This window comes from Gigantopelta aegis, chromosome 4 (assembly GCF_016097555.1).
Source record: "Gigantopelta aegis isolate Gae_Host chromosome 4, Gae_host_genome, whole genome shotgun sequence".
Lineage (NCBI taxonomy): Eukaryota > Metazoa > Mollusca > Gastropoda > Neomphalida > Peltospiridae > Gigantopelta > Gigantopelta aegis.
The window spans coordinates 50779852-50851940 of NC_054702.1; the positions used below are offsets into that span (position 1 = coordinate 50779852).

At 34.6% G+C, this 72089-nt stretch overlaps 4 protein-coding genes across 4 annotated transcripts in view; 3 read left to right on the forward strand and 1 right to left on the reverse strand.

The window, feature by feature from the left end:
• Positions 1–203: 203 nt before the first annotated feature.
• LOC121370689 (TATA-box-binding protein-like) lies at positions 204–12144 on the forward strand. The gene is made up of 7 exons (XM_041496092.1): positions 204–581; positions 4665–4834; positions 5285–5464; positions 8286–8349; positions 9160–9263; positions 9960–10054; positions 10794–12144. Exons 1-7 carry the CDS (start codon positions 525–527, stop codon positions 10865–10867), a joined length of 744 nt encoding a protein of 247 aa, XP_041352026.1. The 5' UTR covers positions 204–524; the 3' UTR covers positions 10868–12144.
• Positions 12145–16478: 4334 nt separating this feature from the next.
• LOC121369876 (UPF0669 protein C6orf120 homolog) lies at positions 16479–17030 on the reverse strand. The gene has a single exon (XM_041494953.1). It carries the CDS (start codon positions 17028–17030, stop codon positions 16479–16481), a length of 552 nt encoding a protein of 183 aa, XP_041350887.1.
• A 9011-nt stretch (positions 17031–26041) lies between these two features.
• On the forward strand, positions 26042–37388 carry LOC121372114 (bcl-2 homologous antagonist/killer-like). The gene is made up of 5 exons (XM_041498378.1): positions 26042–26141; positions 31021–31369; positions 32517–32660; positions 34376–34565; positions 35490–37388. The coding sequence occupies exons 2-5, from the start codon at positions 31122–31124 to the stop codon at positions 35595–35597; spliced, it is 690 nt and encodes a 229-aa protein (XP_041354312.1). The 5' UTR covers positions 26042–26141; positions 31021–31121; the 3' UTR covers positions 35598–37388.
• Positions 37389–53525: 16137 nt separating this feature from the next.
• LOC121370690 (acetyl-CoA carboxylase-like) overlaps positions 53526–72089 on the forward strand; it is a 106439-nt gene continuing 87875 nt past the window's right edge. The window contains exons 1-2 of the mRNA XM_041496096.1: positions 53526–53654; positions 68812–69189. Of these exons, the coding sequence (XP_041352030.1) occupies positions 68864–69189 (326 nt within the window). The 5' untranslated portion in view covers positions 53526–53654; positions 68812–68863. The remainder of the gene's footprint in view (positions 53655–68811; positions 69190–72089) is intronic.

Consider the following 72089-nt stretch of genomic DNA (forward strand, 5'->3'; position numbering starts at 1 on the left):
GTAAAGAGTCATTTCGTATCCGTCATTTCGTACCAGTATATAGCAAGTGAATCGGCCGTATCATAAAAGCAGTTGTACTGCATTTCTGCCACAAAGATGCAATGTTTTTTGTTTGTTTTTTTTGTTTAAATTTAGGCATAAGATGGAAATCGCGGAATCATGGGTGCGCAATACGGTCAAAAATAGAAACGAAAGATTCCATATCCGGCAAAATGACTGCTGTATTGTCGGAGCATGGATTTTTTATAAATTGCATTTAAATTGTTGTTCAATTAACATTTTAAATACTTATTTAAAAAATATTAAAATGGAACCAGTATACTTTTGTAAATCACTGTAAACAGACAATGAGCATTCTGTTGCCCTAGACATATTTTTAATCATTCGAGTTGGCGTCGCTAACCAACTCTTCAGTCTCTTGCAGTCTTGGAAGTTGAACTCGGGACAACTGCTAACTCTTCCAAATCGTTACGTCAGAAAAATTTACTGTATGCTTTTCAAAACTTCGCACTCCTGACTTAAAGATGGATGGTAGTGGATTCACGCCATTTGGGTCTGGTCTGACTCCTCAGCCCCAGCAGGTAGCCAACATAGAACATTTTGTCAATTGTTATGACAGCCATCTTTCAGTTTCAGATAATAATTTTTGATTCTAAACCCAATAAATATAACGCAACTTGTCATAATTTCACCGTGAATAATTTTTTATTCCAAATAGTACACTTTTAAAAAGTATAATATTTCATTTCCAAATAAGTCGTGCATTCATAATCATAAGACAAAAAACATCCAATAGCAATTTTCCATTGAAAGTTCCAGTGTTCTGGAAATGGAAGTGTCATGACATTAGTTTATTGTTACTTGGGATATGCAAAGTTATAAACAGACTCCAAGAAATAGTTTTATGTTAAAACAAATTTTTTAAAGCGGCAGTATCCAGAATATTTTTATTATTTAAGCATATAGAACAGAAAATCCAATTACGTTTGGTGCATATATGATGCCGCACTCCGCATTGGTTTCACAACGCTGGCTTATCCAGGTCAAAAACAAAGCCATTATTTTGAATGTGAGATACTTTTGGCGGGCTCATACCGATCTCGGTTTTCATTGGCTTATCACAAGTATAGAATTCCCCAACGTGAGATTTCGCAATTTTTGAACAAATTTAACTGTTGATTTGAGAGGTCGTCTCATATCTCCAAAACAGATTTATATCCATAGAGGTATGGTTAAACGCCTTTCCAGGGGTCGGTGGGTGGGGGATTTGCCGTGACATTTTGACAGTGGCCAACTGTTGGCATACGCGTTACATGTAAGGGGGTGTTACTAATTACGTAACGCTCTAGGGGTAGAGGAAGAGGGTACTGTGTTCAATTTACTTAAATTTTTTCAAGACTATATGTTATTTTTATTCATTACTTAGACCTAAAAAGGTGTTTTTTGGAAATGCGCAGTCAGTCTAGGATCGATCCCCATCGGCGGGTATGTAAAAGACCATGGTATGTGATATCCCGTCTGTGGGATGGTACATATACTCTTCAAAAGAAGAAACGCAAAACCACATTGTCGTAACATTTGGAGAATTGATTTAATTATTGAATGGTGAGTCCGATAATTACCAAATGTTGCAGGATTGTTCACAATTCACTCTAGTCCATTGTGAGTAAGTGATAGGACACACCACCAAGGTCAAGGTCATCTGGAGTCAATACCGGGTGTGGCTTCCGCGTGTGTTGACAACTGCCTGGCACCGCCTGCCCATTGAAGCAACCAGAGTACGGATGACGTCCCGGGGGATGGTGGCCCACTCGGCCTGCAAGGCTGCTGCCAGCTCGGGCAGGGTCTGGGGCTGTGGTTGTCGCTGTCGGAGGCGTCGGTCCAACTCGTCCCATAGATGCTCAATTGGGTTCAAATCCGGTGATATCGATGGCCAAGGAAGGACATTAATGTTGTTGTTCTGTAGGAAAGCCGTTGTGAGACGTGCTGTGTGAGCCTGGCGTTGTCATGTTGGAACACTGCGTTGGCGTTGGCCATAACTGGAACGATGTGTGGCCGGAGGATCTGGTCAATGTAGCCCTGTGCATTCAGGTTGCCCTGCACGTGGACCATGTCAGTTCTGCCAGTGTGTGAGATGGCTGCCCACACCATGACACTACCCCCGCCGAATCTGTCCACTTCCTGCACGCAGTTTGCCGCATAACGTTCACCACGACGCCTATACACGCGACATCTTCCATCATGACGTCGGAGCAGAAATCGGGAATCGTCACTGAACCACACCTGTCTCCATCGCAGTTGAGGCCATTGTCGATGAATCTGGCACCACTGCAGTCGGAGTCGACGGTGTTGTGGTGTTAAGATGACACCTCGAACTGGACGTCTGGCACGAATTCCTACCTCACGTAGGCGGTTCCGTACGGTCTGGTCGGATATCCTGCGCAAACCTGGTATTGCTGCGGCTGTGGAGATGGCAGTAGTCAATCGTTCCCGAAGGTGGCGTCCCCGGATGTAGCGGTCCTGCCCGGGGGTAGTGACCCGTGGTCGACCGGATCTAGGGAGGTCACATGTTGATCCATGTTGCTGGTAACGGTCCCACAGTCTGGAGATGGTGCTTGGGGACACATGGAATGCCCTGGCAACGGCTGTTCTGGATTCGCCTGCGTCTAGTCGGCCGATGGCATTGTTTCTCTGCGGTTCACTGAGACGTGGCATGTCCTGGATTGTCAACTGTCGGCCAGATACAGAGGCCAGGCAAGCGAACACCCTGCACTTTTATACTGTCGGTGTTCATGTTGCACGTGCAGACAACGCACGTGCAGTGGTGACATGGTTTGCACGTGGCTGCGTTTTTGCGAATATTCACATTTTGGAACTTTATTGTACAGTAGCTGCGTTTTATCGAATGTAACCATGGGAATGTGTTTGGGACATGCAATGACCTTATATTCACAAAGCATGAACCGGTAGGAAACATAAAATCGGAGTTATAACCCATTTGTACCCTTTTGCGTTTCTTTTTTTGAAGAATATATAAACGATCCCTTGCTAAAAAAAAAAAAAAATGTGGCAGGTTTCCAAAGCACGTGTGCAGGGATTTCAGCGGGGCTGGAGTTATAGACTGTGTTGAGCGAAGTTTATATGGGGCCATGCTCCCCCAAAAAATACATTTCAATTTTTTTTAAGCTTGGGCAAGTAAGGGTTTCGACCTCCAATACCCTCCCCCTGCACATGCACCCGATTCCTCTAAGATTATATGTCAAAATTACCAAATGTTAGACTTCCAACAGCAGATGGAAGGAAGGATAGGATATGTTTTATTTAACGACGCACTCAACACATTTTATTTACGGTTGTATGGGGTCGGATAATTATTAAATCAATATGCTTTATCTTTGATGTCGTTAAACAACCCCACCCAAACTTTACCCTTTCCAAACGAAATAATATTTATTTGAATTTGTCGGTTTTAACACGTAAAATTAATACGTGAAAACGTTCATTGTCTACTTTAGTATATTTTATTTTAAAAATATATACATGATTAATGTGTTACTAGTATACAAACTAAACTTTGAAAGTTCTTCTAACACTTTATAAAATATCAATTCTGAAATAGGAAGGTACGACTGTCGATAAATCGTTGTCAAGATCAAACCGGTTTTAACTAAAGACTCTAGTACCGTATCCTCAACCGAACGTTCTTCGTACAGCGCAAGATTTCTCTTTTAATTTTTTGAGACGAACTCTACAATTTGAAATCGGCAAGTGCACGTGTTAACTGACACTGACAACAGGCTGTCGTTTGTGCTCGCCGAGCTATGGCGGCACAGGTGACGAATCAAGCGTATATGTTTGACGATATCCGTTCATAGCTAACACACCCAACTTTTTTAAAAGTGCATTTGAGCTTGTATTTCACATTTGTACATGATGTTATAATATGGTAACCAGAGAATGTAACTTTAAATGTATATTTTCTATCAGTTGAAAATGATTAGCATCTTGTACTATTTAATATTTTAAAATTGTGTAGTAATGTCTTGAACTTATCAAACGTTACTGAACAAAATGTTGCCTGGCTTTTCTTTCAGATTACAATCATTCAAAATTAGAGAAAAGGGTAAGAGGAAATATGTTGCACGTAATGGACACGTGTATGCACCGAAACAGAGAACTGAATAATAGAACTTGTGGAATAACTCAAGATGGCAGTTTTAAAAATATTTAAATTAAATTTTAAAAATGCAGAAATGATAAATATTTCACGAGAATTTACTAGCCCATCATAATTTTTACTATTCCGCCAGACTTTAGAACAATATATTATTGTTTAACAATAACATAATATACATTGTCTTCTCTTTAAATTATATATATATTGATAAACACATTGTTACGGACACTTGTTTAGTGTTCCCCCCAGGATTTTTGTTCAGAGGGTTGGCAGTTTGAAATAGTTACATGTACCGGTAGACAGCCCCCGAAGTGGACAAAAAGGGTAGGGTGAGGGGGATAACCACCATAACAAAAATAAGTAGCGCAAAAGAAAATCAGTACAATTCAGTACTAAACCAGAATATTGCAGAGGTCCATATAAGTGAGACATCATTTTATTATTATTTTAAATACCTTTTCATGTATATTGTCATTTTACTTTGCAGAGTCCACTGCTTTCTCCCGCATTAAGTGGATTTGGACTGGGTGCAACACCAAACCCTGTACTGCCACCTTCCAATGCCAGTCTTTACCCACCAACTCCCGGTGGTCCCATGACCCCCATTTCACCAGCTACACCAGCATCAGAGGGATCAGGAATAAGACCACAACTACAGTAAGTAATAGAGGCTACCAAATTGTTGCTCACACATAGATCTTAAAAACAAATTCAGAATAGCCAAAAAAAACACCCCCAAAACATATTGGCATATATTAATATTTAAGAATAATGGGCAACTGAAGAAAGGTATGTGGCATTCTGCACAAATACATGTATGTATTTTCTGTATAACTACATATTCTGTATTGGCCACATATTTTATATCTTGAGTACTTACTAAATATACTTTGGTTGTTCCTTATAGATAGGCTTGATTAATTAATATTTTTGAACTAGTTTATTGCGATTTCTTGGGCAGTTAGTAAAACCAGTTCTTTTTTGAAGGTGATAAATTTAAATAATTGATGAATACCTTATAATATTTGAAACTTAAACTCCTTGCATTTTAATGCATATGATATGTTTTAATAACACTGTTAACATGCTACATGTGTTTGTTTTTAGAAATATTGTTTGCACCGTAAATCTGGGCTGCAGACTGGATCTGAAGAAAATTGCTCTTCATGCTCGAAATGCAGAGTACAACCCAAAGCGATTTGCAGCAGTCATCATGAGAATACGTGAACCCAGAACCACTGCTCTTATTTTCAGTTCAGGCAAAATGGTTTGTACAGGAGCAAAGAGGTAAATTTAATATATTTTCTGAGGGATTATAACTTGAACCTCCCCACCCCAGTCCTCCACCTTGCATAATTTCATTAACACATGCCTGCATGTACTTGAAATTAAAAGGAAGTAAGTCCCTGACACAAAAGGGACCATCTTGTTGGAACAGTTATTGTTTAGATAAACAAAAGGGCATAATCAATGTACGATAACTGTCTGATGGTCATTAATTACAAAACTTCATTATTAACAATACCTTCTGCCCCCACACCTGGAAAACCGGTCATAAAGAAATGTTAACTGGTGCTGATGAAACAGAGAGGATAATAAACAAGTTACCAGTTATCAAATTTATGTACCGAGGGAAATAATTTTCAGTTGTCACAAGCTTTAGCGACAAATGAAAATTATTTCATGCGGGACATAAATTTGATAATAACTGGTACCGAGTTCATTATTCTATTTATTACCTCGGCTATTGTTTTTTCTAAAAGCCTTTATTTTCGACATAACATGTATAGAAACGATGTAAACCACTTTACACGCTGTTCTGAATATTACTATAACTGTATTTTAATCACGTTCACAGATAATGTTCAAAAACAAGAGTTCTCTTTATTCTGCTAAATAATCAATAATCGATAAAATTACATTGTTATAAATTTTATGCTGAAAACAGAGAGCCATAAACGCAAATTCTTTAAACTACATGACATCATATTGTGTGTTTGCCAAATCATGATGATGTCATATTTACTACCGACAATGTTATTGGTTTGTAAGTGTGAAATCATCCAATTGTATTATTTGTTAAACCAATGTAGAATATTTCTCGCTGAGAAAATATTGAAAATATTTTCCCAGTTATTAGTGACCACTGGGGTAATAAAACGTTTTATGTATGAACTAATTCAGCGCCTTAATTATTTTACCACGTAGAAAATAAATGAAATCTCTTTGTTTATGTACATATCATTGAACCACGAAGTCGTCTTATGGTGTACATATCTAAATGGAAATGATTTTTGAGTGTTCTGCACTCGGTTTTATAACTTACTCTTCTTTGGCTAGTGGACAACATTTTTTTACTAGCCAAGCTAAAAATGTTACTCGCCACAGTGTGACACTACTCATTTTGTATCATTTATGAATGTGTTGTAACCATCATAACATTATAGATGACTTATGCTGCTAAATTAAATAAATAGCTTGAAACAGTGAAATTGTTGAATCATGAGGGAGGTGGGAGGGACTGTAATTACAATTCTATGCCTCATATGACTGCTATTTTTTTCCTACATATCCTACCATTTAACTAAAATATTATTTTGTGGGTGGTGGGTATACAAAACAAATATCTCTTCCCTCATTTGATTTATGCCAGCAACATGCTTGCTAATTTTTCTACAATAGGTATAGTGCATTGTGTCAGTATTATCGTCATGTTGAAGCCACAGAAACTGAAGTTTCATTAAATTTTCTATGTTTTTTGGCTGGCTGTTTCGGTTTCAGCTGCAGATTTCTCAGATTGGCTTCAATTCATTTGACTTTTAAGTACTTGTTTCACCTGTCTCGTCTTCTTGATTAGCATTTGAAGTTTTAGATTTTTGTTTTTCTAAAGAATTGTAATATTTTAAACTTTTGCCGCTTTGAAAGTTTTCGCTGTGCTTCTACATGGTGGGCAGGAACAGAGCATACATCTACATACTAAACACAGCAAGAAAAAAGAAAAGAAAAACGCTAACTGGGGCTGCATTTGATTTGAACGATTGTAGAAACGTGCGTAATGGGTTAGCAGATCAAACACAACACTTGTGTCCGTTCAATAATTACATAGTGGAAACTTTGGCAGGTTTACTTTTTACCCTGCTCCACATAACATTTTGTAACGTAAGACCACTATTCCTTCTAAAATTATGTAACACTTTGTCACCCCGTCCACGTTTCACTGCCACAGTTATGCAATTTAACCAGCATTATTCGGTTTGCATTTTTTTTTTTTTAATTTATTATTTTAAATAAATAATTGATTAAAAATTCATCTAATAGAAAATATGGCCATATATCGTTGCCGGTGTTTAGTTTATGCTTTAAAAAAAATCACTTTGTTTTAAAGACGTCAGTAAGTAAGTCTTGACCAGCAACCCCTCCCCTCCCCCATAACGTTTGTAACGCATCGCATAGTGCATCAAAGAGCATTACGTAACTGTTGAAATGCTTATTTTGTAATGCATTGTTTAATAATCAGTCACCATTTTGCACGTTTGGTTACAATGTGTATAGTATGAACAGTGAGTGAGCAACCTTTACTTGATTTTGTACTCATGTTCTTCAATCGAATGCAACCACCAATAATGTACCATAGTGAATCGGTTATGTATAATACAATACAGTATTCGGAACTTCTTTATTACATACATGATCCAGAAATCGATATCATTTGAGATATTCCAAATGGTTGTCTGCATTAAAATAACACACCAATCGAAATACCTGGATTGTTTTCGCGAGTATCTGGATTGTTTTCGCCAAATCACTAAAATCAACGATGAGTTCCGAACGGTACCGACAATTAATACGGAATTCACAGTGATCAATCAGACAACTTCGTAAATAACGAAATGTTCCGACTGCACAATGATATCAACAAATTTCATTTGTTTTCGCTGTTAGGACTCTGAACACACATGACAAATAATTTAATAGTAATACTTAAACGTTTTTGGAGTCAGTCGCCAGATGGCGACAATAATAAATTCAATCAGTCAACATTTTGGTAGCAACGTAGAACACTGTTTTTGTTTTATTTATTGTACTTTTCTTTGTCTTATATTTCCAGTGAAGACCTAGCTAAGCTTGCTGCTCGTAAATATGCAAGAATTGTGCAAAAGTTGGATTTTCCAGTAAGTATGCATATACAGTGAAACCTGTCTAAACTGGATGCTGAACAAAGTGGAATCTTATAAAAACCAGCCAGGTTTTATGGTCCTGAATTTTATAAATTCTAAAATGCAACTCTTTAAACACAGGATCCTGTCTAAATCAGATAAATATTAGGTTCCTGATTCTGGTTAGACAGGTTTCAACGTATATATTTTACACAATTGTGTGTATGCTTTTAAGTATATTAAATGCACCATTCATTGCAAAGTTGTGGGATATGCATTGTTCCAAAGTAGGAGACTTCTTTTGTAAAGTGTGCATCTAATCTGTAATGAATCTAAAGTACAGGAATGTTTGTTTCGTGACAACTCAACACCTTTTAAACTTTAGCTGTTTGGTGTCAAACATGTTTATTGCAGCACACTTTCTAAACTGGGGATGAGGAAACACTGCTGCTACATATTTTATTGCTATTAAATATCAGCAGTGGATCCTTCCCATAGTGTTTTCTAGACCCAGTGATTTTTAGCGATCGTGAAAAAGACAGATTTTGCAGAATTCCTATTGTGAAACAGAATTATGATTTTCGGCAAAGTTTAAAAAAACTGTTAGCATTTTTCTATTGTCAGACGCTGTAAAACTGACAATTAAACATCCAATAGTCTGGAATTGTGCGTTTTGTTTACTAACTTGCAGTTGCTGTCTCTTGATAATATTAAAGAGAAATTTGGATTTAAAAATTGTTTGTGATTATTATTGGTTCTATGTATGATTAATCTTGCTGGCTGTAATAATTATGGTTAATTCATTTGCTTCAACTTTCTTTTCAGGCCAAGTTTTTAGATTTCAAAATCCAGAATATGGTGGGAAGCTGTGATGTAAAGTTCCCTATACGTCTTGAAGGTTTAGTGCTTACACACAGTCAGTTTTCAAGGTAAGACTTTTAAACAATTCAGCCATTTGCTGCAGAATGCATTAAAACATTTTTTTTAATTACAAAAATTTTGAAGATTTGTATAGAGTTAAATATTTAAACCAAGATTTTGTGGCATAGATATGGTCTGAAGAAAAGGGGTCATTGTATATGTCAAGGACACAATGTGTCAATTTCCTTTTTAATATGTAACCAAATAATAAAAAATATCTTAGACAAACAAAACAACAAAATAATTTAATATATTTGTACGTTTACTCTGTTAAGACTGCTAATCACAGAGGGATTAGTTTCACATGTTGCTGTGTTTGTCTTTTATTGTTTATTAGTAATGTTAAAAAAATTTCATTGCAAAAGGACCAGTTTTTGGTCTAATATGGTACACGGAAACATTAATATGTAAAAAAAAAAAAAAAAAATCATGAGTTGATGAAACAATGTGGTACACTGGCATATCATTGCAGCATTTATATTTACCTGAAAAAAGATTTCATGTTGATAAACATATAACTGCAGATGTTGACATTGTTGTGTATAAAATCCTGTATTGGCAACATAAAATGATGTAACAGAACATGTGACTGCCGAGGTTGGTTGACGACATAACATTAACACTTCAATGGCAAAGTTTGAATCATAAAACTAGCTAAAGGATGAATTTGCTATATTCTATTTCTCACATGTATTGTTTTTCAGCTACGAACCTGAACTGTTTCCTGGTCTTATTTATCGAATGGTTAAACCCAGAATTGTGCTGCTCATTTTTGTCTCAGGAAAAGTTGTACTCACAGGTCAGTCAGTTGGTCAGACACTGTACGCATATTAGACCCAGCTTAGGTTGATTGAATGGCTTTTCAAATGCATAATGCTGAAGTTTCAAAACATCGGTCAGACAGATTCTGTCCTAATTATTTAGTTTATAATAAATGTAAATTTGTTAATTAAAGTTTGTTTCATTTAACGACACCATTAGAGCACATTAATTAATCATCGACTATTGGATATCAAACATTTGGTAATTCTGACACGTAGTTATTAGGATACCTGCTACATGATCCTAATGCATCAAGGGATCTTTTGTATGCACTTTCCAACAGACAGGAAAACACATACCACGGCCTTTGACCAGTTGTGGTGCACTGGTTGGAACGAGAAAAAATCCAGTCAGCTGAATGGATCCACCGAGGTGGTTTGATCCTGCGATGCAAGCACCTCAAGTGAGCACTCAACCGACTGAGCTCGATCCCACCCCTTGTTAATTACTACAGAGCTAGAGCAATTTTTGTTTTGATAATTCAGCATTATGCTTTTTTAAAACCACATAAAGCTTATTATTTCAGCAAGTATCATCATGATAATAATGTTTTCATGCAAACGTCTAATATTTTGTAAACAAAAATTAATTATTTTAAGTATTCCACGATTGGTATGTTTCTTTATACTTTGTAATAATAATGATGTTTCTGCTAGGTGAAGGAAGTATTGCATCATATTCCCATAGTTATGAACACATACATTATTCTTTTGCAGGTGCCAAAGTACGGGAAGAGATCTATGAAGCTTTTGAAAATATTTATCCAATATTGAAGGGATTCAGAAAGTGACCTAACGTGTTACATGCAAATCATTCTTTTCATGACAGACTGATTTTGATTGCCTCAGTATCAACAGGGCTTTCAAAAAACGTGACATATCCATGGGAAATGTAAGATTTTGCAGTTGTTCAGTGAGCAGAACCAAATAGAACAGTGTGCTGCAAGGTGAAACTAAAGACTAATAAATCACCATTGTACATATTCTCATGAGTGGAATGAAACCAGAAGTGCTATAAACATGCATGCTGCTTGATACATGCACGTTTGTCCTTCACATTTGGACAGTAGCCATGCTGTGATAATATGAAGAATAAAATGGAGATTTTTGTGTAAGAGGAATGCCATTCCCCATACATGTATTCCATGAAAACAAAGAGACAATATGTATCATCAAAACAGGTTGACCATCTTACTGTTTTCATCATCCAGCCCTGGACCCAGCTAGTTGTCCAGTGCATCTGTGTCAAGCTTACGAGAGCAGTGGTATTACAAGATGTCTTCATCACTGATAAAGAAATATCCAAAATTCCACCAGAATTTGTGATTTTAATATCCCCTTTAAAATATTCCTGTCCTTTTGCCTGAATTTTACCTCAAAATAATAAGGTCTGGGAAAACAAGATTTAAAAAAAAAAAATAAGAAAATTTAATCTGTTCTAGACATAATTATGAACTACTAAACCCATATAATTATACTGAACAAATTTTTCTTATTTAATGTGTTAAAAGGGATCTATTAGTCTGAGACAGTTTAATGCTAAAATGTATAAAGGGCCAGGTCATGAAATTTAAACTAGTGACTATGGACGTGATAGATTCCTCCTTGATCAGCTAATATGTGTTCTTGGTATGACTTTTCTCAGGCATTCAGTTATGGATGTATGATCCATAGAACCAAGATGCTTACATTCATGTAATGCAGATTATATTTTGGTTCTGTCCTGGTGCAGATTGACATTCTATAGCCGATGATTAATAAATCAATGTGCTCTAGTGGTGTTGTTAAACAAAACAAACTTTGTATTGAGAAAAGAACCCCATCACTATGCCACTGGTACAGTCATAACAAAATTCTGTTATCAGCATTTGAAAACATGTTGATGTAACTTGTGAAAGACCTGATGACGATATTTCATTTACAAGACTTCGAGTTGTCTTGTTTGAAATCCAAGTGTGCGTATTTTATTCAATTCACAATGAATCAATATTTGTAAATTGTATGTTAGCATGTATATATGTGCATTATTTTTGTGTATAACATTTTGTTATAAACAGGTGCAAAATTATTAATGTGGTCTGGCTCTTTGTTCTTTCAAAATATCCATATGTAAAAGAATAACATACATTTACATACTCCATAAGCCCATCTATGACTATGGGAGAAAACAGATACTTAAATTTTCATTTGTGGTAATGGTTTATTCTCATTTATATTACAGTGAAACTCCTCGAAACTGGACACCCCCAGGATAAAATAAAAAGTCTGGTTTTAAGAGGTATCCAGTTTAGAGAGGATATCTTCTGGACGTATTTGAAAAGGCGTCACCAAAAATGTCCGCTTTTGAGGGAATTCTGGCTTTGAGAGGTTTCACTGTACTGCAAAATTCGGCTTTTGAAAAAAATCATAAGAAAAACCCACCCCAAAATCTCGCTATAAGCAGACATAAGAATAGCTTCATCCTAACAAAAGAATATTTTTAAAAATAAGAAATTCTATAAATCATGCAGCAAAGACATGAATTTAGTTGTATAATTTGTCATATTTATGGTACATGCAATTGTTTATTGATAAGCTAATGCAAAGATGTGGGACATTGTTCAATCACCAAATTATGAATAAATAAGTTTGTAACTTTTAATTGTAGAATGTAATATTTCTCCACATAACAGATTGGTTATAGTGATTTCCCTAGAAATTTGGCAAGGCATGGTAGACTAAAACTTTTGGGGCATTTTCACCATTTTTGGGGCACTTGTTTTTCATTAAGAATACAATTTTTTTTATTCAAATAAACATTAATGTAATTTATGAGCTTGCTTTAATAAATGAATGGAAAAAAGATATAAAAGACATATTTTATTAATTAATAATACCTTTTTGGGTGTTTTATAAAGACAATTTTAGAATTAATTAGTGAAAAAGGCTTGTTTAATCTCAGGGCAGCATGGTGCTGATTAAGGCATGATGGTGCTAGACTATTGAGGCATGGTGCTGCACCATGCTAAAACAAGCTAGGGAAAACACTAGGTTACTTAACCAACATGCAAACTGAATGCTGCTTTACATAAAATATAATCTGACTAGACCTACATCTATACAGATATGCAACTAAATCTACATGTATACAGGCACATCTAAAAATGATAATACCCTGAAAGGATTTTTGTTTTTTTGAAAATGAAAAACTGGTTTTATTTTGTCCCGTGGTATTGTTATTTTCCAGTTATATGTTGTTTTCATTTATAATTTTATCATATACCATAATTATATCGGAGTATGACAAATATTTTGAAAAGTCACTAGCCACAGGCCTAGTGGGTTTGTGAAAACCACTAGCCCACCAAGATAAAGTACTAGCCCAAATTCCTGATCAATTATAAGTGGATTTTTATATAATTTTTGTAACATTACACATTTACGAGATTAACAGCAAAATAAAACAAACACTTAAATCATGTTGTAACTTTTTTCAAACACACAAGCATATGTGTATAATTTATACACTATATAGGCTACATAGGTACGTATGGTACATTCCTTCTTTGATGCCCAATGGCTGATACTAGTTAAATTAAAAACTTGACATAGTCAAACTATTGTCCAAAAAGGCATTTAAACAAAAACAAAAAAATATATGGCAAATATTTATTAATTTATTGATTTTATTTTCGTTGCAAAATAGTTTATACATCTGGCCACAATACGAAATGCTACATGTTCCAACACATTTACTAAATTACAGAGGACATCTCATTTAACCCGTATTGTACCAATGTTTATGCAAAATACAAATTGTCATAAATATGGAAACATTTCAATCCAAAATGCTAATCAGTACATTATACATTAATCTACAATACAATATCTAATAATTGGACAAAGTCACTCTTTATTTAACAAATTACAGACCATGACTAAAAACAAAATTTAATTGGATCTCCACTACATGTACAAATGTATGTTTATAGTGCACTATTGAGTTGGAGTAAATATAATTTATTCAATTTGAGTTGCTGCCCAAGGCTCCATTCCATGAAGTGATTTTAGAGCACTTAAGGTGTTCTTAGTGCCAAGATCACTCCGTGGACTGTTTAAAGACACCACTAGAGCATATTGATTTATTCATCATCGGCTATAAGATATCAAATATCTGGTAATTCTGACATAGTCATAGAGAGGAAACATGCTACATTTTTAAATTAGTAGCAAGGGATCTTTTATATGCACCTTCCCACAGATAAGATAGCACATACCACGGCCTTTGATATACCAGTCATGCACTGGCTGGAACAAGAAATAATTGTAGTCCAATGGGACCACTGACAGGGATCGATCCTAGACCAACGCGCATCAGGTGAGCACTTTACAACTGAGCTATGACGCGTCCTCTTCATGGAACAGGGCCCCTGAACTACGTATATATATCAAGTCCACAGTATACCAACTGACAAAGAAAGAAAAATGTTTTATTTAATGACACACTCAACACATTTTATTTACGAATATATGGCGTCTGACATATGGTTAAGGACCACATAGATTTTGAGAGGAAACCCGCTGACGCCACTACATGGGCTATTCTTTCCGATTAGCAGCAAGGGATCTTTTATTTGCGCTTCCCACAGGCAGGATAGCACAAACCATGGCCTTTGTTGAACCAGTTATGGATCACTGGTCGGTATCTGGATTAAAAAACCCAGTACATACCAGCCTGTAGACCGATGGCCTAACCACTACACCGGTACCAATTGACAAAAACCAACATTAAAATAATTGTGATAACAATCATAGTAGTTTTTAGTGCTTGGCATTGTATTTCATGCACAAGTTACTAACAATATGAAAATCAATAATTAGTAAGTGTGATCTAAATGTATCGGTGAAAAATCTTAATTTCATTTTGGAAAATTATTTTTAAAATTTGCATACAGTATTTTCACTAATGTGTAAATTAACTAAAAAGTGTTAACAAAATGAAGATTGAAAAATGTGTTCCGTGAAACAGGGTTCTACATACAAATTTACAAGACTTGGTGGCAATAACAACATGCATGGGTGAAATTCATGTTCATTTTTTCACATCACAGCAGACGTACATATTTCTCATTGGCAGGTCATATAAACGTACATAAAACTTTATAAAAAATATTTAGTGGGTCTACATTCCCTAGGATCAACATTCATCCCCTTCCCAACAAACACCTTGATGAACTCATCTGGATTATTCCCCATTCCAACCAATGCTTCACAACTGGTATATATAGATACATGTATACACTAATAATATGCACTATTCTATGATGTCAAACAGACCCCAATTAAAAAATATTCAGATGTCATTAAACATTCCATTCCTTTAATTTTGCAAAACAATTGTGCACATATACACACAGCTGTATTAGAATAACAAAATGGGACTCATTTTAAAAATCTTTATTTATAGGTACAAAAGTCTGAAAGACTGGCATTTGGAACACAACAGGATAAGTTAGTCCTATTTTAACAGAACACAGTAAATCACCACGTACAATTTGGTTGAAAGGACTTGACAGGATATTCTAAACATTTAGATAACAAATGGAAATTCCAGGCCTCAAATTTGGGACCAATTACTAATATGCCAATTAAAGCACGGCCAGTTTGACTTTAAGATTCTGTTTAATTTTGAGGGCATTGGTGTTTATGACTATGGCATTGTGGAAATTTGCCGCCGCTAAATTTGAGAACTGAAATTATCAGTTGGTATACTGATATTACATACAAATGTGACTGTAAATATATGCTGTTTTAAGACTGGAATACAACTTCAAGTGTTGGTACTAACAATAGTGACATTTTAGCACAAAACAAATTGGTTAAACTACATTCCTCAGCAATTTATATAGGCACACTATAAATTATAACATAAAAAAAGGATCACCAAATAAAGCATACATATGCTGAAAGAAATGTCAAAGTCTGAAAACACATTATGGTGGTGACACAATTACTGGACAGCCACACAAGTTAATCTTAGTTGTATTAGAAACACTTAATTAATAATGCAAAGCTATACATATATTCATGTACATTGTTGGCCTATATCAAACCATTGTACAAAATAAACCACCACACCAATTACATATGAATGCTACACACCCCACATCAAGATATATTTTAAATGTTAATCTTCACACTGAGTGGTTCAACAAAAAGCATATGTAGTTCATAAAAATATATCTTTGTTATTGGCATTTTATTAATTTTTTTTAAAATGCTTCACATTTTTCGACTAAGAAAATGCAAAATAATTTGAGTCACTAAAAGTTAGTGTACATATCGGAACTAACTTTTCATATCTGTAAACTTTCAATAAATCTGCAACACATTTTGCAGAACACAAACTGCAAATACACTAGTCTAAAACAAAATTTCTAAAATTATTTTTAGAATACTGATAAGTAAAGTCCAGAAAGGCGATTCCTCAGAATCTGCGTCACCATCACCAAAAGATGAAGACGGTTTGGTTGACTGCTGCATATTTTCTGATTTGGCATAATAATTGTCATCATCAATTAATGCAGAGTATGTATCATCCTCTTTCTCTGCAATATGGTAGATTGTTAGCACAAATGACGAATTGTCATACGAAGGATGTCCATAAACAGACACCCCAACGGGACGTTTAAACGAGCTGGGAATATCCACAACATCTCTTCCACATGTCACAGACTGTAGCTCAAAATCATCATAGGAGGGTCGTAGTGTTTTATCTGACACAAACAAATCAGCATCACCATGAATAGTGTGCAGCTCAACTCGTATGTATCCTTCTCTGTTGAGACGATAAAAGGTGTAATTTTCACTTCCAATATCGCTGGTAATTGTCTGTAGGGCGACATGAGCACATGTCAGGATGACACTGACAGCCAAGCCAAGAACAATACCCACTGCTTGAATAAGATTCTGCATCTTGAAATCATAACAACCTGCAATAATATTAAAATGAATATAATTACATGCTATTTTTTTCTTCTCCGTTTTAGTTATTTATTTAAATATAACAAGCAAGACATGTCCCATACCAGGCCCAACAAACTTTCATATCACCTAAATTCATGGGCCACAACTCTTGTAAAAAAAAATGGCCATGAAAGTTAAACATAATAAAGTTATTTATCTTGCAATCACAGTTTCTATTTGTCAGTTATGATGACCAATTAAAGCAGTTATAAATGTATACAAGAATTTTGAGACTACTGCCAAAGCAATACACATCCTCTATCTGACCCAACAATTTTTCATATCTCCCAAATTCAAGGGCCAAACATCTGTGAAAAGTGGAATTAAACTTGATCAGTAACAGTACATGATAAAGCTATATACAAAATTTCACCTCAATATTTTCAGGTATTGCAAAACAAAAGTTCAAATTTTCTCCTAAGTTCAGGGGTCATAACTGTCAAAAATCGGTAAATTGTCATGAACATTAAACTTCATTGGTAACAGTACATGATAAAACTATATACAAAATTTCAGGTTAATATCTCAAGGCATTCTGGGGAAAAAAAAGTCTGGAAAACAAATTTTCATATCTCCTAGGTTCAAGGGCCATAACTCTGTCACAAATAGGTAAATCGCCATGAATTGAAAGTCAAACTTGATCTGTAACAGTACATGATAAACCTATACACAAAATTTCAGGCTTCTGCAAAAGACATCCGGAAAACATGTGGGACAGCCAGAACGGATATTAAACCTATATTAGCAGGCGCGGATTTAGTGGGGGGCCCAAGGGGCCCGGCCCCTCCCCCCCCCCTATTTTTGGGGTCGTTTTTTTTTTTTAACTGTAGCATACACTAGAGTGGAATTACACAAAAATGCACTTATTTCCCAAGAGTCTTTAAATTATATTTTGTTCATGAAAATCGTCTTAAAGGGACATTCCTGAGTTTGCTGCAATTTTTAAGATGGTATCGACCAACAGAGACTTTTTAATGATTGTAATTACATAACAAATATATGTCTAATAATGGATTATAAATAATACAAATGACATTCACTTGGGATACTAAAAACCTCTATTGTATGGTCCTACAAGTTTTCGTTGATTTCGACAGAGGAATGATTTACCAATATCATCGAAGATTTTACGTGACCTGAAGTATACTAGTACACCAGTTGCAGAAAAAGTAAAGTTTGTTTTATTTAACGACGCCGCTAGAACACATTGATTTTTTATCTTATCATCGGCTATTGGACGTCAAACATATGGTCATTCTGACACTGTTTTTTAGAGGAAACCCGCTTTCGCCACATAGGCTACTCTTTTACAACAGGCAGCAAGGGATCTTTTATTTGCGCTTCCCACAGGCAGGATAGCACAAACCATGGCCTTTGTTGAACCAGTTATGGATCACTGGTCGGTGCAAGTGGTTTACACCTACCCATTGAGCCTTGCGGAGCACTCACTCAGGGTTTGGAGTCGGTATCTGGATTAAAAATCCCATGCCTCGACTGGGATCCGAACCCAGTACCTACCAGCCTGTAGACCGATGGCCTGCCACAACGCCACTGAGGCCGGTGTCCCAGTTGCAGAAAGAAAGAAATGTTTTGTTTAACAATATACTCAACACATTTTATTTACGTTTATATAGCGTCAGAAATATGGTTAAGGACCACAAAACAATGAGAAAGGAAACTCGCTGCCGCAACTCCAGGGGCTACTCTTTCAGATTAGCAGCAAGATATTAGATACCATGGCTGTTGATACACATTGGCCCAGTTGTTCAAAGCAATTTCGCGGGGGAGCATGCCCCCGGACCCCCCTAGGAATCTCTGGCGCTTTGCGCCTGATTAGCTATAGTCCCCTCCAGTTGGACCGGTAGGGGATTAATAATAGCATTTCCCATTAATTGTTTAAGGTTTGCAAGATAAAGATAATAACTAGTTTATGACATAGAATATCAGCTTTATCCTGTGAAGGTAAGAATGGGAAATTCCACTCAGAAAACCTTGTGGAATTTCCCAATCTTACTTTCACGTGATAAAGCCGATATCCTTAGTCATAAACTAGTTATTTTCTAGATCTATAAAACATTTCATCTCAATATCTTCAGGTATTGCAAAAACAAGTCTGTGAAAAATGGTAAACTGTCATGAAAGTGAAACTTGATCTCTAACAGAACATGATAAAGTTACATGAAAAATTTAAGCTCAATATCATGAGCCATTGCAAAAAAACAGTCCAGAAACACAATTTCCATAGCTCCTAAGTTCAAGGGTCTAAACTATCGAATTGCATCCAATATCACTTCCACGTTCTTTCTAATTACACTGTGCAAGTGCAAATTTTGATACCACGGCATATGTATCATACTATCAACTGAACAAGCTGTGACCGATCAAAATAGAAAATGATAAGAAGAAAAGGTAAACAAATGTTTCTTCTTGGAAAGAAGCAGTAATTCAGTTACTGCATACATGAACCATAACCTGCGAGTTATGATATACATGTATATTGATAACTTTATAAATGAAGAAACTAGATTTGTCAGATCAGCAGTAAATGTAGTCTGCACGAGGTTTTTTATACATGGGTGGCATATGACAAAGCATCTAAAAAAAAAAAAATCAAATTCCGAATTGTTATTTTATTCTGTATTTAACATGGTAAACAATGATATCATTAAATTTATCCGATTGTTGTTAATGGGACGAAATTCAATAGGTCCAGGATACTGGCTGGGACAAAAAAAAAAGGTCTGTAGAAGAGCAATCTAATTAAAATTAGCTCCATTGATTAATTACTATTACCTGTGGATATAAGAGCACCCCGTTGGAGCTCATGTCCAGTTGACCTTTCATTCGACCAATCAAAACCTTACTCACAAAATCATGCCAGTGATTTGAAAAGAATTAAAAAACATTCGGGATTTTGCCGAGGGTATACGAAATGATTCGGGTGAATTACAAAGTATGCCGTAAACTAATTTCAATATAAAATTTTATATAAAATTAGTTTCAAGACGGAAAAAAACCTGTGATGGTGTAGCCATAAAATCTGTTTATACTAAGGTCGACAACAGTGACTTTTCGCACCCTTGTTTTGGCTTCGTACACAGTAAATAAAACATATCCAATGGTAATTTTTTGATATGATATATTTGACAAAAGGTACTTTTTATTTCTTTCATCTTTTGAAACTTAAAATTAATATTTTGTCCAGAATTATGAAAAATAACAAAATACCAACCTGTAAACAACGTCGTCTTCTTATTATAGAAATTTGACAGGGTTAGTAGACCAGTTTTTATTTTAATGTGGCAAAGCATTGTAATAATATAGCTAATTTTGAATTTGAATGATGTCAGTATTCCAATGATGTCACTTTGAATCGCTTTACAATAACCATACACTGGGTGCATGACTTTTCCGTTTTAAGAATGCTGGATTGTTTGAACATTACTAATGCATCTGAATGTGTTTCAAGAAAATCTTGTGATTAAAAAATTGTACCGTTTACGAAATATGGATTTCAAGTGAAATTACATGAATGCCATATTTATTGTGTACGAACCCAAAACAAGGGTGCGAAAAGTTACTGTCGTCGACCTCAGTATACAATGTAGAGTTTATTACTGCACTTTTCCCCCGTTTTTTAATGTTGAAATAGACCAACAAGTTCGCCTATTGCATAAATAGTCTCACCCAATATTTTTAGAATTTGTATGCTCCCGAATAACACTATAAAAGGCTAAGTGTAATTAGTCACTATTTAAATTGTTATTTATAGATGAAATGTCACCTGGACACGTAGCCCGAGTACTCTGACTGTAAGAGAGCTAGACGGCAAACTCCGGACAGCAGAATTCTAAGTTCGCCTACCTATATCGTGACGTTGCATCACATGATCGCCCACTCAGCCATTCCGTCTACTAGGCAGAATCGCCCAGTGGGTGATCACGTGATCTACGTCTCGAAATAAGTCGCCGACCTTTGTAATTATGGCGACGGAGTGTCATGAAGCGTAGCTGAATGTGGGTGCTGTCGGATTTCTTTCTGTAGTATGTGTATTAGTGATTAATATGTGGATTTTTTTTTAATCAATTAACTCGAAAATTATCGATGTAAAAGTATTTAACGTCAAACATAGGATTGTTGTGATATTAGAGCGGAAATCTTTGCCAACTTTAAATGCTATCTTGCTAATTAGTATGTTGAATTTTAGTTTACACAAAAACATATCATTAGATTAGTTTATTTATGTTAAAATACTTAAACAAAAATTACTTTTTCGATTATCTTTGTCTGATCGTGTAAAGTTATACTAGTGGTTTAGGCTATTTATGTCAGGAATTGCCAAAAAAATACATAGGTTGGTCTCTGACTGTAATGAGAGCGTATTTATGTCCAAATGTCCATCTAGCTCTCTTACAGTCCGAGTACTCGGGCTACTGGACATGGGAGTCCACGCAATGCTGTTAGATCTACTGGTAGATCTACTGGTAAACCAGTAGAGCTAATTTTAATCAGATTGGTAGATGAGGTTCGACCATATGATCAAAACATTTCAGCTGTACACTCTGCCAACTTTAACTTAGCTACGGTTGACAGTTTTCACTGTGAAAACGGTAACAGGTGTGCCGATACTGCATGGGGTTCTGCGAGTCACAGCCTCCCTCCCCCACTCACCCCTAGGGCACATTAATGATCAAGTCAATACTTTTCTTAACCACACTTTCTACATCCCTCTGGACCACAGGTATCCCAAAACATAAACCCCAAGTACTCTGGTTAGTATAACATCAGTCTCAGATGTGCTCCGGACTGAATCCATGACGTTTTGTCCCCCAGCCAGTTTCCCCCAGGTCTGTTCGCCCCCCAAATAGGATGTCAGTTCGCCCCCAAGTGCATAACCAGTTCGCCCCCACAAAGGTACCAGTTCGCCCCCAGTCAGTTCGGGTCATGGAAATCCTGGAAAGTCATGGAATAAGTATGTACCTCTTACCCTGAGTGCAATAATGTTCTGTTCTGATATACAATGCCAGGAAAGTGTAAAGATGGTTGGATTCAACATGAAAATTATGTAAAAGAAATTACTCCCAAGTACTTTGTTTCGGCCTGAGCCATGTTTTCTATCAACAGACAATATGTGTTGTTTTAGCGGCAATTAATGTTTCTGTCTAAATCAGATTCAAAACAATAAAAGGGTTACTACAAAACACACCTTCATAAAATATTAATCAACTAGTTTATTACGCTGTAATGTGAGCGTGGGACTGTTACTTTATGTCGCGCATGCGCTGATGTGACTATGTGAAATGGAGTACCGGTATTAAATTTGTTTGTGTCACAAAAAGTGTTTTTCTTTCTTTTTTCTCACTTCCACCTTGTGTTGAATAGTTAGAAATCACTACCATGGGATGATAATACAAATCAAGTAATTACGTTTTGCTTTTGGAAGGCAGTTTATTCTTTTTTAGTTCATAGCAATTTCCTGCTGGCATAAACCTAAAATACACACACACACACACACTTTAAAATCCCTCTAAAGAAACAATACAATAATTGTTTAAAAGTAACAAATCATTGGGGGCGAACTGACTAAAAGTTGGGGGCGAACTGACAAATATTTGGGGGCGAACAGGTAAACAGTTGGGGGCGAACAGGTAAACAGTTGGGGGCGAACTGGTACATGGGGGGAACAGGTCAAACTGGGGGCGAACTGACTGGGGGCGAACTGGCTGGGGGGTCGAAACGTCTGGTACCCCTCCGGACTACCTAACCCTCAAACAATAAAAGAAAAATTCTGATTTTGAATCAATCATAACAATTGACATCTACTACATGTTTTATAAATAAGTTTTTTAAATCTCACAATCTGCTATTGATCTAGTTATTTATGGTGAAACAAACACATCCAGCCAGACTCCATGCCGAATGTTAACTTCGCCAAAAATTCGGATAGAGTAGGTTTTTGATGATGTATATAAATTCCCTTCTTTTATCTTAGAGCACTACCTAAAACGGATACAAGTAAAAACGTGCCCAAACCAAAACGTACCCAATTAAAACGTATCCTCTTTTTTTGTCAAAACGTACCCATATTTATAAAAAAATTATTAATATAAAATTATGCATGTTGTAATACTATATATTCTATACTAGCTTTAAATTTACCTTGATGTTTATAACAATAAAATAAATGGACGTCATTGTGAAGTAAATATTATATCTGTGTATTTTTGCTTCCAAAAAATAGTACCATATATACATATTATATAAAAAAAAAAAATGTTATTTTTAAAATAACACTTGGGTTATCAAAAAAAATAAATAAAATAAAATAAATAAATAATAATAATAATAACAAAAACACAAAACAAAACAATTTTTGAAGATACAAATGGTAGGTAAAAATATTGAGTGGGGATAAAATCCTCTGTCATCAAGATATAATTTAAGTGAATAATAACAATAATTCCACGGCGCGTTGCGTGTGTATATTAATATACCTTTACACCAGACTAAATTGTTAATATGTATTAACAGCTTATAATTTAAGCTAATAAACTAATATTCAAGTATTCCATAGATTAATCGATTATATATAGAGAGAAATTTACATGAGTGGTCGTTAGATATCATGTATCTTACAACGACTTGTTATAAAACGTACCTAAAAAGCGTAAGCGAGTTTGATACGTTTTTAAACAACGAGTTGTAAGATAAATGGTATCTAACAGACACGAATATTGTATTCTATTTCTTACATATCCTGAAACAAAAATTAAATGCCTTTTCCAATGAAAGCCTGTTTACAGTCCTTGCGCGCTTATAATTAACTTGTGCATCGCAGGCAAGGCAATTTCAGGTTATCTTGTACGTCACGGAGTGATCGATTCGACAAATGGTTTTTTTTTCATTGGATGGTATGGCAGCCTGTCGTATGTCTTTAAAATGTTAACGCACGTATATGTGTTATAAGTATGTGTTATTAAAAATAACGAATGTTCTCACCAACGGGTATGTAAGAAATAATATCAATGCCTATACAGTATACACACGAACAATTTATGAAACGAGTTTCGGATTTTTTTATTCTCGAAACGATGGGTTTAAACAGTTCTAAAACTCGTTCAAAAGTTTTATGTGGCACTTACACAAAATACGATCCAAAAATATATATTCATAAGCTGTAAAAGATCTGTAATTTGTAATGAGTACCTTTTGACCAAAAATGGATAGTTTTGTTTTAGATACGTTTTTGTTGGGTACATTTATATATATATATATATGTGTACGCAACCAAAACGTATATACATATAACATGTTGAAAATTAATTGTTTATAACGATTTTTAGTGTATATAAATAATTAAGGTACATTAAGAAGAAAAAAGGTACGTTTTGGTTGGGTACGTTTTGACCAGCTTTCCCTAAACTAGAACGACGTACCCACGTTTCACTTCTTCAATCGAAATAAATGTTACTTGTTATAATATGACATAAACTGATATTATTCCGCCTAGAAAATGATTTTCCGTCTTGGCTGAAGACAGAAACTAAATACAGTATCATTTCGAAGTTTGAGACCAAGTTAAAAACTCAAAAGATCTTAATTGTTGTTAACATTCATTTAGTATTATATTATATTTTCAGTAAATGGTATGGCGAATTAATATATATATATATATATATATATATATATATATATATATATATATATATATATATATATATATATATATATATATATATATATATATATATATATATATATTATTAGGGCCCTGCAAATCTCAATTTTCCGTGCGAATCGAATTTCGAATCGAATATTCGAAAATGTTCGAATCGAATTTCGAATCTGGAATACCTTGGAGAATAATCAAGTGTATCAGATGTTGTTCACGAAGGAATATTCAGCTCAGTGAAGGAAATTAGAAAGACAATATAAATATCCACTACATTGAGAGTACGTACGGTGATTAACATGATTACACAAGGTTGAAGTTTAAATAATAAAGCGCCCCAAATAGAAAACCAGTACTAATGTGTACATAGTTTGAACAGTTGAACTAACACGAGAAAATATCTTGGAAGTGATCATTTATTGGCTTTTAATGAGATCACAAAATAATTCAAGTAAACATGTGAAAATTAACACTCATCACCAATCGGATATCAAAACTAAATACTAATGGATATTCTTCGCACATACAAAAACAGAATACTAAAAATTAAAAAAGAAATATACTCGTTAATTCAAGCAATGTTTATTGACCGACTTAATTATCTATTCAGTGTGTCATGATGCGTATAACATTATAATCATATCACTTTCTCTGCTTGAAGTCTGACATATATAGGATGAGATCAGCGTTTTTATATCCCCATATGAGTGTCTGCATTTTGGCGAGGCATAGAGTGTCGTTTGTCGGTTATAATTACATTTGTGCCTGTGGAATTCACCTTTTCTGAAGAGCAGTTAGTAGTTTGAATGCCGTGTGTGTATTTCGCGACTGTAGCCAGGAGTGGGAAAGACTTCACGTGATCCTGCTTTGTATTCCACATTGTTTATTGTTTATTAATGTTAACGGTTGGCCATATAGTTTGTCCCATCGCAATATTCGAAATTCCGAATACACATAAATCGAATCGAATCGTATCGAATCGAATCGAATATACGAAGCTTCGCAGCTCCTATATGCATGTATATAGGAGAGAAGAAAACAAAAAGAAGAATCATATAATATGGATAGAAGAAAACAAAAAGAAGAAACAAGATGTAGTCTATTCGGGATCAGGCTAAAACGGAACCACTACCAAAACGGGACCACAGGTATCCGCTTTGTCCAATTTGGTTCCGTTTTCGCCTGGGGCCGTTTTGGCACGGTTCCGTTTTCGCTATAACCCGTCTATTCGAACGGAAGGGTGCTTCAACATTTTTGGACGGTTTCACACAAAAGCTGTTCTACTTCCTGTTGATGTTCTTGCTTACTCGTTCTTGATTTTGTGGAACAAAGTTAATTGCATATAAGATACAGGTAGTTCGTTATTATGTTGTTGCAGAAAAAATAAAGTAAGTTAAGCTAATAATGTTAATAATAATACTTGACAATTTATACAAGTTTTTATCGTGATGTGATGAAGTGCACGTAAACATCGTCCACTAGTTCACCAACTTCAACTTTTACTTTACTTGAATTATAACTAAGGTCGACGAAAGTCACTTTTCGAAACCCTGTTTTGGCTTCGAACACAATAAATAAAACATATCCAACGGTAATTTTTTAAATATGATATATTTGACAAAAGCCTGAAAAGGTACTTTTTAATTCTTTCATCTTTTAAAACTTATAATTCATATTTTGTCCAGAATTATGAGAAGAAAAAAAATACCAACCTGTAAACAGCGTTGTCTGCGTGCTATAGAATTTTGACAGGGGTCAAGGTTAGTAGACTAGTTTTTATTTTATCATTAATGTGGCAAAGCATTGTAATAATATAGCTCATTTGACAGTATTCCAATGACATCACTTTGCATCTCCTTACAGTAACCCGGGGCTTCTAGATTATGGTAGCCCCAGTCCCATAGCTAGTGATATTCAGTGTTGGGCTAGTAAATAACTAATATTACCATGCCCAACGTCTAGTGAAAACAAAAGTTGTCAAATGCTATTGTTCACTTGTTTAAGTCCCCATTGCTTCCTTGACATTTTGGCGGTCTCCAACAAGAAGATTGACACCTGCAACTCACTTGCATCTTATCAAGCAGTAGCATTAGCGACAATGCATCCAAAACGATTGCACTGATAAGTCAAATCAGATAACGTCCGCATGTCGTTAGGTAGAAGATTGGTATCAATTAAGGGATTAATGTATGGAGCAATTAACCGTCTGCTCTCACTTCACTGCTATTGTGTGCTTGTTTAAGTGCCGGTATAAAACAATAAGACTGACACGTGAAACTCACTATACAGTCATTGTAATTAGCATTAAATAATCAGATATTTTGTTTTGAAGGTAGGTAACACAAATATTATGAAATGTTAACAGTATTTGGTAGATGCACAATCATGACGGACACGATAACACTGTTTTTCCAAAGTAAAGTTGATGTAGCAATGCCAGTTTCATTTGATTGCCGACATTGCTACAGCCCTGCAGACTATGAGACCAATGCTCACTAAGCAGACAAAAATAAGCAAATTTGTTTCAAAACGTGACTGACTGAACACTCATTTGATTCAACATGTTGTATTTATTTGCATATTTTGCTTCCATTGGTGATAATAAATGAAATATTCAAAAACCAAACCCCACTAATTCTTGTGTTTATGGTGTTTAAATTTGAAAATCAAAAATGGCCAACTTCCTGAATGAAAACGGCTAACTTCTGTAAATGTTTACAACGAACTACTGCTATAACGAACCGATGGTCCTGGTCCCATGCAGTTCGTTATAAGAATACTTTATATATATATATATATATATATATATTATTTTTTTTTTTTTTTTTTTTTTTTTTTTAAATATTTTTTTAAGCCAGCAATAATCTTTATTTTTCAATATATTTATAACTGTTCAATCTCTATCACTGACCTTTCTGTCAGATTAATGTTATATGATGATTATGATGCACCTTTAATTCCACCTGCTGCGTGGTGGTATGTGTAAGCATCATTCTGAGGCTTTGTGTCTGTCCTTGAATAAACTAAATGTGGAGATTCATCATTGTCTATTATTATATATGTTAATAAGTTTAATGATGCCCAGTAGTTCTGAGAATCACCACATCCCCAACTGGCCGTTTGCACCATCACCGAGATACACCGATCTGTTTGCATGACGGCCAGTTCTGGGCTGAAAAAGTTGAGTCCGCCCAAACTACCGATTATCCAACGCACAAACCCGTGGAAAGAGACACGTTTTCAAACTCAATAATATTTTTGACACAGTCGCGCCCCTTCCCCTCCCCTCCCACCCCCCCTCCCCTCCACATTACATACGCATGCTGTTCTGACCGACAGCTATATAAATATAACAGTTTACGTCATTTCCGCCCTTAATGAAAAGACAGGAAATAGTGGAGCTTATTCGATTGTAGATGTACAATAGGAAGAAGGATGTCGAAAATCACAACTTTTTTTGTATCGTACTAAATGAATGGCCCCTTAAAAAATGTATTTGGGCAATTTCATAAGCATCTCACTTGTAATGGTCACTGCAAACTCTACATCTAACAGATATCAGATCGTTATCGACTTCGACTTCAAAATCGCCACTACATGGCCATTTTTAAAAAGTTTTCAAAGAAATGGATTCAGACTTTTTCTTCTTTGGAGCAGATGCCATGAATCACATGATGTCAATATTACAATTTATTGTCAGGTTTGATTTGAGCGCAGTGTCGAACTCTGATTCAGGTTTACTCGAACATTGAGAAGTATGGCGAACACTAAAATCCGAATCGGGTGTCGTGATTGTGTTGAAAACTATCTCCAGTAGTTTTATATGAGAAACATTATTATTTGTATAATACATATATATATATATATATGTATAGATAAATATTTTAATTTTTTTAACCGACATAATAATCATGGGAAACAAAGTTTCGGTTCCGTGGTTTTGCCGACACACTACCGGTAACGATCGTTACCATGAAATCCGATGGCCTGAGATAGAGATGTCCATCTGATCGATTCAACTGAGAAATAAAAGAACAGAATAAAGTTATTCCACATTAGGGGATTTTTTATGAACCTTGTACTTTGATCGGTTCACCAACAAAATTCCTTCCATAGACTGACATTATATCGATTGGATATATCTATATTTTTGCCTGTTTCAACTACGTAAAAGTTGAGTCGGCTCATACATCATGCCAACCTTTTTGTACCAGATATTGAGAGGCAATCTAAAGGGTCGGCTTATTCACATAGTCGGCTAATACAGAGCAATATACAGTATTAATATTACAGTGAAACTCCACTATTACAAACCCTTACTGGTCTTTTGGGGGAGGTTCTTATATTGAATAAAACAATAATGTATTATTAATAATGACTGTACAGTTTGATGGGGCGAGTTGACCAATCACTGGGGCGAGTTGACCAAACACTGGGGCGAGTTGGTAACATTTTTGGGGTGTTTTGACTAAACAGTGTGGGGCAAATTGACTAAACAGTGTGGGGCGAGTTGACCATCCGCTGGGGCAATTTGACCTGCTCCCACACAGATTCCACATATTAGTTGATAACCATGTCATCTATAAAGACTATATCGACTTCGCTGAGATCGCCTTGGGCAAAAAGCGTGTAATTCTGTGCTGGCTGCCATTTTAGCATTTTATGGAATATTCTTCAAGAGGGGTAAAAAGATTTGGTATAAAGCACTCGTGATGACGTCACATACTTAGGAGGATTCCACCTGTCTTGAAGAGTATTCCATAAAAAAGTAAAATGGCAGACAGTGAAAAACTGCATGCTTTTTGTCCTAAGAGATCTTAGCAAAGTCAAGATAGGTGACATGTTTATCATCTAGTAATTACTAGTATGTGGAATTTCTGTCATTGTAATGTTTTTTCCGCTATTTCTGTCTGGACAAAATGTGGGTAAAATCTATCGGTACTTAAAGGTAGAAGAATAATTTATTGTAGTTGTTAACAATGTGCTTCAGACTATAACTTAACCAAGCCTCCGTTTTTAACATTTATTGTAAGGCACTGCAAGTTTGTTATTAAATAAGATGTGTTCATTGATTTGTCCAATATCAATTGAAATTGATATTGTCGACAATAACAAGCCCTTGAAACTACATTGATCACAGAAGTTGGTCTAATACACAGAACAAAGATTTACACTAAAACTGTAAAAACATTGGCACCCTTAGAAAGTTGTGTATATTTATAACAGTTGCTATAATTATCAACAATCTTTTTTTTCTCTCTGGTGTTTATAGTATTCCTCAAACGCCATTGATGATGGCCATGAGCCTAATGAAGTTCTGTTTGTTTTGTGTTTTAAGAGATTTACGGTAATGCATTTACCAACATTATGATACGAATAAAATGCAGTCATTTAGACTGATCACAAAATTTTACATTATGCTAATGTTGTATTACTTGAGAGTAAATGTTTTTTACAGTACCAGTTTGTGTCTAGTATTATTGTGGGGGATGAATTGATTCAGTACAAATGCGATTTAGGGCAAAACGACCCTGGGCGAAGCAACTCCATTATTAATGATGAATAATGTATATTATAAAAAATAAATATGGTCTTTCCATACGCACTGTCACTTGGACTTAATCAAATAATGATTACTGTCAAGAACTTCATACTAAGTTCTTTCGAGAGCAGGTCAACTCATGTAGCCTCTGTACCTCTACAGATTACTTCAACCCTGCACTTGGCACTTATTTTAATTCCTTTATCTTTAAATCCTATGAATTATTACATAATCCATTGAATTTGTAGGTCAATAGTAAGATTGTTTAATATCATTCTGGCACCTTGTAAATGTTTGGAATGAAACAAACATATTTAACTTTACCCCAAAGGGCAATGTGCATTTAATAATCATGTTATTCATAAATCAATTCATAGTGCAAATTTAAAACTGATAAAAAAAATTCAGACCTCGTCGTTCAATCTTGCACCTCATCACTTCCCTTATTTCAAAGAAAGTGATTTCCAGCTCCCCTTAGCATATGAATTTATATGGTATCAGTATGATATATCTTATATGGCTTCCCATAAACTAAGTTAGGGGAGCAATTAATTGTTCCACTAAAAACATTTTAACATTGAAGTGTGCAATTTCATCCAGTTCCCAACACTTAACAGGTAGTTGTTGATTAATAAATCAATGTGCTCTAAAACAGTTTTTAAGTAGAGACCTAATGTAATATTAATGTATATATAGCTGAGAATATGTTTCTTACATTATTTCAGGTATATTCTGTTGCCATGATTGTTGTAACATGACACGCATTCCAGGTGCATTGCATTATGCAATGTGAGCAAGGTGCGGGTGATTTCTTTGCAATACTACAATGGCCAGTTGGGGAAGTGACTCAGGGAGTGAAGATGACTTTATCCGACCTCCAAGGTCTCCACGTTTGATGATTCCGCATCCTCCAGAGCAGTTACATCCAGATACGGAACAGAATGTCGCTGAACAGACTGAAGATATTTTCAAAAATTTCTTTTACCAGAGATACAGACAGGAACAGATTCGTCAACCTTATGATGCTACACCAAGAGTGCCTGAACTTCTAGAATTTGGTGAAGCTCCCTTGAGGTAGTTTCTTTAATTAAAATTTATTCATCAACATTTGATCTCTAAAATCCATGCATGTATATGGGAGTATTTTAATTGATGACACAACTTTGGATGTTTTCGTTACAGGGTATTCTTTTACTAATGTTTTTCGTTAAGAATTTAATGAATGTAGGAAATGGTTTATTTAAAGACGCATTCAATACATTTTATTTACGGTTATATGACGCCGGACATATGGTTAAGGACCACACAGATATTGATGGAGGAAACCCATTTCGATTAGCAGCAAGGGATCTTTTATATGCACCATCCCATAGACAGGATAGCACATACAATAGATATCTTTTTTATCCTTTACATGTAAATCATCAGTTTAATTAGATCGCCAGCATTGTGATTTGTGGGGAATATTAAAATGGGTGCTGTCTGTCTCCAATAGTCTGGTACTACCTTTGTTATGAATGAGTTTTCATTTTCAATATGGTTTTCTGTAAATAGCTTAACTTTAATTTGGCAACATTTTCTACTGACCCAGATCTAGCCCTGTAAGTACAATACTTTGGTAAGAAATGTAGGCCACACAAAAACTGCATGGGAAATCCAGTGTTGATGTCACTCACTGGACTGGTACAAAATATATACATGTATACATGTATATATAACTTTAGTGAATACTTAATTGCCAAATTCACAGTTCCCAAAGCACAGTGCCAAAACCGTTCAAGATAAATTAATGAAGTGGTCTGGTAGTGCCTTTTGGTACATGTATGATGGACTTTATTTTTTTCAATATTTGTTCTGTTACCATGGAAACAAATAACCATATTCACGGTTTCATTCATTTGTTTTTAAAGCAGATCTCCAAAACCATTTAGCTCTGTTTTTGAGAAATGTATACATGTATATACACCAGCCGTATGATTGTGGTTTCCATTCCATTAATGGGGGACAGGAGATATTGATGACTACATTTTCTTGGGTTTTTTAATATTAATGATAATCTAACTTCACGACTTATTCAATTTATAACACTAACACTAGATGTGTAATAAGTATAAATAATTATAGTAATAACATATTCTGGTTATTTGTCTAGTTTTAACACCATTCAAACATATGGCAATGAATGGGCCCTTTCTGTAATTAATGTGTGTCTTATTTTTAGTCCAACTGCTGAGATTGGTCGTCAATTGGCAAGAATTGGTGATGACATCAATGACAGATACTCGGATGTATTTACGGAGATGATGCGAAATTTGAATATTAATGAAAATACAGCTTATGAAGCTTTTGCCAATGTGGCTCGAAAGTAAGTCATTTGTTATTATCTCCATATAGGGCTGCTGTTGCCTGTTTTTATTAATGCTTTGAAACTTGGGTAATTGTATAAAATGTACTTTTAACTGGTATGACAATATATATACAAAAGTTCACTTTAATGGGTTACATGATATATAACCATTTATGAAGGCAGTAGATTTGATCTGGTTTGGAGGCTTGTATCAGTTTTTCTTTTATTGGTTTTATTGGGGGGGGGGGGGTAATTCTAGAACCCCTGGATTTTAGTTAGTGAATGACTGTTCTGATCATGTGACAAATTTGGCGCCAAATAAGTGGTTTATCGGTCGGAGATTGCCGAATCCATAAACAATAAAATGTTTTGATTGCTCAACTAAAATATAACTTTTATTGTGTGTATCAAACGCACAAATGGATACAGGTATGGGACAAAATAGAGGCTGTTAAAATACTGTTAAATTATATAACTGTCGTAAGCTTTTCGTCAGTTGCTTTTTCGTACACACAACTCGGCTTGTTTCCTTTGATGTCCAGTGTGCAGACTGATCATTGTTGTTTTTTTATTTGTGGAAAAAAGTGTGCATTTGGAAATAGCAGAGATAGGTGCTGGAAAATATAAGAGGGGTGCAGAAAAATAAAGGAGGGAGACAGAACATGAAAGGAGGACAGCAAAATGGAGTCGCGAGAACACTGCACATGTACTCCATAATGCATCTAAAAGCAACTGAAAAATAAAAAAAGAATTAAGGTGCAGCATGCCCTCGAATCCCCATAGCATTTGTCCTCGTTGGGGTCTCAGTTTACGTCAAACTATTTTGCCAACCCTCTGAACAAAAATCCTGGGGGAAAGACTGGTATTGTAAATCTTGTTTTATCTATTACTTACATATCAGAAATTTGTAATTGAGAGAATAACAACAACATACATAATTATAATAGTTATGCACAGTAAAATATGCTGTGTGATTTCAGGACTTAATATTTCATGTGAACTATTATTTTGTTCTTGTGATGGTACACAACTTTAAAATTCATGCAAACTGATTATGTGGTGAAAGTTTACATTCTAAAACGGAAAGTTACAAACTTCATGATAATAAAAATTTCTCTTCAATATGCAAATGTAATTCATGTAACCAAACAATCGGTTATCTCAATTAAAATCATGTGAACTAAGTTAAAGTTAACTAAAATTTTGAAATATTGTCCCCTGTGATTTTTGTATTAAAACAATGATTACTAGTATACTCGTCTTCAGATATTCTATTTAAGGAGTAAGCACTTTCACTACAACATATCTCCATTTTGAATTATGTAACTGAATCAATCCAGGGTCGGAATGTAACTTAAACTCTGCGGTAGTGCATTCGTCTGAGATACGATGGGTCGCAAGATCAATCTCCCTCTGTGGACCCAGTCCCAGCTTGTGCTCAGCGACTGGTATATCAAAAGCAATGGTGTATATGCATATAAAAGATCCCTTGCTGCTTTATAGCGATATTATCCCTTTTTATTACTACACCTATTAGGAGTATTTGTATGAAATTTTATTTGAAATATAGTATATACATGACACTGTACGCTTATTGTATTAATTTGTGATTGTGTTTTTTTATTTATTTATTTTGTAAATAATTTTGTTTTGTTTTACTTCTTCAAATCTTATTCTCGTAAAGATAAAAAGTGATAAGCTATAATCATGATCATTTTTTTCCTTCTTTTTAGGTTAATTGAGAATGGTATTAACTGGGGAAGAGTATTAACTCTGCTCTGCTTTGGCTACCGAATAGCCGTCAGTATCCTGAAGTCTGGAACAGCTAAATTTGCAGCTTTCATGAAAAAAATTGTTGGCTATTTTGTGACTTTTATTATGAAAGAGAAGATAGCCAAATGGATTGCTGATCATGGAGGATGGGTAAGAGATAGGATTTATGTGATTCTGATATGGGGTTTTTAATTACTTGTCTAGTTATTTATCTAACGCTGTTGCAGGTCAAAATCATCTTAGCACTAGTCATCCTTCCACAAATTCAAAGGAAAAATTTCAGGGATGTACAAAGCAGGGGCAAAAGGTCCAACAAGAATATGCCTTTTAATTTGTAGTTTAAAATAATTTTGATGGAGAAGACCACGTATTACTGTGCCCCAGTTTGTTTTTTAGGCTAGATGCGGCCCAGGCTCTGTATTCATAAACATACTTAAGTCAATGTATGATACCTAAATACATACTTAAAGTACATAGATAAGTATCATACATTGACTTAAGTACGTTTATTAATATGGAGCCTGGTGACTATTCTTTATTTTAGTCTTTATTTTGTTTACTTTTGTGAAGTGCAAAGCTAAATGATCACAAAGTTTTATAATTGAAATATGCATATCATGTTATTTGTAAATGTAGATAAAATATATGTATTTTTCTTAATAATACAATATTAAAAATGTTAGTTGTTTTTAGTTTTAGTTTGTTGGGTTGTAATTGTTTTTAATCTCGATTATTAGTTTTTTTTGTTAAAATTGCTTTTGTATGATATGGGCTGGGATGTAGCTCAGTGGTAGAGCTCTTGGCAACTGCTGAACATTTTGCCAACTAATCGATTAAACTTCACAAATTGCTGCAACCCATTTATTTTCTAACAAAATATTCATTATTACATGAAATTACTTCGCCAAAAAAAAAAAAAAAAATGCCAGCTTCATTTAAAATTCACAATTGGTGAATTTGACAAGTGCCAGAGCTAGCCCTGAAAATTTCAGGATAAATGTGTTGCACATCAAATTGTAATGACATGTCATTAAACTAATTTTTCTTTCTTTTCCTCTGCATTGTGTGTTTCAGGGAGCAGCACTTTCTTTTGTTCCTTCCATGAGTACGGGGAAGTTTATTGCCTTGTTAAGTCTGGCTTTTCTCTCTGTGGCAGCTGTTATATACAAGAAATATGCCTAGCTACCAACTGGAGTATTACAACTGGGTGAATGCAGTCTTCACGGTGTTTGAATGAGCCGATGTATTTATAGTACATGATCTCTTTGAAACAATTGTTCTGCCATCTTGTGTTGGCAGAAACATTATAAATTAGTGCATATATATAATAATATAATTATATTATATGTTTCTGAACAATGAAATAAACTTTTGACATTTGCTTAAATTTGTTATGAGAATTGGTTATTGGATTTTGATGCCAAATATATGTTTACAGTCTACATGTAGATTACAAATTTAATGTTAGTATTATATTAATGTATTTTAAAGCAAAAACATGGTTATTGTCCACGTAAGTTAAAGTAGATGGTGCTGACCACTGTGACATCAATATTTACCTTTAGCTCAATGTGTTTAGCTCCATTTCTCACTGCAAGTCCTAGATCAATGAAATATGCACCTACACGAATGGATGTTCCTCTTTTTATATATACAAACAACACAACTTACTTAGTTAAAAGTACACATAAATCAGCTTTCAAATGACCTTCTTGACCTTTTGTACATTATGACATCCCATTTAACATAATTAAATCTTTTTCTGAGGAGTTTTTTGGCGATGTTGTCAGATCAGAAAAAAAGTAAATTGTGAAACAGCTGAAAGTTTGTAATTATAATGAATTTTACATAATTATATATATATATATATTTTTTAATCAATAAAATTAATTACAAATTGAATTTAATAAGTTAAAAATGTTTTTCTTAAGTTCCATTGAAAATCCATAAATGTGGCAATGAATGAAATGGTAGATGCGACATTTGATTCTGTGGAATTCTTGTTTTTATATATTAACAGAAGTTACGGTTTGTTTCATATTAATCAGAATTGTGTATTAAGTTACTTGTGTTTGTAAACAAAAACAGTGTTTCTGTTTCACGTTCACTGTTTAGATACGAGTAACTAGATACAGAGCATATATTTGGTACCAGAACCCAATCGCTGATATTAGGAGGTGTGTGAGCAATTTTGTGATGAATGTTCTTGTTTACTATACCAGCAATGAAGCATAACCTGGATATCATGTTGTAATCTCTCATCAAGAACAAGCTATTTTGTAACCTGTCATTTCGCTGATTTACTAAGCATACTAATGGCCTGAAATGAATTAAAATGTCACAGATACAAAATATGTGCTAGCCAGTAACTTTGAGATCTAGTATTGTTACATTCATGTAATTAAACATACAGTACATATCTTGGGGAATGGTGGTTGTAAATAAAAAATGTGATAGTGAGTTTTCAGACTCAAATCACACCTTGATCCATTGGTTGTATTGCAGACCTTTCACATTTGTCAACAAGTAGTGCTACTGTTTACTTTTAATCTATCCAGGGTTTTTTATTCCATTACCGAGTATAGGACATCTTTGGTATGCTTCCGTCAGAACACTGCTCAAGCATGCCTGTCATTGGCACAACCTCTTACTTTGCCAGAGAGTTCTGTCCAAGACTGTACTGACCTGACTTGAAACATCTTGCAGTAATACCTTATCCGTTCTGGTCTAACTGCTGCAGATGAGAGTAGTTAATTGTTCTGAAACGTTACTCATTTTATCACCTAGACAGTTCATGCCTTTGAACCCCAGTGTCATAATGGAACCATATATTGCAATTCCATCTTCACTGTATACTTGGAGGGTGGGATTTAGCTCAGTCGTTTGAGTGCTCGCTTGAAGTGCTTGAGTCGCAGGATCGAACCACCTCGGTGGATCCATTCAATTGATTGTTTTTTTCTCATTCCAACCAGTGCACCACAACTAGTTAAAGGCTGTGGTATGTGCTGTCCTGTCTGTGGGAAAGTGCATATAAAAATCCCTTGCTGTAGTAGGAAAAATGTAGCAGGTTTCCTCTGATAACTACGTGTCAGAATTACCAAATGTTTGACATCCATTTGATGATTAATTAATCAATGTGCTCTAGTGGTGTCGTTAAACAAAAATTTGAACTTTTCATTGTATACTCAAGCCAACATAAATGTTCCTGGTGATGTTTTGTTGGTGATGTTTTGGGGTTTTCATCAGTGAGTTATCTGTTCTCTCACACCTAATCCTATACAAAGGAAGGAAATGCTTTATTTAACGATGCACTCAACTCATTTTATTTACGGTTATATGGCATCAGACATATGGTTAAAGACCACATAGATATAGAGAGGAAACGCGCTGTCGCCACTTCATGGGCTATTCTTTTCCATTAGCAGAAAGGGATCTTTTATATGCACCATCCCACAGACAGGATAGTACATACCATGGCCTTTGTTACACCAGTTGTGGAGCACTGGCTGGAACGAGAAATAGCCCAGTGGGGCCACCAATGGGAATCGCTCCTAAACTGGCCGCGCATCAAGCGAGCGTTTTACCACTGTGCTACGTCCCGCCCCGTAATCCTATACTGTCACGTGTGTTACTGGCATTTTTTAAGTCATGACTTGAGATACCATTATTTTCAAGTGGATTAAATTATTAATACAGCTAATTAATCTAAGTTATAATAATGTATTGTTTTTATGTTTAAATTTGGAAAAAACAACAACATGTAACAAATATGTTAATTGATCGAGAAATATAATTTGACAATTTGTCTACAATTCTGGAAAATATATTGCCACTTAAATAAATAAAAAAAATACTGTTGTCTGTCATTTAGGACCACTTTGAGATGGCATGTGTATTTTTGTCAAAGTTTCAGATAGTCGTACAGATATTTAGTTTGCATGTTTATGTAGAGAAGTGATCAGGATCCACTTCTTGCTTTGAGATAGCATCACATTTGAGAAAATAGAGTTTGAGATAAAGAGAGTTTACTATATTTTAAAATGCAGGGAAAGTGAAATTTTCAGTACTAATATCAGCTAATAGGATTATATATTATATGTATTTAAAGGTAGCAACACAATCATGCCTATTTAAAATGTAATACTAATTATTGTTACTCGTACAGTAGTGAATGGTTTGAGCTTCATTCTATCATGATTTCTAATATTGTTTCTTGCTTTATATAATGTTTCCAGCCGTATTTGGGTAAGAAATCAGGCAGTTAGGAAATGTGTTGTCCATTGGACAGCTGAAATAACTAATTAAAAAGTGAACTGTGTGTGTGTGTGTGTGTGTGTGTGTGTGTTATGAAACATTATTTTAAATTCATTACTGGTCTATTTTTTAAAATAACATGCAGGTAGTACATGACAATTAACCAGTTGTGTTTTTATATGAATCCCCTTGGTGGTGCCATTCTCTGATCATTGTTTTTTCCTGTCCCAACCAGTGCTCCACGACTGGTATATCAAATGCTGTGGTATGTGCTGTCCTGTTTGTGAGAAAATGCATATAAAATATCCCATGCTACTAATGGAGAAAATGTAGCAGGTTTTCTCCAAGACCATACATGTATGTCAGAATTACCAAATGTTTGACATCCAATAGTATTTCATTAATTAATCAATGTGCTCTAGTGTTATTAAATAAAACAAACTTTAACTTTATCGGTATGATCTTAATTACAATGCATAATATTTATTTATAGCATAGAAGGTTAATAATGTCTGTTGCATTATACATAATGGTAATGTTCTTTATACAAACATTTTTGTACACTTTAGAATTTAAAAATGTCCTTTGTTCTGTACAGGTTAGTTGGTACTAATTTGAATATCTTTCATAATATAGAGACTTATTAAGATGGGTGGCTACTTAATAGAGAGTTATTACAGTTAAGCTAAATATGAATCTTGACAGAACCAATGGCTTAGCCTGTAAGCAATCAGACTATAAAATATTCTGAGAGTAAGGTAATTTAATTGCAATGAAAATGCTAGCTCCTAATTATTTGTTTAATTCAAACATTAATATGAGGGTTATGGTTAGTTTTAGAATACACATTCTGGAGTACCTTGTGTTTATGGGTATTATGTACAACAGAACATAGGTTCAAACAGGCTCATTATATATGTACATGTACTATGAAACTGCCAGAATTTGCTGTATTTCTATTGATGTAACATTTGTAGCAATTTGTTTATAATTGTTTTTCTTCTTGGATGTTGGTCTAAGCACTGGTGTGTATTGTCTCTGTCATTTTAATTCCAAATCAAAGCATGCATGATGGATAATTCAAAACTTTAGTGTGATTTTTCATTATGATCATGTATAGAAAATATTACGGTACATTAGTGACCATTAGATACCATTTATCTTATTAGTTGTTTCAAAACATATCTAACAAGCTAAAGGAATAACAAAAACCAGTGTTTTTAAAATCCTTTGACCTGGAACTGATGACTCTTGCTATAAAATATATTTGTTTTTCATTAATATATATTATTTATTTTTTTACTAATATTTGTTAAAGTACTCGGTGTACTATATAGAGATAAACTGTTTTTATAGGCTTGCGTTTTAACTTTGAAAATTGTTAGCATTATTTCCCTCGATTAATATTGCCATTATGATTAGCATAGGAAAATACTTTAAAATAGTTTTGAATTTAGACAAAAATGAAGGTTTACTGTTAGAAGTAAAAGATATCCAATGTTAGTTATTCCAAAGTGGTTAGTACTAGAAACGACAGTAGTTACCACACCAAAAGCAGCTATTATATCCATGTGTAGAAATATTTTCAGAAGTATAGCATTGTTTACCAGTATCTTTTTATCTGTTTATATCACTAAACACATAGAGTATTTACAAAGATTTCCACCTGAAATATTCTTTTGTGCAATTTCTAGCACTTCATTAATTTTCAATATGAGTACATGTATTACTATAATACAATTTTGTTAACAGTATGGAAGTTTATTGTGCATGTTCACATTGTGTTGAAATGCCAATATGTATTACAATGAAATTCTACAGTGTAAACAACATTGTATAATAACACTTTTATTAAACATTTCACAGCTAGTTTATTATGTTTAAAACTGTTAAATTGTGCTATATTAGCTGACATGATAAATGAATTCCCTTACTAGAAGTGATGTCATATATATATTATCTCAAAATATTAGTGACAAGTGTCAATGGAATAAAAGTTTAATTTTGTCTTTTCCTACCTCCATTTATTTGATAAATTACATATCTGATTTAGTTTATATTTTTTTGTTTTTGTTTTTTGGTTGTTGTTTTCTGAGGCACATAGGATATCAGCTTGCAACATGTTAGTGCAGCCAAGAAACATATCAGAGCGTCGTCATTGTAACAGTAGCAAAGTGCATGCACATTCAGAATGGCTTTTTATGTACGTGGCTGGTAATTATTGTTAGATCATGTGGTAAAAATGAAGCAGAGTGAACAGAACAGACATATTATGTATGATAATTCTTTTTATTGGATATTGCTCAATTTTATTACAAAAAACAGAAAGATATTAAATTGACAATGTTTTATTGGATATTTATAACTAATAATAGATTAATATTATTTATTTCAGATGATTATTTTATATTTTAATTTAAAATTAATTTTACAAAATAAGAAAAAAGTAATCTCTGGATGAATTACAATTTGATTAGACTGTTCAAATTAATATTTATTTGTGTTGCAAAAAGCTGAGAAGTAGCATGTTAAATTTGTTTAAGCAGTCTTAGTCAAGTTACTTGCAAGTATTGATTATTTTATTCAGTTAATTTTCATCATACCTGTACAAGTAAGACAGTAGTAAAATAGTTTGTTTTAGACATTTTACCATTCCATTAATTTTGTAGATTTGTGTATTCACAATGAATCTTTATTAACAAATTAATATCCAGTTTTTATATTGATTGTAAAACAGTTTTTGTGGTCATAACTGATGCTTATTTTCTGTGAGAAACTATTCAAAAGTACAAGAATGTTTGTGTAAGACTGTGGACCTATGGTAATTCAACAATAAAACTTGCAAAATCAGAACCAGACAGGTAATATGTTGTGTGTATAATTTTTGACCTTCCAAGTTAATGAAATATTTTGGTGAAAAAAAAACAACCTTTAAGTGAAGATATATGGATGGTACCTACATGTATATGCATTGTACTTAAACTGAGTCCACGTTTACCACCAATCCATAAGATTTAAATCCACTTTAAATTCTGTGTACAAAATGATTGTTTCTGTAGGAATTTGCAATGATAATGCAAGACATTCAATTGCTAGTAAGGTTCCTCAAACTCCTAGTTGCCTGAAATACTTTTCACCATTGTTACCATAGCATTAGTGCACATTAGGAAAACTTAGCTAAGCTCATGAAGACTGTCAAATGGGTAAAATGCGACAGGATCTAAATCAGTCAAATGGGTAAAACGGGGTGGGATCAAGCTCAATCAAATGAGTAAAATGGGGTGGGATCTAGCTCAGACAAATGAGTAAAATGGGGTGGGATCTAGCTCAGACAAATGAGTAAAATGGGGTGGGATCTAGCTCAGACAAATGAGTAAAATGGGGTGGGATCTAGCTCAATCAAATGAGTAAAATGGGGTGGGATCTAGCTCAGACAAATGAGTAAAATGGGGTGGGATCTAACTCAAACAAATGAGTAAAATGGGGTGGGATCTAGCTCAGACAAATGAGTAAAATGGGGTGGGATCTAGCTCAGACAAATGAGTAAAATGGGGTGGGATCTAGCTCAGACAAATGAGTAAAATGGGGTGGGATCTAACTCAAACAAATGAGTAAAATGGGGTGGGATCTAGCTCAGACAAATGAGTAAAATGGGGTTGGATCTAACTCAGACAAATGAGTAAAATGGGGTGGGATCTAACTCGGCCAGATAGGTAAAATGGGGCAGGATTTAGCTCCGTCAAATGGGTAAAACATGAGAGTTATCATGATAGGTAATATGTTACTCAATCTGGACATATAATTTAACAAGCATATTAAACCATTTCCCATGCAATACTCTGCTGTTATTACATACCCATTTAATCTTACTATAGTAATAAAGACAATTCTGACCGTGCAAGAAACAAATATTTTATTGAACATATGAATGATACAAAATCTTGCATGCGAATAACATCATGTTCGTAACCAGGATACCTAGCATTCTGTACATTCCATAGAATTCAACCAACTTTCCAAAGTAAGTTGTGTTGTATAATTAAACGTTTGTTAATCATAATATAGAAAGGTGGTATGTAATAAATACAGAACCACATACCAGTTGTTTCACAATGTTATTTATTGCACTCATTTATATACTGTCTCATGGTATAATATTCTTGCACACTATAAACTCGTTGAATAAATAACATGGCAAACAACTGGTATGTGGTTCTATCTATTTATTACACTAGGAAATTGCATAGAACTATTCATTGTGTGTGTATGTGTGATAAAGTTATATTGCATTGACTATGGGTTGGATGTAGTTTAGTGGTAATTAATTCTGGAGGAAAAGAAAGGAATATTTGTTTAATGACACCTCAGCATTTTTTAAACCATGGCTATTTGGTTATTTTGACTAGAGAAAGAGAGACAGACAACAGGCAGACATGCAGAGAGCGAGTGAAAAATCATATGGGCAACTCCTGCTCAAAACGTAACAAGCTTAAGGATCTAGTACGTGCACTTTCACTTAGAATAGTACAGCCGTTGATATACCAGTTATGAGACACTGATTGGAACTCTATCACTTGCTGGATCACTCGGATATTTTCCTAGTCATCCCAACCAGTGCCACATCAATGGCATATCAAATGCTGTGGTATGTACAGTACTGTCCTATCTATGGAAAAGTGTATATAAAATATCCCTTGTTGGGTTTTTTTTTTTAGAATGGAGAGTGCATGACAGTATCAAGTTTTTTCTATTTCAACCAAGTATTGAAATAACCATATTAACACCAAATGCTAATATTTTCAAATGTGCTGAGGTGTCATTAAACAAATATTCCGTTCTTATCCTTTATTTTGTAGTTAATTAAACATGCACAATAAATACTTTGGCTTACATTTAGACCTCAGTCCAGATTTCAGTAAATTTGTTCAACCAGTAGGTATTCATCTGTACTGTCTCCAAGATTTTATTTCACTTTTAATTAATACACACAAACTGTTTTTACATGAAATTTTACAGTGACTTACATGTACTTCTGTAAGAGAAGAATGTTGGTGCGGTCCTAGTGTCATATACAATGATGCTCACTATTTTTGTTTACTCATTTGAAAATGCCATGGTGCAATTTATTTTATTTGCACATTTGGTAGCTGAGCTACCAGTTGTCTCTTTCATATCAGTAATAATGTGTGATAATACAGAAATTAATTCATGTGTGAAATAGGATTGAAAAACTTATCTTTGACATTAATTGGTTGTATCTCTACCATATTCTACTTTAGTGTTTTCATTGCTTTGGTCAGCAAATCTCTAGTTAAATTCCAGTTTCAGTTATAGCCAAACAAAATATAACATTCTTTAAAGAAGTGGCTTAATTTGATTTGTGAATTAACTTTTGTGAGATTCAATAATAATAATATTAATCAAATTTCACATTTAGTGATTTGACAGATGACAAGCTTAAACCCTGCTTTCATTTTCACTACTTTGTACAGTTATTTTGTACAGTTAGGATTTTAATCATACTTGAATGTTTGATATTTTATGTGAGGTTTTTCAAGCCTAGAAAAAATAAACATTTTTATTTATAAAAGTTTAATACTGTTAACAAAGAAACAAGGAATAAATTTGATGATGTGTGACTAGCAGAGAATTCAAGCACATTTTTTCAAATGATATTCAAGGCAAAAGCCAAATTTTATGTTTTTGACCCACACCACCACGCCCCAAAAATTTTCAAAACAAATTTCCATATTGTAATGTTTGCTGTATTCTCGCCAAAAACACGGTCTTTCTATATACATGTACTCATGTATATTTGGGATCCTATTTTTTAACACAATTAAATAGTATTCCTTGACCATGACAAACGGACAGTTGGTTCTATTTTGTTTATTATGTAACATTTATAATGTTTATAGTAGTATACCTGTCTATTCCATGATAGAGAACCTATTGAAATACTGTTAATTATTTGAAACTGAAATTATTTAATATGATGCATTTTGGGTTCTTCAGACAATTTGTTTTAAGTAAACAAATCCACATACACCAAGTTTTATTGAAGCATTCATGCTTAACCTTGGATTGTTTTTGTTTAAATTGAATTAGGTTATTTGGATTAGTTTGTACTTAAAATGATTTGTGTTGGAGATGAGTCTTCCTTCAGAAAAACTGAACAGCAAAATGTTTTAATACCTCTTTTCTTAGTATCCCATTAATCTTTAAAAAAAAAATGTACATATGATGTTTACATATAAAGAGTTTGTATTACAAAAGAAATTACATCAATTTGTTTTTGCACAGCAAATTAATTGCAACATAGTACAGTGAAACCTGCCTGAACTGGACCCTGAACAAACCAGAATCCTGTCAAAAGCAGCCAAGTTTCATGGTCCGGAAAGTTTTAAATCCCGGATCCTGTCTAAATCGGATACATATTAGGTCCCTGACACACATTAATAATGGTGTTCTACAAGGCTCAATTCCTAAGCCTTTTCTTTTCATACATTTTAAAAACATTTTTATTGATCTTGATTTCCATTAAGCCTATTTGTGTGCATGCACTTATAGAAATGATTTAGCAATAAAAACAATTTTCATGCATATCATCATATTCCATATACGAACTCTGGTAATAATGTATGTCAACAAACTGAATGATGTTCAGTATATGCAACCATTAGATAATTTTTATGTGAGATCTCATAAAACTCATTTATTTGAGAGAATATTTTATCAAATTGCCACTCTATGGTTATCTATGTTGATACTGTGATTTTTTTTGCTCAATGGTGTTGCATAACAATTTCCTATTTTGTTTACTTTTTTACAATGTCAACTTGGAGATCAATGGAAAGCATGACACTTACACCATTTATGCAAGACGATTGTTGTTTGATGACTAGATATAGAAGATTGTATCAAAGTAATAAAATAAATTGGTCTATCTTTTAACACGGTGATTTTGTGGTAATTTATGTATGTACTTCAATAATATGGATTTTGGTTTTATGAAACATAACTATAGATCAAATTATTAGTCCCCTAGCGGTCCAACTGGAGGGGACTATAGGTTTCATATCTGTCCGTCTGTCCCACACATAGTTTTCGGGATGGGTTTTTTTCAGAATGCTTTGATATATTGAGCTGAAATTGTGTGTACAGCTTTATCATGTACTGTCACAGATCAAGTTTTACTTTTATGGCAATCTACCCTTTTGTGACGGAGTTATGGCCCTTAAAATTGTTGGGGCCAGGTAGGGGACATGCATTGCTTTAGCGGTACTCTCATAATACCTGTTTTGTGTGGACATTTTGCAAAGGGTTCAGTTTTGTCGTGGGTGAGTGGGGGACACCCATGTCAATTTGATATTGTAGTTTTTAATAAAAATTTTACAGTGAAGCGGTTTTTGGAATCGCTAAAAATTTGAAACGGATCATCTACACTGGATCCTTTCCTTTAGTGTGTGTGCATGCACATGCATACATGTGTGTTGTTATTGCTTTTCCCCATGACACACTGCGCCAGCCACTAGATAAATACATGAACATTATGTCATGAACGAGACATTCCCATTTTATCTTCAACAATGCATGAACCCAACTGATGGAAAACCTTATATTTCCCATTGGAACTGCTTGCTGCACAACTAGTTGTCAGGCAAAAGCATAAGCCATTCCTGAATATTGGTGATATAACGATTGTACCATTAAAGGCGCAGACCCTAGTTTCAGCCCGTAAAATGGACACTATGTTAATCTACAAACCTGCAACACATTTAAATAAGGTTATGACAGAAAGAAGCTAAAGGAAATTCTGTCTAAAAATAACTAGAGCTTATCTTGATAACCATTATTTCTCAGAGGAAAATGCGTTTTTAGAATTTTGAAAAATGTATTTTGGGGTATTGCAAAAATCTGGATGATGCAAACCACTGCAGGCGTACTAAAAGTAATATTCTAAACAATAAAATGTAACTACTAATTTAAATTATCAATAATAGCTATAATAGTGAAAGGTATGTCATAGTATTTAAAAACTAGTGTCTATCACTTTAACAAGGTTAACATCTATCGTTTTTAAACATAAATTTAATACATGATACAACAGACAGAGAGACGGAGAGAGAGAGAGAGAGCTGGGAGAAGTCGATCAGGTTTTATGTATGTTGTGTTGCTTGTACGTGACTTTTTGGAGGGGGGGGGGGGGGGATTTAAAAAAAAAAAGTTGAACTTGTAGCATATCCTTCCCAATTTAAGCTTTGTGGTGCATGTACCTACCCTAAAATAATGGGAGGTTGGGATGAATATCAACAGAAAAATTTATTACGGGACTTTACATTTTCTAAAATATTACCAACTCCCACTCATACTGGGATGGCCCAGTCACTAGTTAATGAAATGTTTCATACACCTGTCATGAAACTACAAATGAAGTCCAAACAATTGACACCGTATACGTGTGCCTGATTACTCAATTGAGACGGGACGACACGACATGTTATAAAATCAGCCTAGGATAAGCACACCATGACAATATAAAATGTGTGTAGGTGAGAAGGCGGTAAAAACTGGTTGATGTAATATGAACTTGTCTTGTAAAATCACTAAAGGCTACTTCAAAACCGATCACATGGGGGAGACGACAAGCAACGTAAGTATTATTTTATGGCAGTTGGGTCTCCTGCAATTTTTTCCAATTATAGTTGCATTGGCGTACAGGCTGCCACTTTTGTAGGGGGTGGGTGGTGGGGGGCAGACTGTTTTTTGTCCGAATTCAACAAAAATCCAGAATCTGGATTTGGGTTGGCATATTTTCCCGGAATATTGGAATCAGTTTATCAGATTTTGGAGTTTTGCTCCAGCGCGCTGTCCCCCCCCCCTCCCCCCCCCCCGTCTCGTGCGCTTATGCTTATAGTTTAAATAAATTTTATATTGTAGGTGGTGGGTGTATCAACCCTGCTCATGATATAATTAGTTTTAGTAGGCCTATTATAATGTTATCACTAATTGTCAAAGCTGACTGGCGTAGGAAGCGGTGTGTGTGTGTGTGGGGGGGGGGGGGGGATGTGCCCCCACTTTTCAGACATTTTGCTTTATAATAGTGTAAAAGTGTGTAAATATAAAAGTGTGCCCCCCCCCCCCCCCCCCTCCACGTTTTGGCATCTTCTTACGCCACTGACCTTAGCTCAATAGAGGATAATAAACGAATTAATTTATTATCAAATTTATATCCCGAGTGAAATAATTTTCAGTTGTCACGAGCTTTAGCGAGTGAAAAATAAAAAATATTTCAAGAGGGACATAAATTTTATAATAACTGGTACCGAGTTTGTTATTCTGTATATTACCTCAGCTATTTTTTTCTCTCTAAAAACCTTTATTTCCACACATATGCACATACGTGTAGAGAAATGATGTAGCCTAAACCACTTTACGCACTGTTCTGCGTATTGCTATAACTTTGTAATTTAATCACGTTCATAGATAATTTTCGAAAACAAAAGTTCTCTTTATTCTGCTAAAAAATCTATAACAAATTGCATTAAAATTACATTTTGTTATAAATTTAACACACAAAACAGAAAGGCGTAAACGCAAAGTCTTTAAATTACATGCCAAATCACGATGACGTCATATTTAGTACCGACAAAGTCATTGGTTTGTAAGCATCAAATCGTCCAATAGTATTGTTCATTAGACCCATGCACAATATTTCTTACGGCGAAAATATGGAAAATATTTTCTGTTATGAGTGACCGCTTGGGTAATAAAAATATGTTATTACCCCCTCAAATTTCGAAAGGTCTGTGTAGCAAGTGAATACCATGAATTTCATTTAGTAAGGGACATATATATGTGTATCATATACATGTATCGAATATCTTCGTAGGTTTAATTGAGGGGGGGGGGGGGGGGGGGGAGTTGTTACATTGATTGTTCTAGGTGAATTTTTAAATATTGTTGTTGCCCATTTTTAAACATTGTATTCCTCCCTGAATACATGTAATCTTGGTGTTCATTTTAAACATTGCACCCCCACCCTGAAACAAAAAATCACGCCTTGGCCTCGTGGGCGTCAATCCGGCTTTAAAAGTGTGTATGTGTGTGTGTGTGTGTGTGGGTGGGGGGGGGGGGGCGTGTTAGTTGTACGTGTGTGTGTGCTAAACAAAAAAGTGGGGGGGGGGGGGGCATTTATATAGATTGTCCCCCGGCGTTGAAAAGTGAGCGGGACGCGTCCCCCCTGTCCCCCACCGATCGACGCCCATGCAAGTTGGCCTAGCTCAAGTACTTTGACGGTAAGAGAGCGAGACGGACTTTTGGCCGTCCAATAGCTTCTGACTGCACTGCATGCTTCCCAACACTACGTCTTGTCACTGCGCTTTTTTAATTAAAACGTTTTAACTGTACATGTATGTATGTATTAAATATGTATGTATGTATGTATGTATGTATTTAAGAATGTATGTATGTATACATGTATGCCTATATGCATTTGGCCTAAGTAAATGCTAGGCTATGGTCCGAATTAATTTGTCATGCAGAAAAGGAACAATAAAAAGCAGTATCGTTTGGACTAACGCCAGTTTTTATTTCGGGACTTTAAAATGGCTTATAATGCTAATACGGAAACCTGACGATACAACCATAAAAATTACACACCCCCCCCCCCCCCCCCCCCCCCCCACCGCCACACCCACACTTTGAAAATGCGTTCTACGGGCCTGAAAGCTGCTTTGGGGATCTATCGCGTGATTCAGTTCACCACGTGACCTTTTCGCTTGCCCGTAAATATTTTTGTTAAAAACACGTGATATATATGGTGATGAGGTGATGCGTTGTAACACTCGCGCCATTTTTAGAGTGCATATCACGTTTAATTCATTTCAAGGCAAGTACTGTGTGTGACAAATTACTACGCAAAAGAAGCATGCATAAAATAAAAAAAAATAAAAAATACTATGGTCAGAAAAAGTCGGGGGGGGGGGAGGGAGGGGGGGGGGGGAGGTTAAAGGGGGTTTGCAACAATGGGCTTGCTGATCTTTTGAATCGTAGATGTTCGTGAGAACTGCAACTAGTGTCACAACGTCATTGTAAGAATGATATGATCATCGGCCCTGCTTAAATGATCAGTTACCGTAAATATTCAAATGAATAAATTGACAAATTTGTAAATGTGTTTTTATGTTAAAATTTGTTTGTTTTGTTTAACGACACCACTAGAACACATTGATTAATTAATTTTGTTTTGTTTAGAGATATTTTATTGAACAACAGGCAGAGCCTATATAAGTGCTCTTCTAAACAAGATGGACATTAGACAATATTCATAATCATATATATAAAATATAATAACAATGTCCAATGGCATAAAATATTTAACATAATTAATATTTTTTAATATATAGTAATAAAAGGTAGAGAGTAGATAGAACAGAAATGGGATAGTCGAGAAAAAATATGATAGTAATGATCCTATTGTTGGAGCTAACCTTATATGGGGCAGTAAAATCAGAATAATAAGTTACTTCAACTCGAATCTCTTACTTACAGCTATATATTTATGTACTGCGTTAAAAATTAAATTGTTTTCTTCAATTGGTAGGTTTATTGACCCGGATAGTAGTAGGTCAATGTCTAAGACATCAAGGTAATTCCGTAACGATGCAAATAAATCATCTTTGTCTGATGAACAGAGGGCAGTCATAAAAATAATAAAAATTAACTTCACAGTTATCTCCACATGCACAGCTTGGGCTGTCAGAAAGATAGCTTAAAAATAAATGATAGTTTAAGTTGCTAGCATAGTTACGAAGCTGACGATAGATAATGTTACATTTACGATTTCCATAAAGATAAAGAGTAGGTGAAGGATTGGGATTTCCCTTTTTTATTAATTTTCTATAGGTACGCAGACATGGTTCATTTTGAGTTAAACTGTCAAGATAATTCCATAACTCCAAAGTATTAGGAATAAAGCTGTTTTTATATGAATTAGTATGGCATGTTGGTGGAGTGAATGGACGTTGATTTCTAAGTGTAAAATGATTAGTGGGATTAACATATGGCAAGATTTCATCCAGTAGATAATGAGGTGTTTCGCCTTTAAGTATTTTATGCATTAGAATTAATTTACTATTTTTGCAACATTTATATAAAGGTTCCCAACCAAGTTCATAATATAGTTTGTTTGGAGATGTTCCTTTCCTAAGTCCTGTAATGATACGGGCAGCTTCAAATTGCACTGACTCAATTGTATTGGATTCTTCAACTGTACAATTATCCCAAATTATATTACCATATTCTAAGATTAGTCTTATAAATGCAACATACAGTTTAGTTAGGGAATATCTATTTAATTTATATTTTAACATACGTAGAATGTTAAGTCGTTTACAAGCTTTAGTATATATGTCATCTGTCCATCTACCATTGGAGTTTAAAGTAAGCCCAAGATGTTTGTGGGAGGTTACATTATCAAGAGGACTTCCATTAAGATATAGCTTAGGAATATCAATATGTAGTTTTCTTGTGAATAACATTGATTTGGTTTTAGTTATACTAAATTCAACTCCCCAGCTAGTTGACCACTCATGTATAGATTCTAAGTCTTCATTTAAATTAGCATTTTGGCTGTAGAAGTATGGTCATTGACAATGCAATAAAGAGAGATGTCATCAGCAAATAATTTTATTTTATTAGATACATTGTCTACTAGATCATTTATGAATATTAATTAAGAAAAGATATGGCCCAAGTATAGATCCCTGTGGTACTCCAGCATTGATATTCCTCCAACTTGAGAAGTAACCATCAAGTTTTACTCTTTGTTTCCTTTCAGACAAATAACTGCTGAACCAATAAAGAAGATTATCACAGATACCATATTTCATTAGTTTAAAAATTAAACCTTTATGCCATACCCTATCAAAGGCTTTAGTAATATCACAGAATACAAATCTTATGTCCTTGCCATTATCTAGGTTTTTCATTATAGTATCATAAATAATTAATAGCTGATTAGTTATAGAATCTTTTGATCTGAAGCCTGATTGATTATTAGTAAGAATATTATGATCATTGATATAATTATGAAGGTTTTTAAATATAATTTTTTCTAAGATTTTGCCAAAGCAATTTGTTACAGAAATTGGTCTATAATTTGAGGGACTCTTAATATAACCTTTACCTTTATATATGGCTGTAACATTGGCACACTTCCAGTCCCGTGGCACACAACCTAGTGAGAGAGATTTGTTAAACATTTTGGTTAGTGGTGTTACAAGGGACTGACAAATGGATTTTATTAACTTAGGTGACATATTGTCTGATCCCGGCGGTTTGTCGACATTAAGGGTTTTAATCTGATCGAGAACATCTTGTTCTGAGATTACAATATTAGATAATTTATATGGGGACAGTAGATTGATATTGGGTAGATTTGGTTCGTTTTCGATTCTTGATATGGAGGCAGAATAATCATTTAGCGCATTTGCTTTATTTCTTGGATGAAGGTGAACGTGATTACCATCAATAATTGGGCTTGATACTTTGTTTTTATTTCCGAATTTGCTAATGGATTTTGCCAGTTTCCACCATTGGTTAATGGGGGTTGTTTTGTATATCAGTGTATTTTGTAATTTTGTAATATAGTTTTGTTTAATTAATTAATGACTGGGTGTCAAACATATATGGTAATATTGACTTATAATAGTATTACTTTTAGAGAGGAAACCTACATTATTTCCATAAGTATAGTCAGGGATCTTTTATATCTGTACCATTCAGCAAACATGATAGCACATACCACAACCTTTGATATAACAGTTGTGGTACACAGGCTAGAATGAGAAATAATTCACTGACGGGGATCGATCCTAGACCAGGAACATTTTGTTCAGTTGCTAATAAATGTTTGAAAACAAAATGTTCCCTGCTAGAACTACTGCATATCAGGTGAGTGCTTTACCACAGGGCTAAGCGCTGCCCCCTTTTAAAAAATATATATGTGTGTGTGTGTGTGTGTGAATGATTAATAACACCCCAGCACAAAAATACATAATCTATTAAGTGTCATTGGTAATAAATATATGAATATGTGATTATTAAATAAAAACCATGTAAAAACACTAAATAATGAATGAATGAATGAATATTTAACAACACTCCAGCACAAAGAATGATAAATTGAAAATACAGGCCTTGTTTGCATTACCATAGTTTGACACCCAATAGCTGATGTATTTTTCGTTAATTAATTCACAAAAACGAAACAAAATGGCTGTCCCCAGTTAGCAGGAATAATCACGTGGGTTTTTATTAATTAACTCTAAAATTGTGCGTTTTTCATTTGTTAAAATGTCAGTATGTGTTGGTCGTCTGGGTATGCATCTTTCCAACACATCAGGCTCATATTTGAGTTGATCTTCATTCATTCATTCATTTGTAATGGACTATTATTATGTCAGTCAGAATTTCCAAGTGTTTAACATCAATGGCAGTTGATTAATTTACCAATCATGTGCTTTAATGGTGGTAAACAAAACTAACTTTCATTTTGTTCATTTATTTATTAATTATTCATTCTTTTAGTAAAATTGGGAAAAGTGGGGGAAAACCCACAAACAAGAAGGAAAAAACCTACCCCCCCAACCCCCCCAAAAAACCCAATAAAAAAACCCAACAAAAAAACAACAACCCCCCCCCCCCCCCCACACACACAAAAAAAGAACAACGCAAAAGACAACTCCGCAAAAGAAAAAAAAAATTATACTTTTTTTTAATGTAATGTACGGTAAATAGAGTAAAACGTGGTTTTGTTTTTCCCACGTTATCAGTTGCTTCCGGTTTAATGCAGTTCCGTTTTCTTCCGGCAAACTGACTGGATGTGGTGAAGTGTTGTCAACGAAAACAGTTCCAAGAAGCCTTAAAAAACAAGGATGTGACACTTTTCGTTCTGTTCACTTTGGGAACCGCCGGTAATTGGTAAGACATACTAATTGTTTGTTAACGTAATCGTTCGAAAATATCCACCCACCCCTCGAAAAGCCTGACGTACGTTTTAAAAAGTAAAATCAATCATTTAAAGGGGTGAATGGGATTTTTGTGTGCTTTTTAATTTTTTTAATTATTATTAGGTCTATTTAAAAAAACCTGTTTTAGACAGCAATGCCACTGGACTTGACTACCGACACCATGTAACATGTTAAGTGTATATTATTTAAAGCCGCACACCCTAGTTCCATCCAGCGAAAATAAATTATAATTTGGTTAATCTACAAACCTGTAACACACTTAGATCATGTTTTTATCAAATGGAGTGAAAAAGCAGGTTTTATATCGATAAATACCATGGGAATCCCCATGTCCCAATTGCTGGAAATAATTTTGAAAGTTAGTATTCTGATGTCACCGGTAGAAGCACAACAATGCCTACGTCACGACAAATTTCACAGACTTGGGGTGCGTTCGTTTCACCTCTCCTGGACATGTTCCAACTGTTCTGTCCTGGTTGTATCCCCTCTCCAGATATCGTAAGACTTAGCAAAATTATTGGTTTTAAGGGTTTGTAACGTTTTGTATTGAGACACTTACTTGTCTGAACTTTATTGTTACTGAAAATGTTCACGAACTGTGAAGAAAAATCTCACAAATGAACAACAACAAATCGGATATTGATTGCGCGAACCGTGCACGAGAAAACAAACCGAACCAAAATGATAACGGTCACGTGATATACCAATGTCTGTGACATTAAAAATAGATTGGACCTCACTTGCTTAACGTTTTTTTCTCGACAACATGTTTTGTGAAAAAATGCATTTCGTGGTTTTACAAATATTAGGATTACCAAAAAGCACTTCAGGTGAATGGAAATGTAAGTAAAGTGCAATTTTATTTGTGAAAAATGGGGTTTAATAGCAAAAACAACGCTGTAATGGTTAACAAATAAACGTAACTATGGTGTGTCCCTTTAATATTTGCCAACTTCATACAATGTAGCCAGAACGGACATGGAAAGTTTGCTAAATAAAATAGTACCATCTACTTCCCAAATTGCAAGGGCGGGAAGTAGCCCACTGGTAAGTCGTTCGCTCGATGCACAATCGGTCTGGGATCAATCCCTGTCGGTGGGCCCATTGGGCTATTTCTCGTTCCAGCCAGTGCACCACAACTGGTATATGAAAGGCTGTGGTATGTACTACCCTGTCTTTGGGGTGGTGCATATAAAAGTTCCCTTGCTGTTAATCAAAACTTTAAAAGAGTAGCCCATGAAGTGGCGACAGCGGGTTTTCTCTCTCAGTATCTGTGTGGTCCTTAACCATATGTCTGACGCCATATAACCGTAAAAAAAAAATGTGTTGAGTGCGTCGTTAAATAAAACATTTCCTTCATCCTTGCCAAACTGCGTTCACTTAACGACAAAAACACGAATATGATATTTACGGAAATACTATTCTACATTTTTCAGTTACGATGCGTGAAACATTTGAAGTATTTATAGATGGCAATCGGTGAACATAAAAAATCAACAGAACAAATCCATTCTAGTATGCATATCATTCAGGCGCATGCATATCTTACAATTAATGCATGTGCGGTTCGTCATTTTCCATTATTAAGATCACTATATGGAAATATATATGTTTCTGAAATTTGTACAGTGGACACGATGTGGTCCGGTCCGCATTTTACCAACACCCATTGCTAAAAGTTGATGTCAGTACAGATAGGCATTACGTTCATACCAGTGAATAGATTGTAAAATATCAATTTTCATTCAATTTCAAATGAATTGATTCGTAATTAACATAACTTATTTTCTTTAAATTATTTACAATTGTTATGAATTGATTATGAATACTATTCACTACAGTAGAGGCACAAAAATGTACCATACCTTTTGCAGATCGAATTTCATAATTGGAAACAAATTCTAACAATAGGGGGCTCAAAAATAATCGAAATTAAATGATTTGACCTTGTTGACCTGGCACGTGTGAGGTTATTGACATGCACAGAATGTAAATTCATCTTCCTCCATTTCAACTCAATTTCTACAAGTCAAGTGGACCCGATATCTGTAATTTTAAGGAATAAACAAAAATGACTTAGCAGAAGTAATGGATTTATGGGTTTGAAAGTTTTGTATTTAGATACTTACTTGTCTGAACTTTACTGTCAATGAAAATGTTCACAAACTGTGAAAAAAACCCTCACAAATGAATGACAAGCCGACGACAACAAATTGGATGCTGATTGCACTAACCGTGCACGAGAAAACAAACTGAACAGAGTTGGAAGCATAACACATTTAGGTAGCACTATACCAATTAATTTCCGGCTGGGTCGAAGTTCGAGGTGCACCGAACTTTTGATAGAGAAGTTAACACCACAAGTCCTGTGATTGGTTATAAATGTGAGTGTGTTGGTTGTAAAAAAAATTAGTTTCACCTGGGCTAAAAATGTATACAATTTTAATTCATCTAGTACCACTGTGTCAAGTAGCCTTGTGCTTGGAACATGTATGGGGTACATGTAAAAAAACAAAGGACTCAAATTTTGTGCGAAACTAGGGGTGTTGTAAAAACATCTGGTTATACCGAAAATGAGCCATGAAAGGTACTTTGAGGTAGGGGTTGTAGTATTGATATTTATGGGTCATAGTTTCGTTGATATATTGCATATAGTGTTTTTAAACACAAACGTTAACACGGTCGCCTATGGGATTTTAATTGGTATAGTCCAACCTTTAGGGACGTTGATGATAAATAGAGGGAAGCAACTCTCCCTGCACGTTAACAAAAGTATTGACTTAATGTACGCCCTGCACTACATACAATGATACCTTTTGGTAACTAAATAATAAATAAATGACGAATAATTCCTTTAGCAGTACTCTTATCCTGTTCAAGTCGTTGTCTCTATTAACCCACTGGGCTATTTCTCGCTCTAGTCAGTGCCCCACAATAGAGAAATTTGCACATCAAATGCCGTGGTATGTGTTATCCTGTCTGTGGGATGGTGCATATAAAAGATCCCTTGCTGTTAATCGAAAAAGAGTAGCCCATGAAGTGGCGACAGCAGGTTTCCTCTCTCAATATCTGTGGTCCGTAACCATATGTCTGACGCCACATAACCCGAAATAAAATGTGTTTAGTGTGTCTTTAAATAAAACATTTCTTTCCTTCTATTAAGTCGTGCCATTTAGAATTTTCACCCTTTTTTTAGAGTAATACACCACCTATGTTCCAAGTCTCAAAGTCTGATGTGTAGACGGTCATGTAGCTAAGACATTTTAAGTATTCTTTGTTACATTTTACCTTAAAAATTCTTTTTTCTACACAGGAACCAAAATAGGTCAGAAACATATTTCAATTAAAACATTTGTAGTTTTCTTAATTTATGGCGATCATGCCCAAAATATATATTGAAGTGTCGTGTGCATATTTATTTGACATGTTAGTTAGTGACGTCAGTAAAAAATTTCACAGGTCAGTCATTTTTCCAAGCAAATAAGGGTGCTAAAATTTGAAAACATAAACTAAGGATGTAGATCAATAGAGTTTTACTTTAAAAATATGGCTATTACTACAATATATATCAGTCTTCACCATGAGGAAAATCAAGGCGAGCTGAAGATCACTCTCCTGAAATGGTGCTAGGCGAGCAATCACTCTCCTCAATAAATATATTTATAATATTTACTAAATAATGCCGGGAGATATTACACTTAGTCACCATACTCGTGCCGTTGATGTAGTTTGTGACGCTCGCTTTACAAATCCCCCTGACGTTTGGGTGTTTTAAAACACTGTCCTTGTATTTTGCACATAATTTGCACCAAACAAAATTGACTTAACTTCTACCACTTTTCTCTATGATTTTGTAACCAAAATGGTCAGTCATCGGCAATGCTTTTAATATTTTTAATTCCATGGAATTACCTTTTTCCGCCATTGTTCCTCCTCGAAAAAACACACACACTTGAATCGTTCCGTTTCCACTCATTGAGAACACTTCGGTCGATATTGGGCCGTTGTAATGTTTCATTTGGAATATCTCGGCCCGTCACGATTTCTCTGGTATCAGCCAAGATGTTCTGAGTCGTGATGTTTGTAGATTCTGTCGAGGAGTTCCAAATGAGTTTCCGTGATAATTCGTAAACACACGAATGGTACAAACAAAGAGTTTCAAATAAAAACGTCAGTTCAAGATTGTTACTACACAAATAAACACAACAGTTCGCAATAGTTCCTGCGCATATTTATTTGTGAGATAGTTTTTTGTGTCTGATTTGTGAGATAGTTTTTTTGTATCAAAATAAAAGTAAGAAAAGGAACTAGAAGTTTCAAACAAAATTAATTAAAGTTTCTTGCAATTATGTAGATTTTTCTGCATTGTTGGTTCAAGTAACAATTTAAAAGTTTCTTCAACTGATAATTATAACAAAGCAGTTTTAAAATATACTAATACAAAAATCAAGTACCGCAAATCTTCAGGGACACATGCTACAACTAAGGTAGACAGTCACTCTTTGCATCCTGGTTTTGGCTTCGTACACAATTAATATAATATATCCAATGGTACATTTTTTATATGATATATTTGATGAAAGGTACTTACAATTTTTTCATCTTATAAAATATAAACTTAGTATTTTGTACAGAATTATGACCTGTAAACAGTGTTGTCTGCTTGTTATAGAATTTTGACGGGTCAAGGTTAAAGGAGAGGACAATTAAGGCATTTGGCCTGGTATGCATATTCAACGATATATAATGCACATTATTGCTTAATATCAACACGTATAATCGTATAGTTAATTAATAAAATGGTTAAATGTGACGGCTATTGTATATAACGGGCGCAGCCATTTTGTACCATCTTAGTAACATTTTAGTGAGTACGCCCTCTGGCGAGCTGGTGGTTACGTAATACTTAACGCGTCACGTCAGGAATGAGCCTTAGAACTAGAGAAACACAATCTACCTGGTTTTTGCGGGATGATAAATAGTCGTACATTGCAATGTTCTGTAATAATACACATCCCAGTAAGCCAGCAATAAGTATATCCAGCACTATATATATTATTTTTCAATACAAAATAAAATACCATTGTTAAAGTGGCTACACAACAAGTCGAAACAATTAACAATGTTTTGCCCATGCATTAACCTACGTACTGAAATGATACACAGTGTTTTCTTAGTTAATCGGTCTATGCTATTAGTTGCTTCTAACTGTGATTCCTGATTGGCAGGTGTGTATTTGATTGGTAACCAGACGAGCCAATTAATTGACGCTGTCTAGACACAAAAATACATACCGGTATTGTGGAATATTACCTGTCGCCCCTAAAATTGTAATGGACATGGTTTATTACTGTAAATAGTTCTGTAAAACTATTGATTAAGTAGACTTTTCCATCTAAAACCACAGAACTGACCAATTACGTAGTCCCAAAGAAAAGAAAATTATCACTTTGGTATCGTGGGTTGTCGTTTTTAGGCCTAATAGTGTACATTTTTCCTTTGGATTATTAAACAGAGAAAAATACTATAACCCCATTTTGTTCCGTTAATGAAACTTGAAATATATTTAGCTAAATAGTTTATTATATTAGGCCGAAAAAAATTAAATTACTTGTTTCCTATTACATGCTGGAAAAATATAGGGTAGGTAGGTAGGAAAAACATTTTCTTTTGGAAAATAATTTTATTTATGGATATTAAATAAAGGTGTTGACTACCGGTATCCAAAATAGCCTCTGCGTGTATAGAAATGCATTATGCAAACCAACAATACCATTCATCACAGTGTTTTCCCTAGAAATGAAGTAAGGCATGGTAAAGTGACGTTTTGGGGGCATATTTTATGTGCAGTTTTAAATATAAGGGCTTTTTTTTCCCATTATACAATTTTCAAAAGGACAAAAACCTTATGGCCATTTTATTTTCTATATCTATTTCATAACTTAATTAAAAAAAGGAAATATGTAGTACTATCCACATAGGTGTGTTTAAAGGCTTCTTTTTACATGGGCAACTTATAAATTTATAAAAGGCAAGGCATTTTGATTTTGAGGGCAACATGGTGCTAACCTATCTGTGGGAGAGTACATACAAAAGATCCCTTGCTGTTTAATAATAGGCTTTACTCTCATACTAATATGTAACTTCTGTACTGGTCCATGACAGACTTGGTTGAACCTTAATTGGATAGAAACCAGTAAATAAGTTATATTTTTTTTAATGAAAACTGAAAAGAAGGATTCTATATTTATAATAACAGTAACATTTAAAAAAAAATGTTATGAATATTATCTTTCCTAGTGTATCTAAGAAATGGTAGACTTACCAATTTTATAATTTGCAATGTTAGTTTTATTCTGTATGCATCCAGTATTAAAGTACACACTTGGTTTGAAGCAATCAATTGCAGGCATGTGCGCAGGGGTGGGTGGTTGAGGGTCAAACCCCCCCCCCCCCCCCCTGCTCGAGGCGAAAAAAAAATCGTATCCCGATTTTTAATATAATTTATTTCCAAAAAAATGTTGTCAGAAAGCATCTCGGCTAGCCAGCAGAAAACACCTCAGAATAGCCCTAGAAGGGGTCAATTTTTCAATTTTTTTTGGGGGGAGGACCCCACAGACCCCCCCCTCCCCTGCAAAATTTCCTGCGCACCCCCCTGAATTGGTCCAATAAATAGAAATACAGTACGAATGCTCAGGATGCTCAAATGAATGTTGAAAAGTAGTTTGTTTTATTTAACGACGCCACTAGAGCACATTGATTTCTATCTTTAATGTCATCCGCTATTGGACGTCAAACACATGATCATTCTGACATTGTTTTTAGCGGAAACATGCGAAGTTCCCAGTGACCACTTACAAAAAATAACGAAACGCATCGAGATCTTACTGACATATTTAATCATTTGATTTGGCAGTAAAATCCATCAGTATCGGTAAGCATTCCCTCCCCTAGTTTATTAGAAGGTCACTAAATTTCTACAAGGCCAGTTTGTCGCTGGAGTAAATCATTAAATATAGTTATTATTATTATTATTATTAATCGGAACACCTCGCTACGCTAGATGTAGAGTAAATCAGAAAAGATCGCATATATTCGTGAAAACTATTTTCCGACTCTTCGTCCGATATCTCACGAAAGTTACCGAACTTCAATTTGTAGGAAAGTAACTCCATCAATCAATTGTTAGAAGAAAACATTTCGTGGCTAACGGGTCGCCAATAAAACTAAAGTTGCGACAGTAAAACCACCGATATACGTCTGCAAATCGGAAAACACAGTAGGGTTATCCCCTAAATGACACCAAATTAGTGCTTGTGATAGTTTTGGAATGTTTTCGTGGAAGTCGTTGTTATATTAAAAAAAACATTTTTGGATATACAAAAAAAGTTTTAGGGTCGGCAGGTTCAAATTAGGGTCGGTCGGGTAACCGGAAACAAACAATATTTTATGATACACCTTATTACGTCATTATGCTGTTTTACAAGTCAGGTTGATCAAAGAGAAGCACCTTGTCGAAAATGACTGCTTTTGTTTACACTGTACATACAGGAGATGGTCAGGAGCTGATGTCACTTTGCCCCAAGCTATCCCACCGGACGTCACAAAAATGAAACAAAATGGCTGCCCCCAGTTAGCAGGAATAATCATGGTTTTTTTTTATTAACTCTAAAATTACGCGTTTTTCATTTGCTAAAGTGTCAGTATGTGTTGGTGGTTCGGGTATGCATCTTTCCAACACATAAGGCTCTTGTTTGAGTTGACCCTACCTTTAATACACCAGTTTCTGTTTTAATGTGGCGAAGCATTATAATAATTATGCAGCTAATTTTGAATTTGAATGACATCAGTATTTCAATGACATCACTTTGCATCTCCTTACAGTAACAATAAACTGGGTACACGACGTAGTGCAACATTGCTGTTTTTAGTTTGAACATAAGTACTAATGCACCTGAATTACTGCAAATATTTCTACACATGGGCCATCATTGAAGGCATAGTCAATTCCCCACACATACTTGTCTGTTCCACTAGATGGACAGTACGTAGTCTAAAGTTATTTTGTTTAGTTCATCTTCTATATATAGGATCACTATTGGCTGTATGTCCAAATTTGTAAAAATTGTAACCATAAAAAGGGTCTGACCTCTGTGATCAATCTGCCTTTAGAATGTTTAAAAATGCAAAAGCTAGTTCTCTTCAATATATATCCACTAAATAACAGTGTTCGAGATTAAATTTCTTGGCCAGTATCCCAATTGGATAGTAACATTCCAAAATCTGTTATCCCACCTGAGAATTTTGTATTATATGGCATCCCAGTGGGATACTGGGTTCTTGGAGTCTGGTATCCAAAATTAAATTCTGGTATCCCCAGGATATTGGGATACCGTTAATCTCGAACACTGAACACTAGTAAGTACATGTATGGGGAAGAAAAAAGAATTGACCACAATGAATGGCACCTATAATGACCTATAGCAATTTTGAAATAATTTTGCCATTGGCAAAATGCTCACCGACAGCAATTTGGAGCCTGCCTGCAGCTATTTTAAACCAGTAACCTTTGCAATAGTTATAAAAAACTAAAATTATTCCTTCAACTGTTGACAGTAATATATTTATTCAGCAGCAAAAAACTGCCATCGGTAAAGTCCTTGACCTGCAGCAATCTGCTGGTATATCACAATGATGGCAATTGCCACTATTTTCCTCTAACCGCAGGCATCCAAATAGTTGTTAAGTGCTCTAAAACTGTAATCTAAAGTGTCGCCATTTATTTTTGAAAACCCAGTGTATTATTCTTCTTTTTTTCTTCAAATATCACATAATTTGAATTGCAATACTTACAAGAAATTATTTTTCAAGTGCGTTAAATTATATTATATGAAATAACACAAATTTAACAACAATGCAACACTTTTTAAAAAGTTTCTATTTTATTTATTAATGTGTTATATTACTGATTAAATTTGTGACTGAAAGTATTATCATTATGGTAATACTATAAGCCTTTAAAACTAATACAATTTTTACTGAAAGTTTTTTTTTGGAAGGGGTTTACACATGTAAATAAATATTAGATGTACCTGTTTGTTAATGTTTAATTTCAATCATTTGTTTTTATGCTTCATTGATTCACATACTTACCCAGGGCTTGCACAGAGTTCGACAAATCCGCTAGCCCGATGCCCGTGGCTAGTGGTTTTTAAGTTCGGGCTAGTAAGAAATACAAAACCCCCCTATTTATCGCTCGATCGTGTGTTTTTTGTTGTTTTTTTCTCTCGGCTGAAATTTCGTTTAATAAATTTGATTGTGACGTTTGTCATCGAATAATATCAACAATGCAATCAGTATATAATAATAATATTAATAATCTGCTTGAACTAGGTCTGCAAACTGCAGTAACATGCTATCTCTACATCGCCACAGTTACAGCATGCATTGTTTACTTTTCTCTTTCATGTTTCTGGCACAGAAAATAAGTCTAATGACATGCGTGTTTTGATTGGTTGGACACGTCACGTGGTAGTTAATCTCGCACATATGTTTTAGGCTAAGAACTTGGAAATCACCAATCGCGACGACAGGTTAATCTCAGTCAAGTAAACCCCAGTCATGCTTTGAATTTCAGTGTTTGTTTTATTTACCTATTGTTTTCAAATTTAACACTTCGCTGACATGTGGTTGTCGGCAATCAGGAAAACAATTTACTTTAATGGTAACCGCACATGCAATGACTGCTTGGCCTATTACATGTATGATGTAGCGGTCTGGATAATGTGTTACAGCTGCCGATACCTTTTTTGTTCATTAATTAACAACAGATTAGATGTCGCCGTTATATTCTTTTGATATCGGTATGACACGGAATAATGCCGTGTATTTGAGCAACTGGCATCACCGTTCCCGGCGACATAAATAGTAGGGCCCTAAATATATAACCCACTACCGAATACACTGAACCATCTTTTACCGTGTGTCACACTGTCATACCCTCATTTAAATTTAATTATTTTGATAGTGGGTTTAGATATCAACCATGAGTTTGCTCAATTATTTTTCCCCGGGGGAAGGGCAAAAGCGAAAACGGAACAATGACAATGGATCACACTTGACAAAAAACCAAATGTACAACACGACAAAAACCCTGAAAGTTACAACATGATTTATGTGTTTGTTTTATTTTACTGTTATACTCGTAAATGTGTAATGTTACAAAAATTATATAAAAATCCAGTTATAATTGATCAGGAATTTGGGCTAGTGCTTTATCTTAGTGGGCTAGTGGTTTTCACAAACCAAAGTGACTTTTCTAAATATTTGTCATACTCTGCCAGAGCAATTTTTAAAAGAATTGCAATGGGAAAAACAGTCTACAGATGGCAGTTTTGATCCTGTCTATGGCAATTTTTTTAAAAGTGACATTTGCAACAAATAAATCTGACTGAAAGGCTATCTGGTTATATGTAGACATCTTTTAAATGTGCAAATGTTAAATATTGGCAGATAATGTACACCAGGTGTAGGGCCTATATACACTTCACTATTGTTGAGGAGCTTTACTGATGGCACTTTTGTGCTGTCGGTGATGCTCTCTACATATAGCAATTTATATCTCAACGATGGCAATTGCCTTTGGTGCCTCCGTTAAGTTCGAGCCCTGCTTACCTTCCTTTGTTTTATACTAAATTATTCCCATCAGCAAAATAATAAATTTAAATGCTTCAAGGAGAAATAGTCATAGAAATGATTATTGTTTTTGCAAGCCAGTATCATAGCAGCAGTTTGACTGCCTGAAAGGGCACAGCTTAGTAAATGGCATGCAACTGCTTCATGTTTATTTGTTGTTGCCATCTTGGATTGAAGCAATCAGGCCTTGACCGTAACGTTATAAAATTCAGTAGACCTCAGTAAAAATTGGTAGCCCAATAATTTTAATAAATTAAAAAAGAAAAAAGAAAAATCATTTATTTTGATTTAAAGATGTTGTTTTAAATGGGATTTTTAGGTGTTTAAGCATCTTGTTACTTGTGGAGTAATGGGATGTGCAAACAAAATCTAGTAGCCCGACAGACGTCTGGTAGCCCGACAGACGTCTGGTAGCCCGAGCAACAAATCAGTAGCCAAAACACCCTAGGCTACCACTAAGGTCAAGCCGTGGCAATGATATATTATAAAGTGAATGCGAGAAATTAATTTATTGCACATTAATTTAAAAAGAGAATACTGGATGATTTTCTGTTTGATACAAACAAGTTGTTTAAAAACATATCCAATGAGCGAAAACTCGTTGGATAAGTTTTTAAACAACAAGTTGTAAGATAAAGTGTATCAAACGGACATGAATATAATATTCTATTTCTTACATACCTCGAAACATTGAAAAAATAAACAATATAATGAACCAAATTATGTTGTTACAGAATTTAGCCTAACTGGATCATGGCGTATGGATGCTTGGCTTTAAGCATACATACCACGTCATAACCAAATAACTACTGTACTAACAGATCTGTTTTCCTTAAAAAATAGAGCACTCTAAAACATTTGCCAACCACTTGAAAAATGAAATTGAGGAAAAGCGAGCATTTGGTGTGGTGAAGCATTGTAATAATACAGCTAATTTTGAATTTGAATGATGTAAGTAACCCAATGACGTCACTTTACATCTCCTTACAATAACACTAAACTGACCTCAGAAACGATCTCCAACCTATGTTGTATATGATTTTTATATACAGCGGTGATCTTCTACACAGGTGTGTAAGAATACCCTGTATTTGAAGTATAAATTATTGCTTTGGTTAAAAGTTGAATGTAAGCTATGTCTATACTGCTTAGTCTTCCAGGTGGCCGTTTTCATGGTCATCTTGAAGTTAAATGATGCTGCAATCACTCGGCAAGATGTTGTTATAATAAATCTAGTGATTTCCCTAGAAATTTGACAAGGCATGATAGACCAAACACTTTGGGTCATTTTCACCATTTTCGGGGCACTTATTTTTCATAAAAAATACACAAACAAAAATGAAATAAACATTAATGTAATTTATGTGCTTGCTTTAATAAATGAATGGCAAAATATATAAAAGGCATATTTTATTAATTAATAATACCTTTTTGGGTGTTTTATAAAGGCAATTTTAGAATTAATTGGTGGAAAAGGCTTGTTTAATCTCAGGGCAGCATGGTGCTGATTAAGGCAAGATGGTGCTAGACTATTGAGGCATGGCACTGCACCATGCTAAAACAAGCTAGGGAAAAACTAAAATCAATTCTCTAACATTCAGTTCCTAGTATCAGAATATTTTCCCAGTGGATGTAAAATGTGATAATTGCAATTTCTTATTCTGGATGATATGGTAGTGGTCATCTTGGATTTAATTGCGTAGTTCATACTGAATTTCTGGACCCCTAAAACACCATATTAGACGTCAACTGTTTTGTCATAGTTGATGAAATATTTGAGATATTGCCAGTTGTGTATTTAGGCAGCCATCTTGAATATTTCAAAATGCTCAAAGGTGTTAAGTTTGCACACCCTGGATCCTTCATCAGTACCTTCCAAAGATGTTAAAACCACAAAGAATGAATCCTCTACTTAATGGTCTCTCTCTCTCTCTCTCTCTCTCTCTCTCTCTCTCTCTCTCTCTCTCTCTCTCTCTCTCTCTCTCTCTCTCTCTCCCCCTCTCCTCCCCCTCTCCCTCTCCCTCTCCCACTACCTCTCCCTCTCCCCCTCCCTCTCCCTCCAGTATACACTTATATATTGGGATTCTTATGCTTCCATCCCAAAAACTTACAGAAAATAAGATACTATGTATACTATTTATCCACTACAAGTTTCTACAATGACAGAAAAACATTTCGTTTATTTATACTAATTTTCGTTCTTGTATCCAATTAAGGTTCAAGCATGCTGTCCTGGGCTCATACTTCAGCTGTCTGGGCTTTCTGTCCAGGACAGTGGGTTAGTGGTTAGTGAGAGGGAAGTCTGTGTAGTTGCCTTAATCCTACCCATTGAGTCATTAAACTTGCTCGGGGTGCGAACCCAATACCTACCAGCCTTACTTCTAATGGCTTAACCACTACACCACTGAGGCCAGTATGAGGGCAAAACAGATAATATATTGTTTATCTATTTACATACCTAGTTATCTGTGCTATATTTGGTACAGTAATAAAGTACTACAGATTGTACTTTATCATTGAAATTGTTATCAGAGCATATTAATGTATTGATGACAAGGATATTATCGTTAAGTTGTTGGATAAAATGTTATTTTAGTTGAATAATTTGTGAATGAAACAGCTTTTACAGGGGTTCAAAAATTAAAAACAAATTACTTGCCATAGGGCAATTAAGTGCCAATCAGATATTCACTTCCCCATATATTTTTCCACTTGCCCATACTTCTTAGGGTAACCAATTGTGTTACTCCTATTTAATTTAATACAGTGCTTAATAATGTAATAATATTGAAAGTAATTTGTTTGATTGCACAAATAAAGAATTTTGCCAATAGGTTACAACACTTACTCAGGAAATACTAATTGTATGTCTGTCCAGTAGTATCCACTGTCTTCTCTATTTGTTGATTTAAACTTTATTTTTTAAATAGTGTCCATTTGTTGATTTAAAATTTGTTATTTGTTTGGTAGTGTCCACTTGTTCATCTCAATATAATTATTGTGTCGATGTATGTATTAGTGGCCATGGATGTGACGAGAAACCCTTCCCACTTGTGAGCCATTCTTTTATGGCTGGCATTGGTTGAAAAATGTTTATGGATTTTGGCTCATGTGTCATTATTGTGAGTATATTATTTAACATTCTCTGCCCCAAAACACTTCTCTGGGATGTTTTTACGATGTTCATAGCTGAGAAAAGTCTCTCACAAACAGCCGTGGCTGGGCTCAAAGTAAACATGAGCTCTGTTAATGTTTTTAAATAGTGCATGATTGGTAAACAACAGAAGGGGAGGGGTGTACATCGATTGCAGCCTTGTATTTTTAATTTGTTGAGCATAATTTATTTGATAAAAACTATTAATAAAGCAGAACAAATTAATATATTCATGTATGCTTAGAGGGCATCGCACCATCATGATTATGGCTTAGGGTTAATGAAATCTAACTTGTCACGTTCATTTTACACGGACGTAGATTTACATTTGCAAAGTACTGAAAAACATTAAGTATGTTCTGCTACAAGGTTTATGATATCTAAAATAAAATATCTTGCAACGTTTATACGGATACAGTTCATAATATGTATGCTTTTTTCAAGTGAACTTGGAAATTATAAAACGTGCTTTACGCCCCCGTTCATTTGCAAAGAGTAGATTCCAGAGTCCATCACGTTAACGTCTAATATAATTTGAATATGACAATTTTTGCAAGGATTAAACATTTTGATTGCATTCACAAGGCATGTATATTTTATTTTTATTTAAAATACACCTGTGAAGTCACGGTATTGTCTCAATGCTCTATTATGTTTTTTCAGTAATGGAGAGATGAAACCCTAATTAATTAACCCACCAAAATCATTGGTGTTAATTTCCATACTAACATTATTCACATAAAATTATTACTCAGTGGTGTATTTTAAGTTGAGGAATTTCCTCGTAACTCTCCATTCCTGTAAAATAATGGGACTCGTCTCCATTATTTTTCAGGAATGGAGAGTTATTCGGACATTCCTGTATACATAAGCTGTAAAGCGTATTGGACACTATTTCCAAGTTTGAAGATCATCGAACCGATTACTTGTACTAATTCAGTCAAACGTTCAGTGGCGGAAATTACCAATCTTAGTCGATTGGCAAGAGTTCCGATCGTTCCAACATTTAGGGTTAGCGTTAGTTCTCCTTAGAGCTATGTAAATGCTCGAATGATCGGAACTCTTTCCAAAGTTTTTACCGAGATTTGTAACAAAATTTAAAAATCAAAACAGTTTTAGTTGTTAATTAGTCACTTGTCATCGAGCATATGCAGTTAACATAATTATTTGCCCGGCATGGAAATTACACTTGGCACGGGCGTCGGGCGATGGAATTTTTGAACCCATGTTTTACATTTGAATTTTTATTGGTTTTCAGAACTGAACCATTCAAAATTGGTGGACTTTTTTCATTTCCACAACCTGACCTGATGGCGGACCGGCAATCAGTGAAGAATAAGGTAGCATTTCGGGTCGAGTCTAGTGAGGACCTGCCATCTAACAATGAAGACGAGAAGAAAAGTGAAAAATCTGTTACAGATTGTAGTACTGTTACCCAAACCCGTCGAAAACTGTATGTTGAGGCTTCACCTAACTGTCGGCGTAGTCGATCGCTGGAAGAATGCGGTCGCAGGCGGGGTTACTCTGAAGGGGATAGTGGGTTCGCGGCTACTCCTACTGAATCCAGCTCAGACTGTTCCTCATTTTTTCCAAGTCCAGAAGTACACAGCACACCACAACAGAAGCCACAGATAAGGTGAGTTGACAGTGATTCCTTCATTCTCCTAACATTCGTTAATTTTAATTATTATTATTATTTTTTAATAGCAATGACTGCATTTTACTTCTTTCTTTTTTTTGCTTTGCATAGAATTGCATAATTTGAGGCTATACATGTGCAATTGTATTACACACTGTCAGGATTTCTGCATCTGCTTACATACTCCCATTTTAAAATATATTTCTTGCATTTTAAAAAGGCCATTACAGGATTTATGTGGGTCAGGGAGTTTTCAAATGTCTTTTTTCATGCTTGGAATTTTGAACTAACATGACTGTATATCATGAAAACGTTTTTGAAGTATTAATTATTAGATCGTGTTGATGCAGGGCTATCTCTGGCACTCGCCAAATTCACCAATTGTGAATTTTGAAAGCAGCTGGTGAATTTGATTTTAATTTAGCGAAATAATTTCAAGTAATAATTGAATTTGTTTTGCAAATAACTGTTGATTTCTACAATTTTTGAAGTTTAATAGACAATTTGGCAAAATTTTGCTCACACAGAGCTAACCCTGTGATTGTCACAGAAAAGTCTTTGAAATTCCTTAAAAAAGTCGTGGATAATGTCTTTAAAAAGTCAAATTTAAAGTCATGGGATTTTTAAAAACAAATTGTATTAGATTTCGTCTCATGTTGATTATCTGCAGTTCATAATCGCCAGCTTCAATCTTTCAAAGTAGATTGATATGACTATTAGATGAGCTTGTGTGCTTTGGAAAAATGTGTCAAACAAATGTTACTTGCATTATATAATTATTTAAAAGTTAGTTCCTTTTGTCCATATTATTCAGTTCAAAGACAGAATGCTTTGCATGGTGTGCCATAGTGTTGAAGCATACCTACATGTACACGGTGGTTAGAGGTTTTAAATCTTTTGAAATTTAACACTACATTTTATGTACTTGGACAAATTTGTAACAGCAGTTTACTTAGTATAGCTTTCTAAAAATTATAAATATCTAACCATTAATTTCAAGATTTTAAGGTACGTAATTTTACTCTTCATACCATATGGCAGAAATCCTGTCTCTGGTACTCTTGTTAATTATTTATACAGGTACATGTACGTACAGGTAGTTTTCAGGATACGTTTGTGTTATTGGTCTCAGATGAATCCTGTAATGGCCATGACTCTTACCTGCTTTCATGTTATGTTTATGCAAATGTACAAAACAACATAAGAATTGCAATACTGGTAGATTCATTTCATCAATGGCTCAGGGTGTGGCTAACACTTGAACTGTTCCCAGATTTACATGTAATGAAACTTAGTAATTATTGTTTTGTCCCACCCCCACCCTCTGTCAGTGACCAATAAAAATAAATTATAATATACTATTTAACACGTCTGGTTTTTCTATGTTCTGATCAAAGGCTCCCAATGGTAGTTGCTGTCCTGTCTGTGAAAGTGAATATAAGAGATCCATTCCCAATGGAAAAATGTAGTGGGTTTCTTCTAAAGACAACATGTCAGAATGATCAAATGTTAGACATCTAATAGTCAATGGTTAATTAATTAATGTGCTCCAGTGGATTAGTTGTACATTAAAACAAACTTGAACTTCTATGTTCTGGTGTGTGATGGATTATGGCTGCTTAATGCTAGCACTGGCATGTTGTCAGTCCATTTAAAAACATAACTATTCATTCCTTGCCCAAAGATATAATTCATAATTTTGGCATGGTTAATACATGCAAGTGATTTTTTTAAAATGCCACCATCAATGCACTTATTTGTACTATGCTTTTCAGCAAAGTAGAATCTGTGCATATGCTACTGTTGCAGGTAGTGAATGTTGGAGTTGGTTTTATTAGGATGCTGTCAGAATCGTGAACATGAATTGATTTAATCATTAAGATATTATGGGATTCTGAATTGATTTAATATTAAAGATGTTTTGAGATTCTGTCACATTATCTTTTGCATGAAAACAAAGAATCGTGCTAAATTCAAGTCTGGATTGACTAGTACCATTCTATCCTATATTATTTAATAAAGAACAGGTATCTGGCCAGTGTGTGTATCTAGTACGGTCGCTCATGCATTCTTATGTTGTTCAGTACATTTGAGAAATTGTATGAAATAAGCTTTTCCAATTTCAGATATCACTTTCCTGGGCGGCGGTAAGATTTGTAATGCTTGCATTTAGTTATTTGGAAATATATATAGTCTAAACCTTTAGTACTAACCTCTTTTTTGTGTATATTTATTAAAATTCATTTTACCAGACAACATGTAATCTCACGAAGTGTGTCATTTAATACCATTCTTGACTACATGTTAAGTACTGCATTTACAGGGTATGAATTCAGGGTGCTCACAATCATTGACTTCACTTGCTTAGTGAACAATGTCATATTAAAATGACACAATGCTTTGTTACGTACATGTGGCAGTTGGTAAGAAAAACTACATGTGATCAGGGTATGTTCAGTTTCCAAAATTTTCATTAGCAACAGTTGAAAATGGACCAGCAACTATTATTTAATAACATATTAGCAAATCGGGATCGCTACTAGACAAAATGTTTCCTGGTAAGCCTTTTTGAAGTTGTAAATCAGATGTTTATTACCCAGGGCTCGCCCATTGCCAAAGTGGCTACAACATTTTGTCTTTGGTTAATAACATTTTCCTTAAATTAACCATATTTTAATGATTTTCAATAAAATATTCCACATATCTGAAAATTGGCTTAACCAAAATTTGTTGCAGTTTGAGCCCTGATTACCTCCACGAATGTATAAATATTGTACATATGACAACTATACAATAAAGACAATTATAAATATTGTACATATGACAACTATAGAATAAAGACAATTATAAATATTGTACATATGACAACTATAGAATGAAGACAATTATAAATACTG

Coding starts and splice junctions, on each gene's coding strand:
- LOC121372114 (XM_041498378.1), top strand. CDS start 31,122: ATGGCCAGTTGGGGAAGTGACTCAGGGAGTGAAGATGACTTTATCCGA. Junction 31,370..32,516: donor TTTGGTGAAGCTCCCTTGAG/GTAGTTTCTTTA, acceptor TCTTATTTTTAG/TCCAACTGCTGAGATTGGTC. Junction 34,566..35,489: donor TTGCTGATCATGGAGGATGG/GTAAGAGATAGG, acceptor TGTGTGTTTCAG/GGAGCAGCACTTTCTTTTGT.
- LOC121369876 (XM_041494953.1), bottom strand. CDS start 17,030: ATGCAGAATCTTATTCAAGCAGTGGGTATTGTTCTTGGCTTGGCTGTC.
- LOC121370689 (XM_041496092.1), top strand. CDS start 525: ATGGATGGTAGTGGATTCACGCCATTTGGGTCTGGTCTGACTCCTCAG. Junction 5,465..8,285: donor GTTTGTACAGGAGCAAAGAG/GTAAATTTAATA, acceptor TTATATTTCCAG/TGAAGACCTAGCTAAGCTTG. Junction 8,350..9,159: donor TGCAAAAGTTGGATTTTCCA/GTAAGTATGCAT, acceptor CTTTCTTTTCAG/GCCAAGTTTTTAGATTTCAA.